This window comes from Electrophorus electricus, chromosome 2 (assembly GCF_013358815.1).
Source record: "Electrophorus electricus isolate fEleEle1 chromosome 2, fEleEle1.pri, whole genome shotgun sequence".
NCBI classification, from domain to species: Eukaryota; Metazoa; Chordata; class Actinopteri; order Gymnotiformes; family Gymnotidae; genus Electrophorus; species Electrophorus electricus.
The window spans coordinates 8791016-8849522 of NC_049536.1; the positions used below are offsets into that span (position 1 = coordinate 8791016).

At 39.9% G+C, this 58507-nt stretch overlaps 1 protein-coding gene across 4 annotated transcripts; it reads right to left on the bottom strand.

The window, feature by feature from the left end:
• Positions 1-260: 260 nt before the first annotated feature.
• Positions 261-54730, bottom strand: cntn1a (contactin 1a). 4 transcript variants are annotated; one of them, XM_035523533.1, is made up of 24 exons: positions 54643-54730; positions 26724-26856; positions 25434-25466; positions 18837-18963; positions 17846-18027; positions 17370-17465; positions 17028-17240; positions 15926-16025; positions 15523-15704; positions 14292-14416; positions 13351-13468; positions 12988-13138; positions 12695-12822; positions 11593-11765; positions 10246-10378; positions 6566-6727; positions 6081-6230; positions 5638-5708; positions 5264-5498; positions 4316-4419; positions 3900-4083; positions 3568-3686; positions 2872-3028; positions 261-2066 (listed from the first exon to the last, which is right to left on the bottom strand). In XM_035523533.1, the coding sequence occupies exons 2-24, from the start codon at positions 26776-26778 to the stop codon at positions 1990-1992; spliced, it is 3075 nt and encodes a 1024-aa protein (XP_035379426.1). In that variant the 5' UTR covers positions 26779-26856; positions 54643-54730; the 3' UTR covers positions 261-1989. The 4 variants fall into 4 exon arrangements, with proteins under 4 accessions (XP_035379426.1, XP_035379424.1, XP_035379425.1 ...); XM_035523531.1 differs by having other exon boundaries at positions 18837-18975; XM_035523532.1 differs by having other exon boundaries at positions 25434-25472.
• Between the last annotated feature and the right edge of the window lie 3777 nt (positions 54731-58507).

A 58507-nucleotide genomic window follows, 5' to 3' on the forward strand; every position in this document is an offset into this window, starting at 1 on the left:
GCCTCGTCCCCGCACCCTGCTTTTCCTCGAAACATCACAATTCTAATGTCCTAGCAGTAAAAAATGGGCACCTACTTTTGTTAATATGGTACATTTTTATGTTCTTCTTGGAAGCTATTGTCAGATGGAGTTTTCCTTTACTGTATGGGGGAAATATCAAAGCACTGCATTTTTAATTGAATTTACCAAAATAATGTCAAACAAGTGACATATTATAACATAAAATAATATAAAAAAGTATGCAGGGGTATACCAGTATATTCAATTTGTTGAACTTTAACAGACATTGGGTTACATTTACTAAACCATCTAGCAATAAACTGCTCATTCAATGTTATCACAATCATAACTAGATGACTAGTGTCTCAGCCTGTTAATGGCTTGCCTGCTCATTCTGCATGAGAATCACAGATTTCCTAAATGCTTCAGCATCTTCGTCCATCATAAAAAACAACAATACAATTCTTAGGCATACAGGGCACTAAACAGACAAGCAGGTATTTACCTTTAAATGTTTTTTTTTGTTTTTAGGAGTGGAATGCCTAGTTTTCCCTTCAGTTTCCCTTCAGATTCTCTTCAGAAAAGTTTGAAGTGGTTCACTTTTTTAGCAGCAGACACTACACTGCCCTTCATTTAGTACAACTGCTGCCTCAACCATGCCACTATTAAAATGAGTATGAAATGATATGTCCACATTCTTTACAAAGCACCTGTAACTGATACAGAGATTCTAATGATACAGTCAAAACAAAGGCTTTTCCTTATGCTCCAGAGTTTTTTTCAACACTCAGGCCTGTTCATGGTCAAATAGCTACCAATGACACTGGCTAAATTGTAAAGCGCTTTAGTAGGCCCATGGTTACTGTGTTTCTCCAAGATCAAAGATGATCAAAGATAAAAAAACAACTCTCCTGCCCAGAGATGCTTTAAGGATATAGCTCCTGACATGCCACAGTGGATAATTACTCTCTTCAAACACACACACACACACAATTTATCCATGGATTGGACATGTTTTCTACACATACAAACACAATTACTCTTCAGTACAGAATCTCAGTAATGATTATAAATTTACAATTTTATTGAAACCTCGATGATCCTTGTTTAGATCACAGAGGGTACATGCACACATCTCTATTCCAGCTGTCCATTTCCTTTTGTGTAAGGGCTTTGAAATGATATCTAAGCAAAATAAACTTTCTATTAGAGATATGTTAATATGAACAAAGAAATAATATATTGAAATATATATTAAAGAGATCAATAGCTTATAAATTATTGCATATAAATATACTAACTTGAAATAAATTGCTATATTGTCTACTATGCATGATACTGTTTAGAGTATGTATGGAATCTGTGTAGCAGGATAGGATTTTGGTTTGACTGTATCCATTAAGTGAGGGATGTGCTTTAGTTTTGAAATGGAAATAGAGAGTGCCACTGACTTGCCAACTACATATAAGACAATAATCAGACACTCTTATAATCAGATACTCTTACACCGATCTTTCCTTAAAAGTCACTTGTAGGAGTGCACACTGCAGAAGAACATTATGAATCCTTCCATCTCTCAAATTCAATAGCTTCTACAATTGTTGCCACAGGATAGACAGCAGTTCAGTTTTACTGTGACATTAAACCAACCACTGAAATATGTGTCAAATTGTAAAATTGAGAAGTCACTCTTTACCACAAGCAGCCCAGCAGTAAAAGATCAGAATAAGAGATAAGGCATACTCGAACAAGGGAGAACTCCTTAGATGTTTCTCCATGCTTCTGTTGATACTGAATACAGAGTATCTTCCATGTCCTCTCCTTTTATGAGTTTCCACAGAGTCTTTTCTTCCCGCAGAGCTTATTCCATGCAGGGATTATTCATCACTGGTCTTGAGAGTGTGTGGAGTTAAGAGTCCTGTAAGGCTTCATCCTGTGAGAGTCCTCTTTCCTGTGGGGAGTGAAGGCACAGGAGGGACAGCACTACATTCAGAGTGCCAGGACGAGCACAGCAGCCAGGAGCAGGACACAGAGGCTGAGAGACTGGGCCACCAGAACCCCTCCACCTACACACACACACACACACACACACACATGCAGGCATGCATGCATAGACACACACACACACACACACACACACACACACACACACACACACACACACACACGCAAAATCAAGAGGAAAGATAATACAATTAAATATTGATTATAGCATTATTACCTGGATTATTATCTTTTGCAGACACTGTAGTACCATTAAAAATAGACAATTTCATAGAAACAGGAGGTGATGCTTGGTTCATAACAGACAGACAATATCATCACTGGACTGTATGTTACACTGATCTGATACTTTTATCCAAAGCAACATAGCACCTACTCTCAGTGGCCACTTTATTGGGAACATCAGTCTTATAGGTGCATTTTATAAGTGTACAATTAGAGTCTAGCCCATCGGTTACCACTGATAGTTTGTCAGCTATCTTCTACCCTGTTAATCTCTGGTCAGTTTCTTACCACAGCACCACTACTGATTGGATAATACCAGGGTGGCAGACCATTCTTAGCAGAGCAATGACACTGCCAAGGTAGTGGCATGGTAGGTGGTGTTGTGCTGGCACGAGTGGATTACAGACTTCAGTGCTGCTAGAGCCTTAGTGCCCTGTATGATTCTCTTGTCTCTGTATGATTCTCTTGTCAAAACAATGAATTAGGGCTACTCCCCCTGCCTTGTAAGAACTAGTATGAGTTACAACGTTATTCTCAAATCCAATAACACATTTCTCATGAAGTGGACCAAGACCAAGCATGCAGCACCACAGTGCAGGTGTATGTCATTAGGACAGGTATGTGCTTTGAGAAGGATCTTACCTGAGATGCGCACCTGTGCCACGGCTCCGTCGCCACCCTCGCTGTGAGCTCTCACCTCCACCAAGTAATCTCCGTTCTTCAGCATGGGCAGGTCTATGGACTGCTTACCTGTGGTGTACAGAATTCCAGTGCTGTGGCCCTCCTGCCTGTGCAGAACCTGGAGCAAAAGGGTGCACAATGAGGGTTTGCTTGTAGGAATGGGCTTTATGCTTATCTAAAGGTCCAGGAGACAAACAAATCAGTTAAGGATCACAGCAGATGAAGGAACAATAGGAAAAATATCAGTGACTAAAATTATCAATGGTTGCAGTATTATGATGGTATTTTTAAAATATACTGAAAAAATACATATGTAAATGTATTCAAAAAGCTGATTTCACTTAACCCATTTAAAAAATGCTGCAATATTTCATTTTTAAAACTCACTCAAACAGTAAAGCAATTATTAAAGTTTGAAATGGTATGACTAACAGGGTTTTATACTGTGGTATGTCATTAAAACCTATATTTCTCCCATCCTTAGTCACACCAATCCAGGTCATGTGAAGCATCTACACACGCATTTGATCACAAGACTTTACAGTTAAACTGGTATAAAGTTTAACTGCCCTGACTGTGCGACACTGCCAACTACCCATTTAATCGTCCACAAAATGATTTCACGCAAGGTCCGTCTCAGCCCTCCTCTGTCTGTACCTTGTAGCAGTCCACTGTGGACTCATTGGCTAAAGGTTCTACGTGCTCCCAGGCGATGTTGACCGATGTCCCACTGGAGTTCATCTTTGTGCTGATGATTTTTGGAGGGCGGCTAGGTGCTGAGAGGAGAGGCAGGGTATAAGGCATCATCATGTGTGTGGTCTGCTAAGACAATTAATGAGCTCTTCAAAGAGACCTCTAAGTGCTCTGGGTTTGTTTAGGAAAATGAAAAGTGTATATAAGCAAGTTTGGTTTCTTTGCTTGGCTAATCGCTTCTCCCTTGTTTTGTATGCATGTGCAAATGGAGCGCGTGTGGTAAGCATGCCGCTCACGAGCTTTCTTGGTGTAGATCTCGTATCGTTTGCTGGCAGGGCCATATCCCGCGCCATTGAAGGCACGCACTTCAATGATGTAGAGGGAGTTAGGCTTCATGTTATCCAGGCGTGTCTGGTTCTCCCTGCTGGAAATGCGCAGAGTTGACGCCTCGTTCTCCATTAACTTTCTCCAGTACTTCACCTGCCACAGGGCACCACCAGGTCGTACACTGAGTTCTAAATAGTTACTGTGACATAGTAACATTTTATGTATAAATTAATGGAATATGGCTAATACTACTTTAAAAAATGGTTTCTTTAATGTAGTTATTGTCATTTAACTGCTGTACAACAAAAATGACCTGAGTAAAGGTGAGTAGGATATCATCACTTGCTTGGAACATTTTCATTCTAGACATGAGAATCAAACTCACCTGATAGCCCTCGACTGTCTGCTGTGCAATGGGCAGCCACCCGACAATGGCCTCAGTCGCTGACAAGGTTCTGGCATCTACAATGATGGGGGCCTCTGAGGGCACTGAGACCAGACAGGAAGATCCATGTCAGACCAAACGAAAGCATGCCCACAAACCTGGGGCATGAACTGATGAACCATAATTTTGGTTTATCCATTCAAGCATGCTAGGCGCCCATGGAGCTATGTAAGGACCATTCAAACTGCTATGCAGATAGTAAAGCCATCTGTAATCACTGATTTTTGTGACTCCCTCTCCCACTCTCCTCTCACACTGGCTCTCCATCTGGGCATGGTTCCCAACAATGTGTTAGAGCACACAGCTAGTTCTGCCCTATCGCTTTCCAACATCACAGTGGGTTACCAGGGCAACAGAATCACGATACTCAGGGAAAAACATCAGGTGGAATGCTGTCATGGCTGTCTGTCACTGTGCATTAATAAGTGGGTTAAATGTTGAGCTTCACTTCAGACCAAATTCCAAATGGAGATAAGAGCCCAGACAGTGGATGCTCCTAATCACACCAATGACTTGGGTGAGGTGAGTATGCTGAGTAAGTGAATGAGTGGTTACACTGGTCTGTGTAGTACAAGAGGTTAGTGAGGTAGATGTCTGAAGTCAAAACAAGCATTGAAACAGTTTTGATAACTGTACACAAAATCTACACACTGCTGTAGGTTGAAGTTAAATAAGATACTCTGTAGCAGAAGTAGATTTATAGGAAAGCCATATTTCCCAGTGTATGAGTGCCTTCTTTGGTCATGCCTGTTTAGTCCTGTTATTGGCTAAAACACACTTCTCTTTCCTAAGGGTGAATGCTTAATTCAATTGGTGCTACTAAAACACCAAATATCAGAAGCTCAAGGGTACATACAAACTGAGCCAAGGCCTGCTTCTGATACCCACCATCCTGAGCCGAGAATATGCCAGAGGTCAGACTGTAGGGTCCCTCTCCTTTACTGTTGAAAGCCTTTACTTTCACATCAAACTTTGTGGCCGGGGGAATAGTGGGGTCCTTATGGATGTAACGTCTGGCCTGAGGATCAGCCACAGTCACTTTATGCCACTGATTGCTATCGTGAGGCTTAAAAGCGATGATGTAACCAAAGTTACTCCCATAGTAGTACTGAGGCTGCACAGGCTGGGGGGAAAGCAGATATCATAGAGTCAGGGCCTCACATGCATAAAATCTCTCTTTAACAGATACAAAATTAAACAACATTTAAACCTTAAACAGTGGGGACAGGCAATTACAAAAATAAATCCATCCTGATACCTACCGTCCATGTGATGATGAGCTCTCTGTTTGTTCCCCCACCTCCTCCTACATCTGAAGGCGCCACCATAGGAACTTAAATAAGAGAAGAATATGAGACTCTGCATTTCCAGTGGGACTCTACAAACAGCTGGGCACATTAACAGTGCCAGTCAATACAAAGTCTGTTTCAGTATTGGATAAATGCATAATGTCATTTTTATTAGTAGTGCTACTGCCAGCAGCTTAATGTTAATACAAACTTTTAATTATTTGAAGTGATAACACTGACTAAACAATTCTCCTCCATCTTAAATCTTAAATCTCCTCCAGTAAATCTAGAGTTTTGTCCAGACATGTGCTATTTGTAATTATTCTCAAGAGTAGTTTATTGCACATGATTATATGATTTGAATACCGAGAGAGAAAAACTATATTTGTGCAATACTAAGAAAACCATGAACATACTTGCTTCTAGTGTCGTAGTTTTAGGTGAAGGGTTGCTGGGTTCTCCTGTACCCAACGTGTTTGTAGCAATGATCCGAAACTCATACTCGGTCCATGGAATCAGGTCAACCACTGTGGCCATTTCTGCGTTGCCTTCAACATTATGTGGGGCTAAGAAGACAGAATTATGGGCCACTGTAGAATGTAAACCTTACTAGAAACAGCTTAAGTCCAAACTGGTATCTTAAAGTAACATGTATTATGGCAAATAATCATTTTCATTTAACAAACTAATCATTTACGACACTAAAACATGGCTACACATCACTTGTGGTCCAAACAAAGTTGCATGAACAAAAAGCAGGAACATCTCAAAGATCATGTTAAGACAGAATAACATACAGTAAAGCAGGGTTTAGTGGGGCTACCCACTTTTTGTTAAAAAGGAAAAAAAACTATAATCTAAACATGTCACTTTAAGCATTCCCTCAGCTTCATGTACCCACAGGTAGTGGCATCTCTCCAGTCCTCCTGGGTTCGGATCTCTCTGTATTGGATGGTGTATTTGGAGATGGGACTGAGGTTGTCTGAACCCTGGCTCCAGAGCAGTCTGACAGACTTCACCCCAACCTCCTCCACGCGCACCCCACCCGGAGGTCCAGGAGGCCCTGACGGTGGAACAGGAGAGCAGGCGGCTCAGCATAATCCGCCTTCCCAGCCTGAACAGCCTGAGCATAGATCTGTCCCCCTTCTCGCCACTGTTCTTTTTCCTGAAAATAATTACAGCCTAAAATAGTTGAAGGAAATTTATAAAGTTGACTCTCCCCTTTGCTTCCAACATTCTAGTTCAGAGCGATAAATAATAACTGGTGCTGAGGAGTTTGTGCTTGAGGTCTAAAGCACGTTACCCACTTCCTATATATGTACTGTAATATATCTGACCAAGCCACTGGAGTTGATTTCAATGGCCATTAACATCCTGTAAATCAAACATGAACCCTAAGTGGAAGCTTTGTCATCCATTATTTCTCTGTTTATTTTCTTTTGTGCAATTTTACCTTTTCCTCCCACAGGAGTGAAAATATCATGTAATAGAAAAGCCAGACTGTTATAGATGGAGCCAGACTGTTCTAGCCAGACTGTTCTAGAACCCACAGTCACAGACATAAAGGAAGCAAGAACTGGTCTATAAATGTTTGCCATTTTCAAGCAAAAGACTGCAGGAGATGTTCTTGCAAATGATGTATTATAGTATATAAGTATATGAAGTATTATACTGTATTTCTTTCGCCCCCAAATACATCACTAATTGAAGGAAATGAATGAGGAGGGATCCACATGTCACATCAACAAACCAGCATCTTTAAACTACTGCTGAGAATTAGCTGCTTGCCTATTGCTAGTTTTGAGTTGTATTTGAGCTGGTTTTTGAGTTGTCCATTGTTTGTTCCTTACTAAGCTTTGACGTATTCTGTAAAAACAGATATCAAAGGATGACATAACTGCTGAAGGTCTCAGATGGCTTCAGGGCAGTAACAGCATGAGTCATATTGGATTTACAATGAGAATGAATGCCACACTAACAGCTCAACAAGTCATGTACTTTCATCCCTCATCATAATCCTTGACTCAATAATGAAAGATTTAAACAGAACATATCTTATTACACAAATTATTTGGCCAGCTCTCCCACAGGCAAAATACAAGCACACCCTGTTCTGAACAGCAGCATGCAGGGAGTATTTAAAAAGTGTGAGAAAGATCAAACATGAGAAAAAAGGAAGAGGCTGACGATTCCCGTTATAGCCAGTACTCTTGTGGGTCGTGTGGTACAAAACAGTCCGGATATTACTAGGAAACCTATTCTTCCACTGACCTTCCTTTCCAAGATTTCCTCCACCTAAAGCATTTAGCCTAGCTGTTATTAATGGTATTTATTTTGCAGTTTGCTCTAAACCCGAGACTGCATTTTGGTCACTGGCACACTGTTGTTTCCCATTAGCAACAGTAAATGTCTAAGAAAAGTTACTGTGTGGCAAAATCTGTTTGTACCAATTGTGCAGAAGTGGTCAGATCTGTTCCGACAGCCTTGTAACCACAGAGGAATAAAGAAAAAACCTAACAGATGGCAGAAAAAAATTAGGTAACCCTCGATAACTTGACATCTCTCAACTACATATGGCATTTGAAAGAATTTGAAATTTCCCGCTAAAACCCCTTTCCCTGATGAAAAAGACTGACCATAATTTTATCTCTCTCTGCAGTTGGTCTTGGTCCAAAACAGACAGCTTTTATGCTTGTTTGTTTGTTTGTGTGTGTGTGTGTGTGTGTGTGTGTGTGTGTGTGTGTGTGTGTGTGTGTGTGTGTGTGAGAGAGAGAGAGAGAGTTAGTATGCCTGAGCATTTGTGAGCATTTTGGCAGAATGTGGTATCTAGGCTGACAAACTTGTCCAGTCTAAAGCAGTAGTGTGGTGTGTTTACTTTGTTTACTCTGTGTTTGATTTATACCTCATTACCCTCCTCTGCCCTACAGCATAGAAGCCATGCACTAAACCCAGTGAAGGCCACACTCGCAGCTCGGCATTGGCATAGATCACTCCATGGCGGTTCTCAGCAATGCATTGATACATCCCAGAGTCATCAAATGTCAAGTCTGTGAAATGCAACTCATGCTTGCCATACTGCCAGGAGTGAATAAGCAAAACACAGTATATATTTAATTCTTCAATACAACAGAATCATGCTGATTCTTGTTTCAAGTGTTTCTAAGTGTCAAACTCTGCACAGTGAACTGCACTCTGAGGTAATATAGAAACAATTCTAAAAGCATTAATCATTCAATATGACGGGTACTCCTTACTATAGTTAGGGAATATCTAATCATTCAAGTGGAGAATTTCTTTATTCCCTTCTAAAATGTCTCTATTAACAACCTTTGTACCCTCCTCTGCCCTACAGCATGGAAGCCATGCACTAAACCCAGTGAAGGCCATTACTCGGTCTTCACTGCGCCTTAGAGTTCATGTTAGGGAATTCAGTTGATTGATACAGTTTTATAATGGAAACACACTCAAATTTGTCCTGTTTATCAGGACTTATCCATTGTTACCACCTTTGATATTCTTAAAGTTTTTAAAGTAAAATATCAAGTGCAGTCCAAAGAAATTCAAATAGAAGATACAGATACATAAACTCTTATCCCCCTTAAAATAGAGGATACAGATACATAAACCCTTATCCCCCTTAAAATAGAGGATACAGGTACATAAACCCTTAACCCCCTTAAAATAGAGGATACAGATATATAAACCCTCGTCCCCCTTAAAATAGAGGATACAGGTACATAAACCTTTATCCCCTTTAAAATAGAGGATACAGATACATAAACCCTTAACCCCCTTAAAATAGAGGATACAGATACATAAACCCTTATCCCCCTTAAAATAGAGGATACAGATACATAAACCCTTAACCCCCTTAAAATAGAGGCTACAGGTACATAAACCCTTAACCCCCTTAAAATAGAGGATACAGGTACATAAACCCTTAACCCCCTTAAAATAGAGGATACAGGTACATAAACCCTTATCCCCCTTAAAATAGAGGATACAGGTACATAAACCCTTATCCCCCTTAAAATAGAGGATACAGATACATAAACCCTCATCCCCCTTTAAAATAGAGGATACAGGTACATAAACCCTTAGCCCCCTTAAAATAGAGGATACAGGTACATAAACCCTTATCCCCTTAAAATAGAGGATACAGATACATAAATCCTTATCCCCCTTAAAATAGAGGATACAGGTACATAAACCCTTATCCCCTTAAAATAGAGGATACAGGTACATAAACCCTTATCCCCCTTAAAATAGAGGATACAGGTACATAAACCCTTAACCCCATTAACATAGAGGATACAGGTACATAAACTTTTATCCCCCTCTTTCTACCCTCTCTGACAACACTTACATGTCATCAGTGTGTGACATGGTACGACAAATACATTTCATCTAAATAGTGGAGTGGTAAGGAGGATTTCATCCTACTGTACAGTACATAAAAAGATGGTGATTGCTTTCGTTCCATTCAAAGGAAAGTGTGTGTGTGTGTGTGTGTGTGTGTGTGTGTGTGTGTGTGTGTGTGTGTGTGTGTGTGTGTGTTCAGGGGGTTTTGGGGACTTGTACCTCTCACCACCAGGTCTGCGGAGGCAGTGACATTGTCCACAGGTGTCTGGGCTGTGCAGGTGTAGCGGCCAGCATGCTTCAGCTGTGTGTTCTTAATCAGAAGCTCACAGCTCGATGTGCCTGCTTGGCCGTCCTGCTCGCGCGCACACACACACACACACACACACACACACGTTCAGATCAAAGAGTGCAGCTGTAATCTCATATCAGTTCAGACTGATGTTTAGAATGATATGCATTCCATTTGTTAATAAGTGGCAAATGGTGCACTCCTCAGACATTATAATCAGTGGCAGTGAACAATAAGAATTAAGAAAAAGGCTGAACAAAAGGCTAAACACCACAATATCAGTATCTACACTGTAAGTGGCAAGAAAATCACCATAAGAACTATTTCCTTATTAGATTCTGAAATTGAGGAGAATTCAATTAAATGTCATCAATCACTTCATCTTTGTGTTTAGCACAGTACACCATGCTGCCCTGCTGCAACATTAACAACATGAAGAGTTTAGGCAAGGCAAGGCAGGCTTATTTATGTAGCACATCTCACACACAAAGCAATTCAAGGTGAATAGAAAAGATGAAGAGGGAATTTAATTAAAAATAATAAAATCATAGAATTATTTAAAAAGAAAAAGAAACAAGCAAATTAACTTACATTAGTCTAAACAACAAATTAAAAGTGGAATCCTAAGCCTAAGAATTTAAAGTGCAGTACTAAGGTGCTGAGGAAATAAAGTCTCCGAGCCCCACTTTAGGGACAAGTATGGGCGAAGGAAGTAGGAGTGAGACCATCATCCAACATTATTCCATCAGCCAACATTATTCCATCATCCATCATTAGTCCATCATCCATCATTAGTCCATCAGATTACACACCAAGGTGGTTTACTGAGAATGAATGAATGGGCCAATCACTCTTCAGGTCCAGAAGGACAACACCATTAGTCATGCCTTTCAGAAGCTTGCCTTGCCTCCTTTTAAACTAAACACTTGATTTTTTATATAAACAGACATTTTATTGTAGAAAGCTATAATGAGCACCTTCAGAAAAGGATTTTCAACCCTTTAAGATATGTAGGACATATGGTATATTCTTCCAAAGCTGTACTACCCACTATAGTATAGAATAGTGTAGAAAGAACACTGATAGTATAGCTAGAACAACAAATTTTGTGTAGTTTACACACATTATAATATCTACACTGTGGCTACAAACCCTGTTACATTATGTCTACAAACCCTGTAACTATGTTTCTCACCATGACATGCTGGTAGTACTCCTTTCATCTATGTTTCTCACCATAACGAACTGGTAGTACTCGATTAGCCTGTGTTTCTCACCATGACACGATGGTAGTACTCTCCTTCCCTGTCAAAGTCAATGGTCTGGCCGTTAAGTGACCAGATGAAGGTGAGGTCCAGGATGGTGTCATGTGACGCAGCACACTGGATCGTGGCATTTTCACCCACACTCACATCAGCATTAGAGGGTGCCAGAGTGATCTTGGTGGCGTCTGAGAAATACAGTGTAAGTCATTTTAACCCTTTTCCTTCCATTTAACAGGTACACAGCATTTTGATGATTGGAGAGACAGTAAGTAAGTCACAGTAAAGAACCTACTGTTTCTACTGCATTGCTTCTGAAAATACTGAAGAGACTGTATTGTGTGTTTTGGGCCAGCAGAGGGCAGAATTGGGTCATACAGCAGTCACAGTAAACAGTATTCACTAAGTAGCAAGATTATCCACACTTAATTTAAAATCTCCACCCAATACCCATAGGTTATTACCAACAAAAGAAGATATTAAAGATAGAGTTAAGAATTAAAAGGATATTTTACTGTTTCTCTCTCTCCATCTCCTTATCTGTATGATGTACTGTATACACATGCACATGGTCAACATGAAAACAAACATTCTGAACATGAATGATAAGATCTATTACAATATCTATTTTATTTATTTATTAACTTTATATTTATCTAAATTCTAATATTTTGCATATTATCTGGCACAACACTGTGGACAGCGGTAGCTTAGTGGTTAAGGTATTTGACTTGTCATAGGAAGGTTGCCAGTTCAAGTGCTGCCAAGCTGCAACTGTTGGGCCACAGAGCAAGGCCTTCAACTCTCAATTGTTCAAGTTCTGTTCAGTCATAATTGTAAGATACTTTGAATAAAGATGTCAGGTAGATGTGGGCATTGTCAAGTTTATCTTTCTCAGCAAATATTGAGTGTTGGTGTCAGTAAAGACAACTGACACACAACTGTCTATTCAAGTATTAACTGAATCTGGCAAGGCTGCTCACCACAGCATGGTTAAGAATATTATTTAATCTTTCAGCTCAAGCTATAATATCTAAGCACTGCTAAGTTTTCTGTTACAGTACATAACTGTGCTATCCATGACAAGAGCATAGCTCTGTGTAGTGTAGGTCCTCACCTGTGACTGTGAGAGACCCTGTGCTGTTGGCTTTCCCTCTGTCATTCTCAGCGAAGCAAGTATATTTCCCTTCATCCGACTTAGTAACATTGCGAATCTCCAGACTGCCGTCTTCCCAAATGAAAATCCTGCCGTAATATTTCAGTTTATTAATTCATACAGTTTATTAATTCCAACTCGTACTTTCACATACTTGACTTTTCCACATGTGGTGATAGTTCCATAATGGAATAGAACAGTACTGTATATGAAAAAGAAACAGCAGCGTGACAGGGAACAAGCAGATGTGATACCTGCTAGAGTTGGAGAGAAGCTCCGTTCCTTTGCTCCAGGAGAATGTGGGTCTGGGCGCTGCTCTGGGTTTGCACTCGATCACCACACGCCCGTTCTTTGGCCCCAACAGCCTCTGTTTCACTGGGTTCAACTCGAACAAGGGAGTGCTCGCTATAACAACAAACATTGCCGAATCATCAGAGTTTGATGTATATGTTAACTGTATGACAGGGCTAAATGTCTTTTACTGAAGATATATGCATGCAAGCAGCAATGGCAAGAATGAACAAAGGTGATTATCTCAAGACTTTGCTTTCCAAAGTGAATTGTGACCCCTCGCTGACTTCTGAAAAACATTAGGTCAAGATGGACTTGTGACTTACCGAACACCCGCAGCTCGGCATTGGCATAGATCACTCCGTGGCGGTTCTCAGCAATGCATTGATACATCCCAGAGTCATCAAATGTCAAGTCTGTGAAATGCAACTCATGCTTGCCATACTGCCAGGAGTGAATAAGCAAAACACAGTATATATTTAATTCTTCAATATAACAGAATCATGCTGATTCTTGTTTCAAGTGTTTCTAAGTGTCAAACTCTGCACAGTGAACTGCACTCTGAGGTAATATAGAAACAATTCTAAAAGCATTAATCATTCAATATGACGGGTACTCCTTACTATAGTTAGGGAATATCTAATCATTCAAGTGGAGAATTTCTTTATTCCCTTCTAAAATGTCTCTATTAACAACCTTTGTACGAGATTGCAAATATTACCTGACATCACCTGGAGTTCAGGAAGCACCCATAGTGTTAAAGTGACAATGCCTGTGAGATAACGAGGCTGATTTGAATGAAAAGTGTTCTGCGGGTGGTCCCTGCTGTGTTATGCCTCTTGCATACACTCTTAGGCTTCTGGAGAAGAACTGCTTGTTGCCATGGGAGTTATGTAATAGTGTGGGCAGCCACTCCAACCCGAGATGGGCCTACAGCTTGACTCACTGACTGTGCTCTGCTTGAAAAAACTGAGTGCCAACAATCAAATGCCTTCAGCCAGACCTACACCAAAACATATTTTTAAAAAACAACAATCAAACCCTAGGTGTTGATGTGTTTATGTTAATTTGCAATTACTGGCAAGTTATACCCTTCACTTTCTGAACCCTTTTGGCAACAGCCAACATAAGGACCTTTGTGTTTGTTGCGGAACATTGGAACACCTCTGGTGCAACCTGGACTTGATTCAGGAAGGGTAGTGCCAGTACCAGTGCCATGGAAAAGCCCCTCAGGGCCCTGGACACAAGAGGGATTTAAAAGCCATACCTCCCGGCCGTTCTTCAGGAAGCTTACATGGGGTTTGGGCTTCCCTGTGGCGAGGCAGGACATGGTATAGTCACTGCTAATGTCCTGCTCACTGCTGCTGATGTGTTCCAGCCACTTTGGAGAAGCTGTATGGGAGAAACAATAGATCAGAAATCACGGCTAAGAAAAGATACAATACCAAATATACCTGAAAAGAGACTGCATATTGTGATGACTCTTCTTTGAACTTTTCTAACTTTTCAGTTTTTATACTGCAGTATCTTTAAAATATGTGTATACTTGTTATTCTAAATGTTACTATAATTTGACACAATTTGACTACCCTCACTAATAAACAATTGTGAGAAATAATGAATAAATGGGCTATAAATATGATCTTCATAAAAATAAGTGGTGGTATCAATTTTTTATTTTATTTATTTGTTTATTTGTGAAGAGCAGTGATTTCATCAATGGTAGCCTGTCTAGTAATTTTCCTTATGGTAAACCCATGAACAACCATGAATATTTCTTGTGGTAGATTTATGAAAATAAAATATCAAGATACATCTCCAGGTCCTTCACAGTTATTTACCTCTCACCCTTGGCTTCACAACAGCTAGAATTTTATGGGAGGCCTTTGCAGTGATCTATGCAGTGTCCATCTACAGAAGACTAACACAATTTCTAATGGTAGTTAAAAGCCATTCATGCAGAGTTGGACATTCTTTCAAAAGCTTCACAAACTTTTCCTAAGATATATAAATACAACAAGCAAACAAATTTTACACTTTTGTTTAATTCACAAAAAGGCCACGAAACTGAGATCAAGGGTAATTCACAAGCATTGGATGACAAAAAACTGTTTTTTGCAAATTTCTCTAAAAGCAAATAAAAAAACATTTTTAAAAATTGCCTGAGAACAATCTTTATAGATGGACCCAAGTGAATCACATTATAGCCTCATAACTGATGCATCAATCTGAATTAATATGTTGTTACATCCCCAGCATATATAATGCATTTATCTAATACACTTGTTCCGTCCCACATGGACTTTATCTTACTTCACCTCATCCTCTGCAGAAAACAATGTTCATTTAAACTGCCTCCAAAAGTTCAGCAATCAGCATCAACATTGCCATAAAATCTCTGCTTTAGGCAGTTTTTGCCACCTCTACATTAAAGCCAAGGCTGTGCTAAGCACTGCAGTGCCGAGTTGCTTTTTCCTTCCCCTCAGCAGGAGCCCTACCTTCCACATGGAGGTGGGCCTTGTGCCAGTCCTTGCCCTTGGAGTTGAGCGCCTCACACTCATAGACGCCCTCGTCCTCATACTGCACGTTAAGGAGCTGCAGGACCCCCCCTGCCATGAGGATCTCATGGTTGGCTGGCAACGCTCCATCCACCTTCCTCCAGCGGATCTGCGGGATGGGGCTGAGGATGGCACAGTTCCACACCAGGCGTGGGCCAACACATACACACCAAGCTTGTTGTTGGTTTTTATAGTGTGTCTTTTAAACATTATATGAAGCAAATGAGTCTAGAAAAGAATACATTTTTTGCTGGCATCTGGAAGGCCATCCATGTTTAGTTCACTGACATCAGTTTAAGTAAGTATAGGAACAGAAGTAAAAAGATTCTCTAATGGCACTTACTTTCCCAATGCGAAACACTCCAGGCTGATATTCTGACCGACCAGTGCATATGTGTCTGGGAATTTCACTTTGATATCAGCTGGGTACTTCCGAATGGGACCTAGAGGAGACAGCATATGCTATCACTCTGCTGGGACACCTGTTTTCACAAGCCCTCTCCTGAGTCTAACTCTGTCACCAAACCCATATCACCCATACACCAAAGAAACGCCTAGTGATGACCTCCTCTTTTGCTCTTTTTAAATATTACACTTGGTTTAGGGCATTTCAGCTCCAAATCTTTGGCTGTGGCAGACAGCTCAAACCTGCTGTATAAAACACCCTGACATACATACACTGACATACATGCACATACACACAGCCAAGTGTACTTCTAAATATGAGGCAACACGAAGCCCAAGGGTTGTTCTACAGGAATGATCATAGGCAAGCATATGCATATGAAAGTGCTTTAGATGTGGAGGAGCCATGTTGGAGGGAGGAACCGAGTGAGAGGGAGGAGCTGAATTGGAATTTGCCTGGAATTCTCACTGGCCAAGGAAAACAAAGCCTGCCTGCTTCTTTTCAGACACACTATTGGTGCATAAATGGCCCCGTCTCAGGACCCAAACAAGGAATAATTGATGGACCCACAAAAGGACCTCTAGGGAACAGCAATGACTGACTCCTTTCCAAATGTTCTTGTCTTTATACTGTCCTTCACAACTCTGTCAAGCTTTATACAAACAAGCTCACATACACAAAAGACTCTTACACTGTGGCTTCTGCCTCAGAGGTAAAAATATAATCAACATCTGTCCAGACTGTGTCGCCTAGAAAAACCACACAAAAGCACTACAATGACACCTTAGTGATCTAATCACGCTAAAGTTATATATTTTAAAAGAATACAATAAAATAACTGTCAACTGCAATACTCTCACTTAAACAGCACATTGTCTGTGTACCATATACTGTAATGTGTTAATGGTTAATATTTCAAAGTCAGCAAGCATTGATTTGGTTGCTTAGACATCCTGGGCACTACCATTGCTTATCTCACCCCACTATGAGCTGAGATAACTTTTCATTGCTTTAATAAACAGAACAGGCAGCAGCTTACGCTCAGCTAAGGGGACCAGGGGGATGAACTTGCTGAAGACGCTTTTAGCGATGGAGGGACTGGTCATGGTCACAAAACATGAGTAGTTGCCACTGTCTGAGGCCTCAACTTTCGAGATGTAGAGGTTCCCTGTGGTCTGAGATACAAAGCGCCGCTTATCCAGGGAGATGAAGATGGGGAACTCATTCAGCATCCAGCGAAAGGAAAGATCATCTAAACCGGGGAGAAGAAAAAAGTCAAGATTTCAGGAATGCTAAGAAACGCTCACTTCAAACAGTTTTTATTTCCATCTTGGCTGAACATTTACATTTTAAAATATTCTGAATGAGATATAAAATTAACCTGGGAAATGTGGAGGAGGTGCACATAACAGCACCACCCCCTGGCCCTCTTTCACATATACAGCTTCTCTCTCTTCTGTGGAGAACATGTCCAAATCTAGAAGGACACAGAATTAAATTCAGGCTCTTTCACACAGTCATTATGTCTCTCTTTACACTCAACCTGATACATCCTTTGATTTAAAAAATATTATACAACTTCCACAAGCAAAAGGAGAAAAATGTAATTTCATATAATTTGCACCATTATCCTTTTTGACCCAAAGCTCAGCAGAACCTACAGAAGCATTTAAAAAGGTTGACACCGGAAATTAATTTCTGCCTCTCCTCAACAAAGGTTACCCATAGCTAAAAGGCGCAAGTTTTGGCTTTCAGAAATGCGACTTAAGCAAACTTAACAAGGACAAAAGGGTCTATTCAGTAGTGCAACACCAGTATTACGTAATGGAGCAGCTTGGCTCTGTCCCTCTTACTCACAGCCAAACTGGACAGATGCCTCTTGGCTGATGACCGTGCCATACTCATTGGTTGCTTGGCAAGAGTAGTTCCCCGTGTGCTTGCTCTTGTCCAGGTCACTGATGACCAAATTGCCCCCTACCAGGCTGTAGTGGCCTGCAGCACCCTCCTCGATTGCAATCTCCCTGTTATTCAGTCTCCACCTGCAGGGAGAGACAAGAGCTGCAGTCCACATGGGCATGAACAAAGCAAGGGCATTCATCTTTAATTAGAAAAACCCATAATCCCACAAAAACCTGCAATGGTTGATAATAATACACTACGGGACTGTGCTTCAGATACGGAATGACATGGATGATCTAGATTAACCGAAACTTTCAGTATCTATAAGTATCTATAAGAACATTTGCCAAGCGTTCAGGCTAGCAACATACAACCCTGCATGTGACATGAAAGTCACACCAGTTCAACAGGAAATGAGTTAGAAAAATGGAGCCTCATTCTTCAAATGGCCTCTGATCAAGTTGGAACAGAGTGAATGAACAGAGAGGTGATAGATGGGAAACTGAGTTATGGTTGGCAGGTGCTGAGAGGGACATGGTGACAGCAGTGGATTCATTTGAGCTGTAGAAGGTCAACCCCCGCACATGAACACAATGTCTGTTTGGGGTGGGGTGAGGGGGGGGGGCAGCCAAGGTCAATAGCTGATGAATAAGGCTGTTCATCATTTTGAAGATCATTATTTATAATTTTTTTTTTTTTGTATTTTTTGTTGTTGTTGGACCAGCTAAGAGGAAGAGATGGGGCATTTCACAAAGAGGTGATATTAGTGAATTGGTGTTATGGCATGAAGAAGCATGCTAGGCTATATTTTATAGCTAGGTAATCATTAGCTTGCAAAAGCTAAATGCCAAACTGAAAATCAATCCTCTGTGAGTTTGCTGCTTTAACAAACAAACTTTGCTAGCTAGGTTAGAGGCTCCCAGCATGGGCAGTTGGGAGCATATGTTACTTGTATGTGGCAGGTGGGCTGGCTCGTGCTCGGCAGCTCATGATGATCTTGTCCTCCAGTGACTCCTCAGGGTAGATGGTGTCCAGTGGCTGCTCCTCAAACACAGGGCCATAACCAATGCGATCGTCTATAAAAGACACTTACACAGACAGACAAAAACAAACAAACCAGAATTACTGTGGAAATGGAGCAACAACATGCACAGAAGATAGGAAGGAGAACCATGTATTTTCAGGCAAGCATTCTTGAGTGGTGCTGCTGTTCTTGGCAGCGAGCTGTTAGTAACTATGCTCAGATCAGGAATGCTTCTCAACTATTTTGGGAGTTCTGCTGTGGCTAGAGGCTTCAGGATTCAGTGATGTTTAGAGAAAGAGGTCAGATGAGTAGGTTTTCCCTACCACTAAACTACAAACCAGGTGAAAACCTGGGTGAAAAGTGTGGTAATATTCAGTGTTTTTCCATACATAGGCAAATACACTGACTATAGTTTTAAAACTGTAAGAACAAAAATTTTATTCTCATCTGAAACATAAAATTCAAGGGCATAAAACACTAACATGTAAAAACTGGCAGTTAGTACATGTCTATTTTAACTGAATCTTGCAACAGATTTCAATTCTTACATTTTTTTGGGTGTGTGTTACTCATAACTGGTCTTCAGAATTTTTAAATTTAGGGAGACTCAGAAAGCTGCATGTCATTCAACATGTTATTGATTCTGACCTATTAAAAACAAAATAGGCAAAATTGTACATGGGCCTCTGTATAATAACAGAGCACAGCTACTGAAATTAGTGCTTTGTCTGTCTGATTGCTTGTTTGTTATTCCATTAGGGTGACAAATAATGCAAATTTTACTAAACAAGCTTGCATTTCTTAACTTAAAAAAAAAAGGTAACATCAGTCTCTGAATCTCTTGCTAGGATAAACTGCTGGATACTTTTGTGAAGTGAACTGGAACCAAGTGACTTGCATACAAAAGTTCATCTCTTTGACTGCCAATGGTTTAAAGTCACTCCATACCACCACTTAGCTTATTTATAAATGTGAACTCCATCCATGGATGAGCTAGCTACTGACAGACAGAGCACTGCCTTAATGACTTATGCAAACAGCATCATTAACGTTTATTACTCTACTACTGGCTACTGTAACAACCCAATGAGCATAATTTACCAAACTACTTCATCTGAAATGCTAACTTCAATCAGCCTGCCTATTCCTGTAGTGACACGCTAGGATAATTAGCCCCAGTTGGTCATTAGGGAAGCAAACATCAAACACCAGTCTTCAGTGAGTCAAACACAAACACAGTCCAAGATGATGAATAACTAATGAGGCGAAATGCTCGGCTGCAAATTATTTCAGTCAATATGAACTGTGAACGTATGTGTGTCTCAGTGCATAATCAACATGGTTGCTCTTTCGATCTAAAAAGGTCTTCCCTATGTTTATAATCTGTGTCATATTATTCAGCAAGTGTATCACTCTCTGCTACCCTTTATAAAGTCATTGCAAAAAAAGCAGACGCCATATGGTGCCTGCAAAAAAGGATCAGGCTCTAACAAAATGTCTTTGAATCACTGCTCTCTAACAGTGCTAGCTTGTGGGGAAATTACTAAAATGGGCATTGTAGCTGATATTAAACCTGACAGTTGGCACGATCGCAGTAATACAATCCTATCCTTCCGCTGGGAGCCAATCTGCAGAAAAGGTGCTTCGATTAAACCGCGCCGTGGAGAAGACAAGAGGAGCTGGAAATCGTGGGCTAGCAGAGATCTTGTGGCATACAGAGAAACAATATCCACATCTCCCATCCGAGAAATGAGCATGAAAGGAGAGAACTGGCACCGAGCCCTGTTGATTGGGGCACCCAGGGCAGCGGGCCCAAACAGAAGCCCCCCTCTCCTTTTCCCAGCCCCCTTATCCCTTCGGTCTCTTCTCTCTCCCACTCTTTTGCCCCAATCAGTATCATTGTATCAATCGGTATCACTATATCAATCAGTATCACTTTATCCATCTGCCTGACTCCACTTCTTTTCTTTGCCCACCCTCTGCCTGGTCTGGCATCTCTCTCTGTGACACAGTGTACCCTGGAATTAGGATCCTACTGAATAACAGAATCTGCTGAAGCAAAACTGAAAACAGCCAGAAAAAGTGAAATGTTTTCAGGGTTTCATATTTGGTGTCAATTTGTGCAGTTCTTTCCTATGCACACAGACAGACCAAGAGTAATTTCTGTTACAGTTAGCAGTGCAGCAGGAAGGAGGATATTTCATTGAAATTATAATTAGGTAATCTGTTTAAAAGGCTCAAGAATGTAAAATGTCTGAAAAACTATTTATAACTAAATATAAGACAGTACTATGCATCACTGGGGCAGATACACAGCATAATTCCAACTAGTCCAACAGAGGACCTCAAAGGACAGGCTCATGTCTGAGAGTATGTGCTCAGAGTTTCTGACTGACTGAATCCACAGACAGACATCTTATTCACTTATTCAGCACCATAATACATGGGGGGGGGGGGGGTTTCACTAATTTGTGGCTCATTTAAATTTTAAACTAGCAAGCTAATATTCCTCAAAACCACTTCACATTCTCTCACTTTCTCCTTCTCTCTGTCTCTGCACTGGTTTTGAACTGACTACAGAAACATCAATTATTCATGCTTCGATAAATTTAGCAGCACTGAATTCTGTGTGATAATCTTTATATTATATGATACACATACTTGCTGGTATTGTCATTAACTAATCCTGCAGCTCAAACAAGATAAGTCTTTACTTTTTTACATAAAAAATGTCAATAATCAGAATTACTTGTTTGTGTATACACATACTGCTTATGCCATTGTGGTCTTCTTCATAATGCAAACTAATATTCTTTATGATTAAGAGAACCTGCTGGGAAATCACAGTATTGTCACGGTATGGCCCCTCCCCTCCATAAACGTGTGTGTGTGTGTGTGTGTGTGTGTGTGTGTGTGTGTGTGTGTGTGTGTGAGTGTGTGTGTGTGTGTGTGTGTGTGTGTGTGTGTGTGTGTGTGTGTGTGTGTTCGTCTGTATTGCCACGCCTTCTCTTATTTCTCACCTGATCCTTGTTGTGTGTCATTGTCGTGCGTGTATGTAAGTCCTTTGTCTTATCGTGGATGTTGTCGGTGTTTGAAACTATAGCCTGCATGTTACGTCTTGTTGTTAAGTGTGTTAATTAGCATCTGTTTCAAAGTGCCTCGTCCCCGCAGCCTGCTTAAGCTTCAGAACGTTACAAGTATACCTTTTCAATTCATAGAATCAGCAACTTAAGGCTGACTGTTTGCCACTAAGAATATTGCTACTTTTCTGCTGACATATATATATATATAAAAATTCATCGCATGCATACTGGTAGAGTTTGTTCTTACTGCATTTGGTATGAACTTTCATAGTCATCTGGGTGTCTCTAAACATTATCCAACCATTCTGGACATTGTGTAACTTATAAAAACTGCAGGGCCTTTCAGCATTCAATGAAACAAAAGAAATCCGTTTTATGTAAAATAACAAATGTAAAAGCGAGAGTGAGAGAAAATCACAAAGCACAATCAATTCTAAAATATGGGAACAACATGTATCCTGGTTAAATGCCAAAGGGCTGCAGTTAAAGTCTCCCTGTATCACTGCGTTTTTGTCTATCATAAAGCATACATGATGGCATACCATGTTTTTTGCAAAGGCATTAAATTAATGTAGAGGGGATTAAATCTGAACTACATGTGTCAAAACTAACTAGAGTTCACGTTATAATGCTAACAGCATTCTAAAATGAAGGTTGACTTCTGCACTTGTGATACGACAGCAGACTGCTGGAGTGGAATGATTAAAGCAATTCATTAAAAAGCATTCATTAACATACTGTCACCACTGTATAGCAGTTCCACTGCCTTCATATTTGCTGCCAATATGGGACATGCTTCATGACATGAAAATTAGGTGGACATGCACTCTGATTTAAAATGTAAAACTAATGCGTGCTTGCTAATTACTAGCTTATCTGCGCTTTATTCTGGAGAGATACCAGATATGTATCAGCTCATGCTAACTCAATGTGACTCTGGATACAATTATTACACGCCTAGAAATCCAGAAAATAAAGGCAGCATTTTCCTCAAAGAGAAGTCCAGTTTCTTTAGCTAACATAAGCTCCATGTCCATAAGCAGATTTAAACCACTGGAGCCAACCTGTACCAGTGCTAATCACTCTTCCAGCACCACAGGGGCTTGGTGTATGCAGGGCGATATCAGTGCCAAACACTCAGGCCTTACAGCATTGCAGCAAAAAAAGATGTTTATTCAAGGCATCTTTTTGCTTCTAAAGAATATGTAGCGAAAGGCAAAATGTTCTGACTATTCAAGAACTACATAACTAGCCTGTGTTCACCACACTGAAGAGCAATAAACATGCAGTGTGCTAAATCCTAATCCACAGACAAACCACTACCCTGGCCACTTCAATTGCTAAACCAACCTTATTATGCTGCTATTAGGTGCATTCACTAAATGTATAATGACTGTATCTATCTGGCATGCACTGTTTGTCATCACTATATTCTTGATGCTATTTGGGGGGTGGACTATTTACAACACAGGAACATCCCTCTGACATGGTAGTAACATGGCAGTGAGTTTTGAGCTGGTGCAAGTTTATCAACTGCTTCTTGGGGTTTTTCATGTCAGTGTTACTGCTGGCCTGAAAGTGGTCCATCTTAAATTATTGTTGGATTAAATTATTCTTCCCACACACCGCAAATATGATATGAAAAAGCACAATAATGGTAGTCCATGATTTTGCCAAAAAAAAACAAAACAAAACAAAGCTTTTTAATAGAATACTCAATTATATCATAGATTATTCTGATGGCACATGGCACAAAGCATAAATATTTATTTTGTTGGTGAAATGCATGATATAAGCAAATGGTAATAACCAAGAATAAATAAATTAATTAAAATGGGAAAAGCAAAAGAAACAAACACTGTACTTTGAAGGTTACATTAAGCTAACCAGATATTACTTGAGCTTGTTACACAGTTTGAAGTTAAAGTGAACACTGAGTTAAACCTACATTATTAATCTGTAGAACATATAGCTGCAGAAGAAGAAACAAGGTAGACTTGTGGATCTTATTACTGGAAAATAGATTTATTGGAAATAATCAATCAAAAATTGCCTCAAAACATTATTTTGACATTCTAGGAATGGACTTTGAGAGTCTTTGCGCAGTACAAGATAAAATCTGATGTAATTTTGGAAATCATTTTGGAAATAAGATGGTTTTAAGCCCAATTGTAATATAGTAGTTTAAGGAAGGTCTCTCACATTCCAATCTGTGATGTCCTGGGGGAGGAAGAACCTAGAGCAAATAGTCAGGGTGACAGGTTCTTGCATATTTTTTGTGGTTTTAATCCTGATTTATGGTGGTGTGTTAGATATACTGGCTACAGGATGTTCTGATTACTGTGAAACTGACAGTCAATGAGGGAAGGGGTGAGAAACGTACTAAATCTATTTATGAAAGAAATAAATGTTTAATCCGAAAAGAAGAAGTAACCTATGCCACTACAAATGCTACAGTCCATCACAGTCTTAGTCTAACAGTAATGATAGATAAGAAGCATCTGTCTAGGCCCATTTAAAACCATAGCATGTGCATGTCCAGACCAAACTTCATATGCTTTAAAATTGTCATGTAGCAGCACCTCCAACTGGGGGCAGGATGCACTGACCCTGGAGCTTCCACTGTCTTACTTCCTACTGCTTATGCACTGAGGACACCTGATGCAGATAGTCAAGGAGAACACATGTGGGGAAATTAGAAACAATGAGTCAAATCTAGGACATTTCATTTAAGAGCAGTGTAAAGATGCAAGCAATACATGGGCCAGAAGAACCCATCTAATAAGCCAGTTCCCCAGGCTTTAGATAGATCTATACAAAAGCAAGTTAAAAGTACAAAGAACATCAAAGGCCCTCTGTAAAATGCAAAATGTCTGCCTGTCAAAGAACCCACACCCCTCATAAGTCTTTGATGGTCAAGTAAAGGGGGGTGGGGTGGGGAGTATGCAAAGTCTCAGAGAGAATGGAAAGGGTAAACATGAGCTGTGTGCTAAGAAATCATGTAGCTATCTGTTTAATCCCTCACCCTCCATAATGCCCTCTTTTCAGAGGGGATTTTCTGAGAAAGCACGGCTGAATGCAAATGGCCTCTCAGTCAGAACTGAGTTTGTAGTGAATGGATTAAAAACAAGCATCCTTCTCACCAGTGCATGGCCAATGGAATGGCCTTGGATCTTTATACGAAAGCGCTGGATTCATTTTAGATGCATCTTTTAATGGTTGGGGAAATTTGAAGTCATTTGGTTGATTTGTTGGGAACTACTGCATTAATGCTTTGCAGATACTCTTTTGCATGCTGAGTGAATGGTTTTGGGGACCATATGGACAGAAATAGATCCTATGCAGATCTTCTTCTCAGCTAAACATAGAATAAAAGGCTAGTAGGAAATTTTGAGAAACACTATAAACAACCACGAAGACAAATAATGATGTTACTCACCACCAAAGATTCCAGGAGATTCACCACATACAACTGTAACTGAAAGAAAAACAGGACTTAATGCTAAAATACTGTAATTACTCTAAAAAAGTTTGTGAAAAGTTTCAAATTACAAAATGTTAAACCTAGTGCTTAGCATGTATGGGCTCTGGTTGTGTGAATTATATGCATAACAATTCTTGTAGGAAACCAGACAACAAATCATATTTGCATACAGTTTTGCATACATATAAACAGAGCTATAAGCCAGAATTCTAAACAACTTCTTACTTTTTAGTAGACTTTTCTCCTGTTCTGCATATTTGACCTACCTTCTTTTCTCTATAACACATTTATGCAGTTCAGCACTGTAAAAGTGTCATATTTCAGGCTCACTTGACCTTTAGCCTATAGTCAAACTCAAACATGACTGAGCTAAGCTAAAGAAAACTACCCATTCTGCCACTCACAAACTGTGTAATATAGTCATCCTTGATCAATCATTGTTGATAAGATCATCCTCAGTAAGCTCTGGATTGTAGACACACAGTATCATGCACACGCATAAATACCATTTGCTTTTGCTAAATTAGACCGCATATCTAAATAAGAGATAGATGCTAACGCATGGCTGCTGTATCTGACGGGCCCTGCAATGCTCTGCCTGGTTCACTCTGGCTTTGGCTCTGGGAGAACAACTTTGCCCCAGCCGGATATTAAACCACTGCTGCAAATCAGCTAAAGCAAATCTTGATGGAGTAATGCGAGGAGACTGAATGCAATTAGTTGGCGTTAGCAGACTAGGATCCCACCTTTGTGCTAAACAGAGAGTGGGAGGAAGAAAACAGTGCAGGGAGGAAAGACTGAGGGCCAACATTAAGCAGGCATATTGGCCCTGGTGACCCCAGCAGCACCCTCAAAATCCATCACGCTGGTGAGCTGGTGCACAATGAGGAGACAGTATTCAGGCTCCTGGGGTTGCCATGGATGGCTGACCCTTAAGGGGAGGGCTGTGAGGCAGCAACCATTGTCGGAAATAGGGTGGGGTGGGCGCACACAGAGAGAACTCCCAGGATGGGGCTACCCGCAGCCTGTAAATCATTTCATGTTTAAAGCTGCTTTAGAAAGTTGTTGAATGAGTCTGTAGTGTCTCTTTTAGTTCAATTAGTATTTCTAGAAGTGTCACCCTTCTAGAAATGCTGATCTTATTCGTTCAATTATTGTTACAATTGCTTGACTGTTAAATAGACATTGCATTTATCGCATCCATCATGGGCATTCTCTGATTCTTCTTCAATGCACAATACTCACAGCTGGAGTAGAGGGCGACGGACAGAGCGAGCATGAGCAAAGCAAAGTGGCGCATGGTTCAGGAGTGATGGATCTCCAGAAGAAAGGCTTACACAAGATGGTATAATGACATCAGCAGGTGTGCCTGGATTCCCTAAAAGAAATAAAAATATATGAATTCACATCATGAGCAAAACACAATATACACTGTCTATTAATATTAAACTAGGTCTGTCGTCCTGCAAAAGTTTTAGGCTGATAGTAATAAAATAGAACTCCTTTCTTCTGGACTTTTGCATAAATAGTGTAAATTTAACCTGCCATTAAAAAAAAACAAGCAAACCAACCCTCACAATTTTGGTCATAAGCTCTTTCCCAACAGAATTTTACTACAGTAGGTACAGTAGGAGGAAACATGGCCCATTAAAAGAGATTTAGAGGATCTCATAACAAAGGGCGTAGAGTAGTAACATGCACTGGCACATAGCCAAAACTGCTGGAAAAAGTCAAGCCAGGCCACTAGCAGCTCTCCAGAGTGCTGAGCTCCCACTCTCCAAACGCCTTCCACACTTTAGACAGTGCCAGTCGCATGGCGGATGGCACTGATTGTGCACAGCTGCCAACACATCTGCTGCTGCACTCCTCCTCTTGCCACCAGCCTTAAAGCTGGGCTACCTACACTGGGAAGGTAAATGGGAAAACAGAAAATTGAGTAACACTTTGTTCTGGTTTCTGTTGTTCTCACACTATAGATAACAACAGATCAGGAACTGACTCTCAGTGCAGCAACACAATCAGGCCCACATATGCCATTCACTGCCTGGCTATCCAGTACCAACAAACCACACCTATCTCCAAATGCATCAAAACACTGCCCCAAAGAAATTGATTCCTTTGAGGCATCAACACAATTAACAACAAGCTTCAGCATAATAGATTAGGAGCTTCAGTCATCTCTTGTCCTTGTTAATGCGTCTTCCTAAGTTTGCTATAAAACAATAATGGTGTTAAAGGTTACTGCAGGAAAATCCTCTCTATAAAACATTGTTGTGTATCTCAGATTTATAAGATCACCTAGAAGTTCCACAGCACTACAGGTTAAATGTTCCTTGAAAAAAAGATGCAACTCTCTGGTAAATGTACATAATATTAAGCCATGCTTCGAAAAAAAAAAAAAAAACACAAACAAAACAAGCCCAAATCCTCGAGCTAGCTTTAAAGCATTGCTGAAGCATGGGGCTGCTTTGCTGCCTTAGGGCACAGATGGCTTTTGGTCAGGGACCAGTGAATTCCAACTTAAATCAGGATATGTGACAGCAGATTGTAAGAGCATCTGTCTGTGATCTGAAACTCAAAAGAGCCAGGGTTATGCAGCCTGACACTGTTCCGAAATATATGAGTAAATCAACAACACCTGCCACAAAGACAAAAGTCTTCTATAATGTCTGAGTCAGAGTCCTGACTTCAAATCTAGTAAAAGGCTGCTGATGGAAGTAGACCAGACAAGACATCCCAAAAACACACACAAGCCCAAAGGTTGTTTTTACATAGAGAAAAGCAACTACACAATGTGGGCAGTAGCTACAGGATGCGCTTGATTCATGTCATTGCTAATAAAGGAGGTTCCTATAATATTTACAAAATAATTCTAAGTGATTTGGTTTAGGCCTTTCGTTTTGCAATAAATTTATAGTACTGTAAAATGTTTGTGCTGTCAAGATTACCTTCATTTATTATTATGACGACTTCATATTTTTTGAGAAATCCACATAATTCCAAAAGGTACATACACTTTTTGCTATAAGGAATACTTTGCTTTATTAACTACATTCTGAAAAAAGGAATTAAAAAATTGGTGGTACATTGGATAAAATTATCACTACAAAATACTTAGTGCAGCGCTGACAGTGAGTGAATCTTCCCAGCATGCAGTGTTCCATTCACACACCAGTGTGCACAATTTCCTCTGGCACAACAGGTTATTAGAAGACAAATCTGACAGTTTGCCATGGAGGTGATTGGCAAGCCATGGCGAGGCCAAGTTTAGAAGCACAGGTAGTGGGTAAAGATAACTGACCTGGACCTACATCCTCTGAAAGCAGAAGTGACAAGCAACAGCTGTTTGCATAAATGACAGAGTCTAACAAAGCAAACTCTAGCCATAGACAGCTTATACACAGTGTTGAAACTATCAACCATTTCTGGGGCTATGAAGATGTACACCACCATCAGTGGTATAACAGAGATGATGTGAAAAAGCACACAATCTTCCTACTAACTTCTGAGAACCAGGAGAGCCATAGTCGACCTCCAAGCTGGTATGATGGTACATTCTCCTGATGGTGATACGTCACCTCCTGATTTCATCGCAGGACAGCCTCAATATGCTGGTGCGTCACCATCTAGACCTGCATTGCATCAATTTGTCCATGGCTGGAGGATCAGAGAAAACAGCTGTCCAGAGATCCGTGGGGGGTTGATAACCTAAGATGCAGTGAGTCCTGTAACTGAACTGGTTAATAAGTGCTGTGCAATCTCTGCCCAAGAGAAGAAATGAGGCCAGTCTGTGGGATTTTTGTCTTCTGCAGAAACTTTCCAAGCTCCTGATTTATCCTCTCACACTGATATCTGGATGTGAGGCTAACGGACACTTCTATTTCCTCGATTTTTCCTGCAGTCAGTGTTTTAGGTGTTTTACACTATGAACATGTGGAGCAAGAGGAATCGAATGATCCTATAAATGTTGTTTCTAAAGGACTCTCACCAGTACCAATTAGAAACCAGGCATGAGTGAGGAGTGTGCCCATGTGATCAGATGTTCTCAGAAATGTTCTGGGATGTAGGTCTTTCCTGGCTGACACTGATAAGCTACTTCTATGTGCTCCAAGGCCCTCTCAATCTCCTCACTGATCTCCCAGTAGATGGAGAACACCTTTACACTAGCAAGAAAGATGGTCTCAATTACAAATCAATATTACAAATCAAATCAAATCAGGTTTTGTCATACACAGTCATACAAAGTAAAATATGTAGTGAAATGTTTGTGTGACTGTCTATTGCTAGGTTAAAGAAAATATACAATATAAAGAATAAGATATAAAAAGGATAAGAATATGAAGAGATAAAATAGATAAAAGAATGATTTAGATAAAATAAAAACGTTTTGAAAAATATATGTGTTGTGTAAATTGCATATTGTGCAAATGAGCAGGAGGTAGTTGGATGAAAGGGGGTTAATAAATATTATAAATACTAATAAATACATTGCATATGTGTGTGGAGTATATGCGTTTTGTGCAGTATTCTAGGATGTGTGTGTGTGTGTGTGTATGTGTGTGTGTGTGTAATAGTTGTATTTTTCATCATGGTTGAGGGTCCAAATGGCCTGGGGAATGATGCACCTCAACATCCTCTCTGTGTTGTCCTTCAGGAAGTGGAAGGTGATTCCCTGATGGCAAAATAAAGAAGAGTCCATTGTTGGGATGACTGAGGTCATTCACTTGGCTTTAATCCAGCACTACTTGCTGTACACAGACTGTAGGTCTGGGATCTCTGTTCAGATGATGTACACAGCTATTCGCACCACCCTCTGGAGAGCCCGCCTATCCTGCTTGGTGCTGTTCCCAAACCAGGCTGTAACGTTTCCTGTCAGGATGGTCTCCAGATGGGAAAAGATGTAAAAGTTGTAAAAGTTTGTGTAAAGTTCTTTAGCACCATGGAGGGAATCTTAAAGTCTTTCAATCATCTAAGGTGATAAAGACACTCACAGGCCTTTTTCACTAGGGTGTTCACCAGGGTGGACCATAACTAATCCTGTGTGATGTGGACACCAAGGTACCGGAAGCTGTCTACTCACGCCAATGTTGATCCTGAGGGGGTGGTATTTCCTCTGCTGCTTCTTGCCAATCATCCCATTCTTGCCAGTCATCCCCTGCTTCTTGCAAGTCATCCCCTTCTTGCCAATCATCCCCAGCTTTAAGGCTCTTGCCAATCACTATCATCCCCTTTGTCTTGTTGAGATTCAGGTGATTGTTCTCCTCACACCAGTTCTCTAGGTACTCAACCTCCTCCAGGTAGGTCTCCTCAGAGGTCTGCCCAGAACAACAGTGTCAACATCAAACTTGACAATGGTTGTTGGAAGTGACAACATATGTGAACAGCAGGGGGCTCAGGATACAGCCCTGTGGCACTCCATTCCTGAGGGTTTGGGAGGATGAGACATGTCTGCCCACCCATACTTCTTGTGATTCTGTTTGTCAGGAAGCTGAAGATGCACTGACAAAGGAATGGGTTTAGTCCCAGGTCCTCTAACTTGGTGGCAAGTATGGAGGGGATTGTAATATTAAATGCTGAGGTATAGTCAACAAACAGCATAATTTATTTTCTTAATATCCAGATGAGTCAGGGCAGTGTGCAATAAGTGTGAAATGGCATCATCTGTACAGTAGTTGGAGTAGTATACAAATGGCAGTGGATCCAGAGGTGATGAAGCCTTTCAAAGCACTGAGGTCAGGACTACTGGAAAATAGTCATTGAGGCAGCAGGGCTGGGGTTTCTTCAGGACAGTAACAATGATGGACTGTTTGAAGTACATAGGAATTAAAGACTGGTTGAAAATGTCCATGAACACCAGTGCTTGCTGGTCAGTGCAGGCTCTCGGGGCCCTACCTTAGATGCCATCTGGACCTGCTGCCTTCTTGGTGTTCTCTCCTGAAATCTTTCCTCACTTCTTCCTCTGAGATGGTGTAGGCTTGCCCAATTCTGACCAGCTCCACGTGCATACTGCCATCTGTGCCATTCATTCCACTAGCACCATTAGTTCCGCTGGCTAAATTGCATATGGATGTATCCCCTCACAGCTTTTGGTTGGGAAATGTTCTGATGGTGGCTTTAGGGACCGTATCATCCACCAGCTTTCCAACAAATCCCACAGCCACTTCTGTAAACTTGCTGATGCCATCCAAGCTGCACCTGAACATGTCCCAGCCTGTGTCATTAAGAATGTCCTGTAAAGCAGCCAGCAATTAGTCCGTCCAGCACACAACCTCCCTCAGAGCAGGAGCTTCCTGTTTCAGCCTTTGTTTGTATTTAGCTGTGAGGAAGTTGGCAGCAAGGTCCAATTTTCCACATAGTGGACGGGTCTGTGGCTTGTAGCCATCTCTGAATGGAGTGTAACAGTAATCCAGTGTCATTTTGCTTCTGGTGGGACAGGTGATGTGTTGATATAAATTCAGCATTACATGCTTGAGGCACTGTTAAAGTTCCTCACCACAATAAACGTAGCGTCCCAGTGATGAATTTGGTGTTCTATCTCATGTAGTTTACATAAGGCAGTGTCCGTGTCTGCATGAGGTGGAACAGCACTGAGTGCGACCAAAGTAAGTTCTCAAGGAAGGAAGGGTAGCATTTGATGGTCAGGAGTTCCAGGTTGGGTGCACAGCAATGTATGAGAGAAACTACGTTAGTTTTGTCATACCAGCTGCTGTTCACCATCAAATTCATTCTTCCCCCTCTTGATTTCTCTGACTCCACTGATCTGTTTATGCGATAGACTGAGAAGAATTCAGCAGGCTGAATGGTGTGCTCTGGTACCGCTGGGTTCAGCCTTGTCACGGTGAAGCAGAGGAGGTTGCAGGCAAAGGAGCGCAGTGTGCCTGAGCCCTCAGCCTGTTCCAAATGCCAGCTCATTTCCCTTGGGACCACCACTTTGGGTTGTGTCTTTTGTTCTTCCACAGGATATCACTTGGCCAGCAAGTAGATTGCAGATCAGTAGAAATAAGAGTATTTCTCTCATACCTGTTTTTGGGCCTGTGTCCCTTTAGGTAGTAAGAATAGCTTGTGGGTCCTTCTTTCTTTTTTCTGCTGCAGATGTTAGCTATAGCAGCACTCTTAATGTATCAGTGTTTTAAAATTTTCAGTTTATTAAAATTTTGTATTTAAAATATGTATTAAAAATTCACAGGATAAAGCATCTGCTTTTGTGTTACATGACCCAGGGTGAAACATGATGTGGAACTGATACCTGGAGATAAATAGGGACCACTGAGCTTGAAACGAATTAAACCATTTGGCACTATGAAAATATTAAATGTTTTTGTGGTCAATTCTTCTAGTGCTAATTCAACTGTTAGTTTTTCTCAGTCCCCAATCCCATAGTCCTCTCTGTGGGAGTGAACATTTGAGAGTTGAAGGCTATGGCATGCAACTTATCTGGATTTTCAGTCCTTTGTCATAGAAAGTCTCCGAGATGGGTCTTGGAGACAGTTAGAAAAAAGGTTTGAAGGGGTCAGGACAGGGGCCGAGGTAAAGACCTCCTTAAGGGCACAAAAGCACTCAGCCTGAGAGGATTATTTCAGAGTCTTAGCCACTCCCTTTAGGACAGCGGTAAGGAGTGCAGGATGCTACTGAAATTGCAAATAAAACATCTAGAATAATTAGCGAATCCCAAAAACCTCTGAAGCTCCTTGACTGTAGTGAGAGTGGTCAGATTACTTACCACCACCACCTTGCAGTCTTTCATTGTCACTCCAGTTCCACTACTTATACAACTGAAAAAAGAGATCAACTGCAGGTGGAACTCACCGTAGATCCCAAGGAATATAACTGCTTTGAATGAATTACCTAATAGGTCAAATTAAAAAACTGTTTTATTTACACGTGCCATGCAGATTAATTTTTCTTCACATCTAGTGTCTATTTATATCGTGATGACAAGGAAAATAAATTTTATCGGTCAGGACTAGCCAAAATGCATAACAATATACTCATAGTACCCCCTGGTGACGAAGGCAAACATCCACTTGTCCCCCTTCTGAATATGACCCAGATTGTATGCACTCGGAATGTAGGAATTTTTCTTACTGAAGACCTCCTGGAGGTCGGAATACTCAAGGGGAATATCAACTAAATTCTCAGGAACAGGACTTTTAATGGTTGTGGATCTGATAGCTACTGTAGTCAGCTGCAAACAGGTCTGGAGACAGAAAGAAGACCAGGACAATAAATCCTGATCAGACCAGGAAATGAGGGGGTAATGTTTCTGTAACTCTCTAATCATGGTAAACTCAATATTATAGAGAAGTTGGAAGTCTTAAGGACCAGGAATGTGATCGGTTCTGTGTGTGGAGCACTGCCCGCTATAGCCTGATGGGTTTTATACGAAAAGTTAAGGAGCCGATCCTCCATCCAGAGCTTCTATTCTCAGAGTTGTCTCCAGTGGCTCCACTGAATTTGAAGTTTCTCAACTAGGTAGGCATGAATGAAGTTGCTCTTTCATCCTGAGTCAATCAAGCCCAAAATGACAGACACAGCTTGGTGAGAGTACAGGTTAACGGGAAGCATAAAAAGGACTCAGAAACCAACCCCTTTGTGGGAACGCACACCACATTAGTATGTGGAGTAGGCTCCACATGCTGTCCATGGGTTGGCACCTGAGATTTGTGTGACCGGACCTGGCAATCACAAAGAACATGACCTGCATCATCAATCTCCTTATCCAACACAGTCTCTCCTCAGCAGTAAAACGAGATGAATCTAAAACATGTCTATGTAGCATTAATAGGGTGACTAAACTCTAAAAAGCCTGAGAAGAGCTGAGATCTGAGAGGTAGTCCAAAACAAACTTGACTGAATAAAAATAAATCTCACTGTGAAAAATCTAATTTCAAAATACTATATTTTAGAAATTTTTCATACCCACATGAAAGTGACAATCATTTAATATTTTTTATCCATCTAGTTTTTTTATCCATCTACCTGCATATTCAAATGTTCTACCCTTATTAAAGCTTGAAACTAACTCCACTCAAGATCATTTTCATATTCTGTATTTGTAAATCAAAGTAATGAGGTTCCTCTTGCAATTGCATCTGTAGCAAATGTCCCAGAGTGCAACACGATCTTCAAAAAAAAAAACACTTCAAAAATAACATGTACAAATACAGTATGTACTGTAAACCTGCTTTATTTCTCTACATTATGGTATGAATTTAAATTGAGTTTATTCTGGAAGCTGGACAGAAAGCTCTGCCCTTTCTCTAAGAATAGATGCATTTGTTTACAGCTATTGAACTAAGAAAGCCATGTCTTGGCAAAACATACATTTGTACATACACACACACACACACACACACACACACACACACACACACACACACATGGTCACACAGACACACACACACAGAGTTTTTCTCTGTGTGGCTGCTCCCCCCTTCTCTCTCTCACACATACACAGTTCTAAAGTCTGAGCTTTGCAGCTGGAGCAAGACACAGTAGGGATTTCATGTGCACACAGATGGTATCCTAGCAACACCTCTCCAAAGCAGCAGTTGTGTTTTGCTAGGCCCCTTTTTAGTGACAGTGAATTAAACTATACAAATACTAATACGTGTCTGACAAGCCTTTGTTTTCAGACACCATGAGACCCAGGGTGCTATGGTCATTTGGTCAACAATATCATCTACAGATGATAACAATATACCAGTATATTGACATAGACCCCCACATCTGCTCTCAATCATACATGAACACATGATAAAAGTGCATTAAAATCTTCAAATCTCTTCTCAATCTCTTCAGCCATACAGTGTGACCAGTGACCCCTTCTGTATTCATGGATTTCCTTCAGCAAGGTCCAAGAGCTAAGTGTGGAATTAGAAACAACAGATATTTGCTTTATTCATAGCATTAGACTGAGCTATGAAGCAGCTATAAGGCTAAATTGTAAGTAGACACCTACATAAAAATAAAGATTTACAGAGCTGCTATCCTATTTCTGAGCCACCTACAATGTTGTGAAAAAGTGTTTGCCCCCTTCCTGATATCTTTTTTTTTGCATGTTTGACACTTAAATGTTTCAGATCATCAAACAAATTTAAATATTACACAAAGATAACACAAGTAAACACAAAATGCAGTTTTAAATGAAGGTTTTTATTATTAAGAGAAAAAAAATCCAAACCTACTTGGCCCTGTGTTAAAAAGTGATTGCCCCCAACCGTTAAAATATAAATTAACTGTGGTCTATTAAATCTTTGGAAAGCTGAGTTCAATTTCTCTAGCCACACCCAGGCCTGAATATTGCCACACCTGCTCTCAATCAAGAAATAACTTAAATAGGACCTGCCTGACAAAGTGAAGTAGACCAAAAGATCTGCAAAAGCTAGACAGCATGCTGTGAGTCAAAGAAATTCAGGAACAATGAATATACAAAGTAATTGAGCTCTATCAGTATGGAAAAGGTTATAAAGCCATTTCTAAAGCTTTAGGACTCCAGTGAACCACAGTAAGAGGCATTCTCCACAAATGGCAAAAACATGGAACAGTGGTGAACCTTCCCAGGAGTGGCTGGCCGACCAAAATTACCCCAAGAGTGCAGCGACGACTCATCCAAGAGGTCACAAAAGACCCCACAACAACATCCAAAGAACTGCAGGCCTCACTTGCCTCAGTTAAGGTCAGTGTTCATGATGCTACTATAAGAAAAAGACTGGGCAAAAATGGTGTGCATGGCAGAGTTGCAAGATGAAAACCACTGCTGAGCAGTGGTTTCTCATTCATACTGGTCTCTCCTAATTCATTCTATGGGTTATTGTTCATACTGGTTTCTCCTATTTCACTCCTTGGTTTTAACACAAACTGAAATGTTTTCTTACAAAATGCTCTGAAACACCAAATTATATGGTTCAAGTTGAATGAGACTATGTTCTGTGGAAGAAATTGAGTGGCTTTTGCAAGAAACTCAGTTCTGGGAAAAACAGGGGCTGGCTGCTGTGGAAGCAAAGGTTGGAAAACATCTGAATGCTGGAATGTGAGCAGCCCTTGCAGCAGTGCAAGGAATCAAGTTTTCCCTCCTCTTGCACAACTGATACAACATGATCATTCACTTATAAGATTACTTGGTGGGTTAGAGCAGGAAAACACAAAGGTACTGTAGCTTTCCATGACTGCCAGGAGGTGGAGGTGATGGGTACCTCCACTAGTTAACTAGTGAGTCTACACCATATTTTATTTATCATACTGCAACTGAGTGACCATTTGCTTGGACCACAGAGCTATAAATATTAATCAAAGCTATTGATTAGCAATGCCACTCAGTCTAAACATATGTGCAGGATTTTCCAGATGACCTTTTTAGTAGAGCCTCCATCCTGTTATGGAGGGTGTTCTGTGCTGCTGTGTCTTTTGCTAAATAATTGGATCTGCATAGAGTTGAGGAAAGCTGACATCCCCCACTGGAGCCACTAAGTGATTCCATTACGGAAGAGAGTCGAGCTCTCTCCTATCTGGTTCTATTAAAATGGAGACAGTCCAGAGGAGACTCAATACATAATACAGAATACAGAAGTGCAGAGTCAACAGCCTAGCAAGACACTGCCTCACTGGACTGGACCTGCGTCTCACTACCTAGAGAGCAGGGCAAAAATGAACTAGCACAACTACAGCCCTGGGGAAACCACTGAAACTCTTGTGAGATTGCAAGATTAAAACAGAATTGCTTTGTATGATTCTTCTGAGAAACTGTTTGACCACAGTTGGGTAATGACTAACTTGGGGTAATGACTGCTGGAACATACCAGTAACCTGTGATTGAACCCCCTGGATTCATTAGAAATTTCACTTGTTAGTATATTCACAACTGCTCAGCCAGAACATCTGAAACTACAGTGCACAGGGGTTCATTTTAAAGTTAAAACAATTTACAATACGATGCAGCAGGTCTAATGATGAATAGGCACTCATTTTTAGAAGGTAAAACATACTAATACATACTATTAATGGTTAACAATTTGGCCTTATTTTCGATGGTCAGAATTTATTTGAGACTTACAGCATTGTTTCAGCATTTATTGTGCTTTTTACAAACTAAAAATTGACAACAATTTCAATTCAGTGCTATTTAACTGCAGGATATGCAGCTGGTAGAAACTGAAGCATTACTGAAAGTACTGAAGCATCTCTGACAGCTGCATACTGACTGCGTCAAAAGTGGAGGTACTAATGACCCCTCCAAACACAGCATACGCCATAAAGCCCCTGTGCCACCCAGAAAGCTGCTGACACATAGGCTGCCATTACTTTTCTGCAAACAATGAAGGCTGGATGTGACGTCTTTGGCCAGGACAATGCCACTATTGGAGCAGAGATGAACACATCACAAATAAAGGCATGTATTCATAATACAACATCCACCTAAATGGGCGAGTCATGCTCAGGTCTCCGGCAGGATTGACATTACTGCTTGTCACGCTAATGTTCATTATTTATATTTCACAGGCCTCCAGCCAACACAGTGGCAATCGGGGCAGGGAGGCCATGACATGTAGCATCTGCAAGCATTTAGATTTGATGTAAATTCAAGGAATTCTGGAGCCGCACAATCCAGGATGATCAGTATGAAAGGCCATATTTGTTTTATCATGTCCAATAAAATAAATCCTAATTCACATTTAATTCTTAAAAAGAAATAGAAACAGTTGTACAACATTTTGACTGAATTCCAACTACTCTTTTAAGTGGATTATAATCCTTTATATCTGTAATTGCACTTGCAATGAAGATACTTCTCTGAAAGCTGGCAAAAATTCAGGATCTGACCTTTAATTTGTTCAAACAGACAACAAAGTAACTAAGCTGTGGCAGATCTAATCTTTTGTGTAATCAGCAACATCTAATCTCCTTCCTCATATTCCCTAACAGAATTTAGAAAAGGCAGCGTCAATAGACAAGCAACCACAGCATCTCACCATTGGTCTCTGGAGTATAAAGATAAGCCCTATATGACCCTTTTGCTAAACTAGATAGAAAGTCCTTCCACCACGCCTTTATATCTCAGACATCTATCCTCCCACCCACCACCATAGCAGATCTGTTTCCTTTATGCAAAATCCAAAATCTTGCCCTGATATAAATACAACCATTGCTTATTTTACTAATATCTGAAAACTGATTATGCTTAATGTTTCACTTTTTATTTATATCTATATTTATAAATATATATATTTATATATAATTTGTATTTGTTGGGTTTGTCATCCAGAAATCATTTAATTAATTTCTCACTGAAGTACAGGGCAAACATTGCAAGGTTTAACTCCCAGTTCATTACTTCACATCAAAATCAACTGTTTGTCATGACCACAGCACAATGTAGAAGCTAAAACACATTAAAAACACCATTGGGGTGACATTTAATTATTGGATTAATGAATTAATCCAATGATGGGCCAAACAGATATTCACTGTGGCCATAAACCATGCTACTCCGATTAGAATTATTCTCAGTTTTTGAAGAGCTGTGTATTTCTAACAATGTTTCATAAAGGTGTTATGCATTGCGTTTCTCACATGACAAAATGAGCTGCTTCACTGGCTGCCTCCGTACACTCCTTAAAATAAATGTTCCACCAGAGTCCCATAAATCCCCCAAGTCCATGCCATATTACACAAATGAGCATCACTCGAAGGACCTCCAGTAGGCAGAGTAAAGGTGGAGTCCTTGGACGGGAAGTCAGGCCCTGCTAATTGTAGCAAGCTTTTTACACAGGAACCACATTGGGAGCTCTCGGACAAGAGGGTCAAGCAGATAGGGGAGTTTCTAATCTCTTCGGAAAGGCTTCACTTTCCGACTTCGCACAGCTCATCCAGCTCAGTCTTGCCCTCGCTCCGGCAGCAGGCCAGACCTTGAGCAATTGCACATGAAGAGTAAACACAGCATTTAGCATTCTATCTGATGGTGTTTTCACAACACCATTAGTGAAGTATTGACCAAGGACATTTGCAGTTCAAGGAGAGGACATTTTAAACTCTAGAATGTTCCAGTAGCCTACAGATTCCTAGCTGAGGATATTCCTAATGTGCCTCACCCATGCATGTGACACATCCTCATGTTAGCATAAACAGGTTAATAAGAGAGCCATCAGGCTAAAGTCAGTGACTCAGTGATGGTTGACAACTTTTGCAGTACTTTTAAGGATCCTAAAGTGACTTTTCCAAAAACATCAATTGCTTAGAGATGTTTTATGCATTTTATATTACATGTTGTACATCTTTCTAGTCTACTTTTCTCATGAACACACCACTGGGCTACTATGACAGGGTGATGAATAGGGTAGAGAGAGAAAGAAGTGGCCACATCACTTGGAAGAAACTTTGGGAGAAAATAAACAGTACCAGGGACTTATACCAGGGGGTATAATCATGTTTTGCTAAGCAACTATCCACAACACTGCAGTGTCTCACCAGCTCATTCACAATCCATCTTACTGAGGCAATTCAGGCTGGGATGTCGGAAACAGAATGTAATTCATTAGAACTGATTTTCACTGGATTATATGCATAATGTAGAGATGCACTAAGCAAGAAACAAGCAATGTATAATTCCATAATTTACACACCCTCATACCTGGACATGCCTAATAATCTATTCTCTCTTTCTGCCATGTCATGATGCCTCAACCCATTTCAGCTCTCCATGGCTACTCCAACTACGCCTGATGTCCGTTATCCCACAACACCTCCACCTCAGCCAACTACTTCTCCGTTGCCTTTGATAGTTCTTGTGCAGGATGGATTTTGGACATGCACACACCATTGGGACCAGACTAGGACTTCTAGAAAACCTGACTAGACATTAATTGCTTATTTTGTCATAAATAATATAATATTTCTCTTAAAATTGTTACTATTGTGGTGACCGCTGTTGGCCAGTGGAGGATGGGCGCCCCCTTTGAGTCTTGGTTCCTCTCAAAGTTTCTTCCTCATGCTCTAGAGTTTTTCCTTGCCACAGTCGCCCTTAGCTTGCCCACTGGGAGCTTGGACTCAGGCATCTGTAAATCTGCTTTGTGACATCTCTTGTAAAAAGCGCTATATAAATAAATTTGTATTAAACCACTACACTCTGGATTCAAACCCCTGTCAGGAAAGGCCTATTAATACACCTCCCCAACAGTGTAGTGGTTTAAGCCCCTAGGGGAGAAGAAACCACACAACCCATATGGTATTCTTCTGGCTAAGGACAGTTCCTCAGGAAGAAGCATACTCTTCGGCCTTTAATCTTTACAGTAGTGATGAAAGCACATGATGCAGGGAAACATGTCATATATTCCCAAAACATCCTGCAAGCCATTTCCTATAAATGACTAATAAAGATCTTTACTGATGATGCGTTGATGTTCTAAGGTGACAGCATGTGATATTTGAGGAAATAGCTTTTCAATGGAGCTGCAGGATCTAATACACATTTTGATTTGTTAATATAATTATATGCCACAGACAAAATCAAAATGCAGGCAAGAATCATTACGAATATGCAGATCCTAAACTAATCAAGTACCTAAAGATACATTCAAGTTTAGAACTCAACATTGGACAATAAAAAAATGCTAAAAACTTTAAGTCAACTAAATTGATTTTATTTTTTGTTTTTCAATTTTATCATTGTTGGTTTTGGGCATTTAAACGTATTCCTTAGGCCTATTTCACTGGCCTGAATGACAATATTCTGCTAAGGACATCTTAGAGTAACCGTATGTGTGTGCGCATGTATGGGGGGTATGCAGAAACCTGTTCAGTGTTGCAAGAGAGGGGAAGTAGGAAAGCTGGAGCAGAGCCTGCCTCACAGGACAAAGGAAAACAAAACACCCCATCAACATGTTAGTAGCTACACAGTTTGGAGGCAATGACACAACAGAGTGGCACATTGGGATTAGGAGCAGCAGTGAAAGCACTGCTTTCCAGTGAAGTTCTAAAACCCCAGTACATCACAATCACAACAGCAGCTTACAAAAACAAACAAAATGACTAGCTTCAAAGCTTTCCTAAAAGCTAAATTCAAGCCTCAATAGACCATTAGACTTATGGGTAAACATACACATGACAGCTGTAATAAACATCGACTGTACACAGAAGTGTAATCATTTAGAACGGACAGTGGTTTGGGGAGAAATATTGGAATGGGATTCTAATCCTGTAAGTGCAGCACAGGGTCCTCTCACATTTCTTATGAGATGACACAACCTACTGGTTCCTTAGTGCCAGCCCAGCATTCATGACTTAGACAGTCGCTATTTCACACATGCATGCAGAGATATTGGATGAAGGTCACAGTGAGGTGCTGAATAGTGACGCTTTGGCATTTCACAGGAGATGAAAACTGTTTAGCACTATGGTATCTGCTAGTCCCCCTCACTACTGGGGTGGGACTACATGCTTTCCTGAGGAAGTGGAAGTGTGAGGGAGACTTTTCACTGTGGTGCTTTCCTGAGGCAAACAGGCAAGTGATGCAGGTCAAGGTATATGCACATAAATACACACACACACACACACACACACACACATACAAAGCAGCATGTAAATGCTGCAGTACAGTCTAAAACTTTATGCTTACTGTAGCCTCATTCTGTTTCCCCCTCCCACATAGAGACTCACTAGGCTGCATTCATCGAGTGTGCTATCAATAATGCTGGTCTCAGAAGCCTCAGACTGCACTGCAGAAGTGCCACCTGAATGCACACTATCACGCACATACACAATTCTGACTACAGGAAAAAAAAAATACTAGCATCTGGACTATATTATAGCACATAGCCTGTAGAAAACAAACAAACAAACTAAAAAATCCAACTTGTGCTTCAGCCATGAGACAAAATCAAAAAGGCAGCAGAACCCCCCAAGAGTTGGAGACATCACACATCTACAGACTGGGATGAACAAGCAAGCTCACTCACAGAGTCCAGCCAATCAGAGGGGAAGGACACAAAGGTGTGACCAAGTGAGGTCGAAGGAATGAGACAAAATCAGAATGAGAAAGCAAGGAACAAAATGAATAAGCTGGTAGGGAAAGAAAGGAGATATAAGTGCTTAGTAAGCTTCCAACTTGACAGTGAGGAGAGGACAGCACACCCGTAGAACTCAGCAGAGAGAGGAAGACAAGAGCTCACCATGACCCAAAAACAAGGTTCACCATGGCCAGAAACATGGCCCCCTGCCACACACATACAAAAGACATAACAACAATCACACCAAATGACTGCTGGCCAGGGCAGGAGCAGAATCATCCGCCATAGACTGTTTTCTCTAATTCATCATGACCACCCCAGCATGCATCATTTATGCAGTGCGGAAACATCTGCCTGGACCAGTCTTTTCTGAGAAAGTGGAAGTATGATGGAGACGTTTTTACTGTGGTGCACTGATCGCAGCCATTGCCTATTGATTACCGCATTACAAGCACACCATTACAGCAGATGTGCTCTCTGCAATTTCCTGCTCACAGTTAGATTCATCTCATAAATAGTCCTGTTTTGATCCAGCCTGAATCCAGTGGGCCTTCATTATGGACTAGACTATAGCGAAAGCCGACTGGTTTGAGTTAAGTCTAATGGCAGCTTGTGTGTCAGTACATTCCCCTGGTATCTAGTCACTGCTTCTGGGCCAAGCCTCTGCAGTCACATGATTCATCAGAAGGATCTTGAATTGAAGCTTTGTATTAGAAATGACCCTGTTATAAGCTGAAGGGAGAGCAAATGTCCCAGTGCTTGTTTGGGGGTGCACTGAGTCTAGGCTATATTATTGACTGTAAAATTAGGGTAACCAACAGCTAACACTAGCAGGCTCACCAGACAGATCTAGTCAGAGATGGAAAGAATAAACATGAGTGAACTAAAAAGTTAAAGATGGTGGAGGGAGGGGAGATATAGAGACAAGATCGCCTACCTAAACATATTGCTATATTGTACTACTTTTCATGAAGGGATCACTAATTTATTCCAGTGATTCTTGTTCTCATTATGAAACAACCATTATACTGACACCTAGTGGCCTGGATACTTCAGACATTCTGTACTGCATCTATTTTAAATATGGCTGCCTCTATTTGGCAGGGTTCCACTATGGAGCAAAAACTGGTTCATTCAGGGACTACAAAGCAATTTGATTGTCATGTGAGTTGCACTATTTTAAAAACTATATACAAATAATAAATAATCACTTTTGTAAGTACTGTTTGATACTTTATGTTGGTAAAATTGGACAGATTACTCCTTTAAAATGAAATTTTGTTGTTTTGGCACACAAGTACCAAAAGTGTCAATCTTAATAACCAAACAAGCACATATGCCTTGGCATTGTGTACCTTGTTCCATAAACCACCACATCCCTGTCTCATTTACATCAACATGTCTGCTGCTCTTTCAGCCATTGGTGCTGCATTTTGCCTGCTCTGCTAAGTCTGAATGGTAATTATCTTTAATACAGACTCCAGATGCTGGTCACGTTTGAAATCAGGCTGATGGATGAATGACAAAGTTTGCAGAGCTCTTTAACACACCAGAAAACCTAAACAAAAATTGTGGTTTGACATCTTCAAACCATCTATTATAGTTTCGTTGCAACAATTAAACCAAGACCAAGGAGCTGTAGGCATGTGCAGAAATACAGGGCTGTTGTTGTTGTTGTTTTTTTTGGGGGGGGGGGGGGGGGTTGTTCATTGCTGAAATAAATTTGATAAACAAAGCCACAGCACAATTAGTTTCATCCAAGACATGATTTAAAGTTTGCAAGATTACTAGTATTTGGAAAAAAGGTTTGGGTAAACAGCTTACTATGGTTCATCATTGAGTCTTACAAGCTAAGAAGAATGCAAGCTAAGAAGTGCACTACATGGGTCAGTTTTCAAGCTATGTGAACACAACCTTATCATTCGATATGAGTAGTATGACTCAGAGACATTTTACTCTGCACACAGGAGGCTTCGAATAATTCAGAATACTTTAATCTAATGTTTTGGATTTAATGCATTAATTTTGAGTTAAGTTTCCTCAGTATTTTATATCAACTTTGAAAGTTGCTCATCATTGTGTAACGGACCGAGTGCTGCAGGGCACAGAGTAGGATGCAAAGACTCCTTCGACTTTGACAGACGTTTATTAACATATAACGCATATGACGATGGTACTCACACATAACATAAACAGTGAACACAAATACACATTTAACTAGCACAAAATTAGGTGAACGTTAACGATGACATGAACAATGACCAACAATGATGCACACACCAACATGGGTTTAAATACATAACACCTCAGCTGAGAACACTGAACTCACATCTGCTGTGGGTTTTGCTGCTCCATGTTATAATAATACTTTCCCCACCCAACGCATGGCTTAGAAGTTGCCAATCAACCAAAAAATTGTAACAGGGTTGCATGACCAAAAAAATAAATATAAAAATCCTCATCTGCACATTGTGTGGCAGCATTTACAAATTACAGTGACTTAAATTCCTTTATTTCTGCCATTGAAACAGCATTATAATAATCTTAAAAGGTAGTGGGCAAGAATATGAGCCATTTTTCTGATAACCTGCAAGAAGATTTTACATCAATGAGACATCAATGAGCTTTCAAAAGGTGTTTTGCAGTGTATATTGTTTCTGGGCAGCTAGAGTATGCCACTTATCGCCCACAAACTCTATCATTCACTGATTGTCTCTGGTGCTTTGTCCCTCATGAAAGACACTTTGCAGAGTGCTCATCAACTGCAGACATCTCCTCTCTCCTCAATAGAGTGGGGCAAGCACTCTCAGGCAGACAGCAGAAATATAGTGCCTTAATTCAAAATAGTAGGGTGTTTCATATTTGTCAGGCTTCAGGGTGACTGGCACTGGCCACTCTCAGACAGTACAGAGCTGGCTTTGTGGCCACCAACTGTATGCCTGGATGAAAGCCAGGACAAAAATACAATCTCGCCAGCTTCTCAGCTTTGTGGCTTTTTAGTGCAATTCAGCTAATAAGTAATGTGAATCAGAGCACTGACTTCCATGCTTTAAACATAATTGTCAAATGCAGGAGTATAACGGTCACTCCCAACTTGTTTACTTGTGTGGCAAAGAAATTGGTGTGTGTTGGTCTCCAATTCCACAGCGAGCCCCTCCCAACAGAATTCCGTTATTTCGCTTTATCTTCCCAGGCGACCGTGATAGCCCACACACTCTACCGTCTGCTGCCATATTGAAGACATCAGAGGAGGTAAGCAGAGCAGCAGCACCATGGTTCAACTTGATGGTGGAGGACAACGTAAAGTACTGATGGGATGAAAGGCCTTCAGAGAGACAGCTGTGGGGACTCACACCAAAGCACAGAGCAAATGTGCAGAAAAGGCACACTGGAGTGCCAGGAATAATTCAATCAGAGAATGCTGTTACCATTACCACACATCATTTGCCCTAACCCAACACCCACAGTAATGCTGCTCGCCACCTGGCCACCGCTGCAAAATTCTCTGCCTGACCAGAGAAAGGGTCGCCTTTTTTCCAAAGATGTGACATCAGATCAGATTCAGCATGTAAGTTTCAGTGGCTAAACCACTCTGACAGTTAGTGTATTCTCCAGGACATCTCTCAGTTATACCAAAGCATGAAGCCATGCAGGGTTGTTTGCTTATGTCTAATATGCTCCTGTCCCCAGCCCCCCACATTTTATTTAATCAATATCTGTTATGAAATTACACTGCATTCTCGGTGGTGCAAAGGAAACCACAAAAGAGGCACAACAAGAGGAAAAACTGAAACATGAGGAAAGAATTTATAGGCAATGAAAAGTTGTATTTTTCTTTTTTTTTCACAGAGCATGTGTAGTCGATATGTCTAGAAAAGCCTGAACAATACATTCCTTGTAGTCTGATGAAAAGCCTATTGAAAACTGCATACTCCAAAGAAGTCTGATTAATAGCCTTTCCAAAACTGATACTCCATAAATCTTCCCTTCAAACATAAGCATTATGATGCCTCAGACCTAAGTTGCCCTGTAAAAAAAACAAAACATTGTTAAAAAGCAAAAACAGCAACACTATTGCTCCTGCTAAACTTGCACCAGTTCATCTATTCCAGTCATGCTGTTTGTCTCCTGTAGCTCACCTGGAAGAGCAGGTGAAGCAGCGTCTAGTACTGCCAAGGTCATCGGTTCATTTCCCAGGGAGCACTCATACTGAGAAATATGTAAGTCACTCTGGATGAGAGCATGTCAAAGCACATAAATGTAAATTACCTTGTCAGTGCTACTGTTGGCAATAGTCTGCCATGCATATGGTAAAGAGTGTCTGATGGACTCTAATCTGTATATACATCTTTAATCTTAAAGTATATTTACTGTATGTAGATGTAGGAACAGTAGATGTTCCCAGTGAAGTTGGTGTTGAATTTATATAGCTAAGCAAAACCCATGAAAATGATTCAGAGTACAGGCCTAGTATCTACGCAGTAGCAAGCACCACAAGCTTAGATCACCATCTTGAATGTCATCTATACTTATAAATAATACAGATCTCCTCATAAGGCTACAATATCTGGTGAACTTACTGCTTCTCTGACCATTCGAGTCCTTGTCTCAAAGATCATTGCATTAAAGTTCTTATCTATTAAGTTATTGATGCTCCTTTAAACACTGGTAATAATGCAACAGGAAAAAAACAACAAAATAGCCCCAATGTATGAGGCTAGGATCCTTTTCATTTATTCTGAACAGACAGTAGTGCAAGTTCATTTGTTCTTTATAGTGTCATACAGTCCCCATTTGGTAGCCTACAATGTATTAAGCAGTAAAATGTAAAAAGTGAACATGCACTCTTGCATAAGTCATATTTTTATGTAGAGCTGATTAAAAAAAGGTAGTTTGTTCCACTTAGGCTATGTTTCAACATTTAAAGCTTAAGTCCAACCTGATGAAATGTAATTGCCAATTGTTTTGGTAATGCTTTTGGCCCTGTCTGCTGTAAATCAACAGGGATATGTAGCCGGTCTCCTGTTTTTTGTTTGTTTGTGTGTGTGTTTTCTTGTTTGTTTGTCTGTTTTGGCCCCACTCCAGTGATTGATTGGTATACTGTAGTGTGTACTGTCTTTCAGTAGGGGGCCCGAGGTTCAATTCCGTGTCTGGCTAAATACATCCCATTGTAATTTAAATGATAGGCACATCTGGGTGATGCTGTTAAATAAGCGTTATTTATCATGTTCGCGTTTCGTCACACATGCTCCACAACGCCGACACATTTTGTCCACCAGTCACTGTTGTTAATTTTTTTTCAGCAATGATGATTTGAACGAAGTGAGTGTCTTCTACATCCTGTGTGTTGTTTGCATTCGCCATAGAACTGCTGACTTAGTCAGGCGTCAATGAGTTTAGCATAGCATGTTGTTAACTTGCAAATGGTGTAGTTTAAGATTTCGGGTAGAACTGGCTGTTGTGAAATGTGATACCGCATTTAGCCATTAATCTTCGCACAGAAGTAACCGTAACGTGCGTACCGGGATGGATGGGACAAACACCAGTAACTAGACTTCCTCGAAATGCCTATTAATCGAATATTCGTAATCAACAGAATAATAAATATATTTGCTTGTTTTATATATATTTATATGTCCACTGACAACCAAACACCAGAAGCTTGTCTAAACACACTCTGTCTGAATGTGGGATCATTTTATAGACACCATTTTGGTTCCAGTGTGTCATGCTCTAAAACAGTGATCCCTGGTGTGTGTTTTTTCTGCGCTGAATAACTGAAGCTGTCTGGGAGAGATAAGAGTTCCTGTGCTCACTTGACTTGCTGTCTGCCTCACCTCCTACTCCCTTCCTCTTCTCATGTAGTCATCGCACACCGTACATAAATAATCTACCATGCTAGATTGCCCCCTCTCCTAGTCTCCTCACTCTGAAAGTATAGAGCTGTCTGGTGCACTGCGTTTCTGCACTGCAACAATCAGAACAGGAACTGTTTGCTGCTTTTGATGCTAAAGCATTTTTAGCATTTACGTAAGAAGGAACATAACCAAGGATACATGTAGATTCAGTTTGAGATGGAGCATATTTATACATTTTGCTCTCAACATATGGCTAACTGTGAAAGGCAGGACAGTGGTTAATGTATTTGCAAAGATACTGCATCAAAGTAAAGCATCCCAGGTCAAAATGTTGCTTTGCAAAATGGAGCAATAATGAATCACACAAATGCCTCGTGTTCATTGCAGGTACAATACCCAGTCTCTAATGAGCATCCTGTACATACACTTTCATACTCTTTGATATACAGTCTCTTCTGACATGCACATCTCCTTGAAGTAGTGACATACTGAAATGTGAATTTCTGCTAATTTCAATTAAATAGTCACAATTATCATTTTTATCCTTAGTGAGCTATCAGTCTTTAATGTACACATTGGCCTGTTACAAAAAAAGAAGTTTATAGTAAGGACCACACGAATCAGTCAAGTTCAAAGTAAAAATATCAGAGTGAAAGAATCCTGTTATTTTCCATACCTATTTGAACTTTTAATACTTTGAAAAAAAATTATTCTGCTGCACTAGACTTTACATTGGGTTCTTGAAATTAGTTCTTTGATTAGAAAACTATGAGGAAGACCAAAGCCTCTATTACTGTGTGTAAACCAGATTGATGAAGTGCTTTTGTACTAGTACAATTTTAATAATATTTGTGCTTTTATCATAGCTAAGCAAATAAGCATGATTAAAGAATAAGCATGGAGAAATACATTGAAACATTTAAGATGGCTTTCCCAAGCTTGGAAAGGGGCTCTTTCAACTCGTAACCCTATGTTAGTTTTAAGACAGTCTGACAGAACCACAAAAGCATGTTTCATAAGAGCATGTTTTATTCTGCCCATGTCTGAATATTGAATATTGAGTGTGTCTGTGTGTTACAGTAAGACACAGCAGTATGTTCCAGATGTTTTCTTATGACCCCCTAGAACTTGTTTATCTAAGCTGGTTTAATTGTGTGTGCATGTGTATGTGTGCTATCTTGTGGTGGCCTTCATCCTCTGTGCTTTAGTATTTGGTAGTGTTCAGAGAAGCCATGGAAGGAGCTCCCTTTGAGCTTCTCCTGAGGACACAGAGCAGCGTGACGTGGAACAGTAAAGAGACCTGTTTGCTGCACTCGCCCACCGCGAATGCTAATGTCCTGACATCAATGCACTCTTCAAAGGGAAATTCTCTCTGGGGCTACTGATACAGCCAAGAACACAGAGACCAGGCAGCTGAGGATCAAGCTGAAAATCAACCATTAAATAAACGCTGCAGGAACCACTGCAACTCCAAGCGAATAGTAAATCAGCAGTAGCCAGACCAAAGGCATCATGGCCATCATGAAAAATGGCATGAAAACACAGCATCCTGGCTCGGGGGTGGTGGCTCAGGAGTGAGTGATGGAGTATTCCTCTTGGGGTGGGGGAGGGGCAGTCAGTCAAAATCAAACACCATGCCTGGAAAAAAGGCAGGGTAAAATTACCCCTCTCACAGTATAGCCCTCTATATGTACAGCTCTGAGAGTTATGGAGAATTATGCAATTCACAGACCAATTTTTTTTTACCAATGCCAAATTGTTAAAACAACACCAGAAAATGAGGCAGAATTGAATAAGGGTGATTGCATGGGAACTGAATGAGTGCTATGTTAGTGTTACACTCCCCCCTCTTTCACCAGTAAGGGGATTTCTGGGCTTAGACGCACTTCCGCTTATCACCAGAGTCTGACAAAATTATTGAGCCACAACTATACTCATCTAAAGCCAAAGATCAGAAAGTAGGATGCCCTAAATGCATTCTGAGGTTCTTGTATGACAAATATGGCATTTGTGCCATATGCTTGTAGAGACTTCATTTTTACATGCTCATGTCATTATCCCCCACTTGTTTTTTGCCTTGCAGAATTCCAAGTGTATACCAACTTAAACTTGTATACAATTAATACAAGAATACAATTAACACTAGAATATTCTTATTACATATTAATAAGTTATGAATTATGCTCTGGTTGTTTGTTATGGACTGTGACTTTTCAGTTCACTTTTGGAGTACAATAATAAATGTGTTAATGACAAATCCACGTTTCATAATTAAAATCAATAAATCTACCTAACAATATTTTGCATTTATGGCCTAATCTATGTTCAGCATAAAGTACCTCTAACTTCCAGATGACTAAACTGGGTTGGCTTAAAAAAAATTAACTAATTAACCACAAAGAGAATGGGATGTATGATTTCAGTTAACTTAACACATCCTTTCTTAGGTGAATGTTCAAAAGACTGTGCCCTAAATAGTCTGCAGTAAATCTGCAGTAAATCTTGTGACATGGAAATCAGCGACAAATTGGAATTCACAGTGGGAGAGGCAAAACCTTTGTAATCAACTTCTTAATCAGTTCCTCATTTCCCTTAAGACCTCCATTGTATCATTTGAGCTAAAAATAACAAATCCTTTCCATCAAGCATGAGCTTCCTGGCACTTCCAATATCAAAGCTCCATTAACCCATTTACAGTCATGAAAACAGTCAAAATGCAACTTAGCAATAGAAGTGTGAGTCTTAAGAGCAGAGGTGCTAATGTAAGATAGTTTATTTGCAGCTATAAAACAATGACTTGAGAGTTTTATGCTGCAATCCATTATCCTAATCAGTGTACAATAATCTTATTATTGGAGATTACGCTGACACCCAGACAACACTGATGAATAGCTCACATGTGTTTATCAAATAGGGGCATCACCTAGACAAGGATCACCTCAACAGTTTCCAAAATTCTCTCAAGTCCTTTTGCCAACATAAATACATTTAGCTGGCTATTAAACGAACACTCTTACAAGTATAATGCCTTCACAGTCTTAAGTCTCAAGCCTTGCAAATGGTTCTCTGGCAACCGCTAACAGGAGTAACATTAAGAGTCCATGGCTTTCCATTTTCTCAAAGAGGAAGATGAGCATTTTAGGTGATGAGTTTAATGAGATATTTATGAGACTATGTATCAGTAAGTACAGTAAGTAGGTAAGTAGAGATCAATCAGTAATATGGATGGATGGATGGGTGGGTGGGTGGATGGATGGATGGATGGATGGATGGATGGATGGATGGATGGATGGATGGATGGGAAAAAAAGAAGGAATATGAGGTTGAGAAATGATGAGAGTAAGTATTAGAGAGAGATATAGGAAGAGCATATGGTTACGATATGGTATCCCTCCATATGGAGAGCGCTCTGAAGGCCAACTAGAATACACTTTTTCTCACATGCATGCACACATGAATGCACACACACACACACACACACAAACACACACACAGAAAGAGAGGGAGAGAGAGAGAAAAGCACTCCCTTGGGCTCAAATCGCATAGCATAAATCCTATTTCCTTTATATATAGCAATGGAGATATGAATTTCAGAGCATTCTATTAGTGAGTATGGATCACTAATCTACAGGTAGCACCAGAGATTTATGGAGGATGCTTACATAGAAAAAAACATGCTCACAAGCATTACAAGTTTCAAGGAGGAATACTAATTATTCTTTGTGCGGGGGGGGCTCTGTGACTCAGACCTCATTCCTTTTGTTATGGCAGACATTGTCCAGCAGACAGGCAAATGAGCACTGTCACTTGTTTCTCGAGTTCTTCACCCAGCAACAGTTATTCTCAAATCATATGGGACTATAAATACAAAATTCTGAGTAAAATAAAGGTATATATCAACACAGAGGCTGTAAATGTAAGTCATAACACTAAGGTTATAAACACTGAGATTGAAAATATAGGTATAGCATGATATCTTTAACATTTATTTGATGATCCTCTACCCAGTTACATGGATGCTATAAAAAATAGCACAATACATTTTCCACTTTGAAACATATTTTCTAAATAACTTTTTAAAAAGCTATTCTGTGTTATAGTTGCACTAACAAAGACAAACTCCTCATATATGTAACATACTTGTCAAATAAAATTGATTTTGCTTTGGATACTTCACAGTAAAAACTTGTTATAGTGCTGTGTATGTTTTTAATGATTTTTGTTTATTTTACTTTGTAACCACTGATGGTAGAAAAGGACAAACAACAATTGGCTGTGATTTCATCCTCATAAAAGAAGTTTATTCAAAATCAAGACATTTATAGTTAAGATGTGTGGGCATCATCCTGTACTCTTCAAGCAACACTATAAACAGAAATGTTCTATTTATTCTTTCAACATGATCCTTACCTAAACAGCCTTACTGGGAAGTGCAGATGTCTTTGGTAATCCAATACTATATATTTGTGGTCAAATCTATTTCAAACAATAATCTTGATGCTCCTGGGAGGATATCAATCACACATAAAGAAACATGGCTAATAATGCAGTCTCTATTCCAGTGCTGGAAATGTTCAGGTTTGAAGCATGGAATTCAGGAATGAGATTTGTAACTTTAGCCTTTTCATCTGAAATGCAAGTGTGTTATTATGTAATGCTTGAATGTGAAATACCAGTACTGAAAACATCATCTTTATAACAGAAATCAAAGAGATGCAGTTAGTTGCAGATTAAATTATGCTTAGAGTCCAACTGATAGGACTTGTTGCAATTTGCCTATTACAGAAACCTGCTGTTTCAAACGGCAACAGGTCCCAGCTAATGTTCCCATTCCACTACACAATATGACCCCCAGGCTTGATAGTGGGTTAAAAAATAGAATCAATATGTACAGATAGCAATGCTTACGGCATAGGGCTCTCAATGTACAAAAGAACATCTGCAACACTAGTGTGGTGCTCATCACCGTGGTTACACTAACCGTAATGTAATGAGCACAAACCAATCATCCAGCATAATAATCCACCCCCATCCCCCAAGAAAAAGAGAGGCCATAGAACCCTATACCAGCGTAGAGCAGAAATGTCTTCTCTCCTCTACATCTTCAGAGTTTCCATACTATCCTCAGGGCAAATGGGGGGAGGCATCTTATGAAGGGCCTTTTCTATCTCAAAATGACAGAGATAAGCATTTAATGGAGGTCAATGAGAAATCTAGTTTCTGTGGATGCTTTTTGGCTGTCTCTTCACAACAGACAAAAATAAATAAATCCTGACATACATAAAATATACTATACTTCAAGAGTAACCTCTCTGGTGTTACATACACAGCCAGGCGAATATATCCACGTTTCGACATATTTGTACAGGATGCTCTGAAATCCCTCAATCAGTGAGCCATTCAGTGTGCGAGATGCGTTTAGCAAACAAGTGCACTGCACATACTTGCTCCGAGCACCGCTCCTGTCAACACTGATGCCAAAAATCACAGCCTCATTCAGTATCGCCATTGCAACATCGAGATGGATTATTCCGCTTCGAGACCGCTTCGTGACACCAACTATTTATGCCGTCTAATGTCCGTGCATCGTCTATGTCGGCATGCTGGAAGCACCACGGACTCGCCCTATCTTGACTGCCTCTTTCTTTCAACATATCAGAAGGGTGATATGGGCATCCGTCTCGATAGCATAGCCTACATATCAGTGCTACCCAGTGGACCTGAATAAATGCAAAATATTTTTGATTTGTTCATTAAAATTTAGTTTCCCGCAAATAATAACTATGCTTTGGAATGGTTTAAAATCATACCAAGTCGGCTGATTGAATCGCTGGCCAGTTTCTTCACATTGATAAAAATGACAAATTTGTGAGACGACATATAACCCAAGGTTTCCAAATCTAGAATGTTTACGGATTGCTTAAAACGGCTAAGCGTGGCACCATGAGCCCCGAGTGTGCACAGGTGCGAAATGTGCAGTAAATAAATAAATAAATAAATAAATACACAAGACTCCTTGTAGCCCAGACATGAGAATACTTGCAATAGCAAATGAATGACTTGGTCGAGATGCCTACGTGTAAATGGAACACTGTCATCTGGGTGACCCTCAAGTTAGCTACAGAAAAATGCAAGTAATATGCAGAAGGAAAAGCAGCTAATCTGTGAAAACAGCCTACTGGTCTGCATTGCGGTACATCAGCAGCAACATATCCATCCTTACAGACCGTGAAGCTTTCCTGACGCGCTCACAGCATTGTCTATGCCCGTGGTGACATTAATCGTTGATTGATAAAGTGTCCTTACCTGTGAGACCTGACAATCTGTCCGCGTAACCTTCACGAGACACACCTGAATCAGCTCCGCATCGTCAAACTGATACGCGCGGGGTAGGACTCACAGCGCCGTTTGTCTCGAGTGCTGTGTGATTGGAGGAGAGTTTATGACGGACCCCTTAAGGGGGGCGATAAAGGGGGTCCTATTGGATAATACAGCTGCCATCCAGTCGTACATGTTTGTTATGATGAGAACAGTAGTAGCTGGTCGCAAACGTCTCAGTCAGCTGTCAATATCAGAGTACAGAACATCTGGTATTCTGAAGTGAAACTGGACACGTCGTTGAGACCTTACCAATACTACAGTTGCCATTTCATGCTCTCTGATAATGCTCTGTGGTCTTGTCTTGTTTTTTTTAAGTGTATGGGTTCTTAAAATAGAGCTCGATCACCATACTGAGGAGTCACGTAGCCCTGGTGTTAGGGAATGTTAGGGCTGTACAAATAAGTACCGACAAAGAGGAGTAAGTTGCGTGTAAATTGGTAAGTAAAGTAACTACTTATTATGTTCCCTACATATATGTGTCTGTTTTCTTACTTTTAATTTTTTAGTTAAAATACTAAATTGTTAATAAATGTTTCATAACAACCTAATAAATTATAAATAAGGCTTTAATATTGGTTATTGACTAATAGAGGAAAAGATGCAATTGTACTTCATTGCCCAGCACAGTCCTACAAGCCAGGATTAAAAAGGTTTGAAAATTTTTGAAATGGTTTTCTGTTATTTTGTCCAGGAAATACTGATTATTTGCACTTGTGTGTAACCTTTATATCTGTGTGTTATAAAATTACAAGAGAGAATCACAAGCAGGTGTTAAAATGTATTTATAAATCTCATAGAAATTCCTCACAATTTGATTTTGGGCAAAAAATAAAAACTTTACCTATTTTTCAATAAGAAAGTCTTTTTTTTTTTTTTTTTTTTTTTTTTTTTTTTTACACATTTAGAACTTGGCAGAGTCTAATGAACAAATTCTACTAATACCACTGACACCAATTTTTAATTTTTGCAATATAACAATATAAAATATAGTTTATGTTTACTAAGTTAACATTACTAAACATAGGGTAATGCTTGTTTGATTAGCACTACTAAAGGAAAGATGATATTTTGTGTGAGGAGAAATTAGTTAATGAAGCCTGTATATTGGCTTGATGAACCCCCCCCCCCCCCCCCACACACACACACACACACATCCCATTCCCTCTTTTTTCTTCCTAAAATCCCCACATGGGACATGATTTGGGCAGTAATCCCATCCCTGTCATCACACAGGGGGAAAGAGGACAAGAAGAAGAGGAGGGGAGTGGGGGATGGAAAGATGAAAAAAGGGAAAGAGCAGAGCATTAGTGTCAGATCAATACAACTAAGAGCTCACACTTTATGTATCAGCCACCCAGCAGTGCAGATCACCAGGGGAGGGGGTGAAATGTGAGGAGAGACCCTTGAGGTGGTATACATCACCTCAGCTCTATATCCAAAAAATGTCTGCCACCTTCAACACAACTGCAATAAATATTAAGAGTATTTCTGTCACGCATAAGGATTTCTGAATTGTGTAATACTGAGCCCAAGACTTGGACAAGTCTTTCAGGTCTGTGTCTGGAAAGGATGTGTTTTACAATTGTTTCCTCTTTTTCTTCTGTATTTGTGACATTACAATTTGTCCGAAGACACAGAATTTTTAAAATGTACCATATAAGCAGGTTCTTTTACCAGACATGGACATGTGGCCATGCCATTCATCTGCCATATGGAAATGTCAGTAAGCAATCATAAACAATTATGAGATTCATCTTTCACATTCACCAAAGCGAAAGGTCAGATTTGCATAAAGACACAAAAGAACAGAGACAAAGGCTATACAAGCTGCTGATCATGCCTGAGAAAAAAAACTCACAATCAACATAAGCTAAATAATGAATAGTTTTCATTCAAGATTTTTTAAAGTGTCAAAAGGTTTTAAGAGCTGTAAAGATACTATTATTATCTTTGGTGTAAAGGTAAGTGAACATGGTCATGTCAATGTATGTAAAGTGTAGATTATATACATTTAATATGAGTAAAGGATTGGGTTAAATGTTTATATATATATATAAACATTTAATATTTTATATATATATATATATATATATATATATATATATATATATATATATATATATATATATATATATATATATATTTATTTATTTATATTTTTTATATATATATATATATATATATATATATATAAACATTTTGATATAGGCATTTAAATCATGGCACAGACACACACATTTTCTAGCACTCTACACAATCCCAGTAGAGAGGACAAGGATAATTGAGCAATGAAGGGTGGGCTGGTATTTGGGTTTAATGAGGGGGCTGTGTTGGCATAGTGACAATGATCACAATTTAGCCCAGACTTAATATGAATCTTGAAATTATTCTGTTAATTACAAACAGCATCCAAGTCGGAATCAGCTGTAACTGGCAAAAATGAAAGTTGTATTTTAAAAAAGAAAGAGATAGACCATATATATATATATATATATATATATATATATATATATATATATATATATATATATATATATATAAATTTTAGGAATTGTGGTTGGCCCAAAAAAAGGTAGGAAGTGACCTCTGATTTGATGTTGCTAAGACACAGAGATGTGAACAGAAGCATTGCACAAAAATACAACAAATATAAGTGATATTATTTCAATATAATTTCAGACATGATTAACTTAGCCCTTTCCATTGGTAACAAACAGAAATTGGATTGCTTTAACCAAATAGGCTTAATTAAACACAATGAAACAATTACTTTGAGAAAAGGCTTATTACAATTATCATTCTTTATGAAAATTAACTTTCATGTTGAAGGACTACCTTACCCTGAAATATGACTACACTTAAATGACATCTATTGAGAGCAGTTTACCATATAGAAATGAGATCATCACTTCATGTTAGTATATTGACTTAATTTTTCAGATAATTCTGGAGGGGTTATTTGTTTTTATTTATAGTGACTACTTATTTATGTATTGTTTTAAGGGTAAAGCATATATGTGTCAGCTGACACACATATAACCTCAGTCCTCATTTTCATACCCCAACACTAGATGGCATTGTAGGAATGGCTCCAGCAGAGCTTTAGTTCAGGGTTATAATATCAATTATTTTCTGTCATTTCCTATTTTATGCTATTAAAACATGGTACAATCTACAAAAGCATTGTAGTACTAAATACATAGTGATTGATTAACAGTGATTGGTAATTGGATCTTTTTGGGATATGATCAAGAAATGCAATATTGGAGGAATTTATGAAATAGCAAAACCACTGACAGCTTTGTGCACAAATCAAGTCCCTGTAAGTGTTTAGTAATACTCTGCTATGTGATTCCCACTCCCTTCTGCAGCAGCGCTTAGGGCATGTGCAATCTGACTCCAAGAAAACATATTTTGAAGGTCTAGATCCATTTATTCACAAAATGAAATGTTTAGGAGCAGAAGGCACAGAGCTCATGCCAACAAGTTACAGAGAGTCCAAGAGACACCCACAGACGTCTGTGCTTCCTGCCACAGTCACTCTGTAATCATACAACAGATGGCCCAAGGTTTGCTATCTCTACTGCAATTATTGCAAAAAAATAAAACAATGACAGAAATAAACATGTCTTCAAGGTTCACAAGCTCCTCTTTTAGTTGTTTCTCCTTTGTTGCTGGTCCAGTCTCATTATTAGAATGACTCCTGTACTCTGGGCATGTTACTATGTGATCAAAGTAGCACATCCACAGTGTGGTCCTGTATTTATGTTTCTTATAAAATCAGTCACCT

Coding starts and splice junctions, on each gene's coding strand:
- cntn1a (XM_027000996.2), bottom strand. CDS start 26,778: ATGCGCCACTTTGCTTTGCTCATGCTCGCTCTGTCCGTCGCCCTCTAC. Junction 5,709..6,080: donor AACTACGACACTAGAAGCAA/GTATGTTCATGG, acceptor CTCTTATTTAAG/TTCCTATGGTGGCGCCTTCA. Junction 3,029..3,567: donor CCACAGTGGACTGCTACAAG/GTACAGACAGAG, acceptor CTTTTGCTCCAG/GTTCTGCACAGGCAGGAGGG.